This window comes from Passer montanus, unplaced genomic scaffold, assembly GCF_014805655.1.
Source record: "Passer montanus isolate IOZ18808 unplaced genomic scaffold, ASM1480565v1 scaffold10, whole genome shotgun sequence".
NCBI classification, from domain to species: domain Eukaryota; kingdom Metazoa; phylum Chordata; class Aves; order Passeriformes; family Passeridae; genus Passer; species Passer montanus.
The window spans coordinates 22,431,035-22,503,123 of NW_024356505.1; positions in this window are offsets into that span (position 1 = coordinate 22,431,035).

The following is a 72,089-nucleotide window of genomic DNA, read 5'->3' on the forward strand; positions in this document are numbered from 1 at the left end:
TTTTTTGTTTTGTTTTTGTTTTTGTGTGTGTGTGTGGTTAGTGGGATTTATTTTTCCTTTCTCTTTTGCTGTTTTGTTTTGGGTTTTTTTTTGTTTTTGTTTTGTTTTTTGGGTTTTTTTTGGGTGGGAGTTGGTTTTGTCTTTGTTTTTTCCTTTTAAGTGTCACTAAATTTTTATCTTTTGACCAATACACAGGACCACGATGAATTATTTCTGCTGAAAGGGAAGCTGCTGATCTGAATCAGGTAATTCTCTGCTACAATCTGTTCCTGTTTAAAAGACTGCACATGGATTTCTGAAAGCAATGGAAGCTGTTCACTCTTGCACAAGTTCTATTTTGTGTGTTCTGCTCTACCCCTTGCTGGGTTGCAGTTTTCAGGGAGCTAAGCATTTTCCAGACTGCTGTAGCGGGGGTGTTCCATCCTGTGATGCTGTACTGATTGCCCTGTTCCCATATTCCCTGTATGGCTGCATGCATCCTTGCCTTGTCAGGGGCAGCCTCATGACCATTCTTTCACTCGCAATTGCTTTTTTTTTTCTGCCAAGAACAGCAGCACAGACTATAACCAGGAAACCTCTTCATCCCAGTGCTGGTAGATACTTTCAAGTGAGGGTAGTTGATATCAAATCAAAGGACTGTTGGATCACTTCACACTGAGAGAAGGAAGAGCTCAGGAACTGGTATGTTGTCATCTTTCACATGGGCAGAACCAAATTCCAAAACATAAAATATAATTTCAGCTTATTTCAGTTGGCGTGGCTTAGACTTGGATGGAATTTGCTGATTTGAGACTTCCCACTGCCTTCACTTATTGCTGTATCAAGGAATGTGTGGGGATTGTATACAAGCACCTGTTATGCTGAAGAAAACCTGTGCTCATTCAAGATCAATGACTCACTTGCTGATAGCCATTAAACCCTTTCAGAAAAATTCTTCCAGCTCAATTTTGTACATGAAATTCTAAATTGTAGACAGCAGATACAATCCATCTGTACAACCAAAGTGTTATAATAATAGGAATATTGCTTATAAAAAAGCACCTGAAATTGGTATAAAAATCAGTCTACTGACAAGAAATCAATTTAAAAGGCTAGACAGTACTGATGGAATCAAGGAATATCCTTATAGTGTTTGGCTGCACCCTGTTTAAGATTACCTGTATCTCAGCTGAGTTGAATGTTACTTATTTCACTCAAAATGGTCCCTGTGAAAGCTTCTCTTGTGCTTCTTCCTTAGTTATATTGCTCTTTCTTGGACACAATTCTACTCCCTGGCATTTTTTAGATACCGTAGATGCTGGTTTAACACCAAAGGGAATTAAACCCTAAATAAGCCTCTCGCCTTCATCTGCCCCACTCCAGTGCAAAAGGGACAAAGGCATAGATAATGGATTGAGATAGAAATTTAGTGGAAGCAAACAGCAGTGGAATGAGAAATGCACAGTAACGACAATATTAATAACAGAAACATGCAAAAGCCAAGGTGTTTTACACACAAAAGGTGTTCACCCCTTGAATTAGTTCTGCATGACTGCCAGGGCAGGCAGTCATGATGGTGAATACCTTCTGTGGCTGGCTCTCCCTCTTGCTGAGCCCAAGACACAGAAAATAGTGACTGACAACCCCCCACAATCCAGACTGTCCACACTGTGCCACCTGCTCCTGGAGGGCTGGGCTCGGCTGTGGTTGGCACTATTTGGCTCGACTCAGCCCTGCCTCTTGGCTTGCCCTCAGCTCTGCTCCTCTTGGCTTGGCTTGGGCTTGGCTCCTTTCAACTTGGTTTGCTGCTTCAGAGCAGCATCTGCAACTCAGCTGTGCTCTCTCCCAAAGGACTTGAGAGGGCATAGGAATAGACAGGCAGTGATGGGAGAACAGAGTCCACAGGTTGCTCCCTGCAACTTCCCTGAGGAAGAAAGGGCAAAATGGCACCACTACCAGAGTGTATTATTGCTCCTGAAGCTATGCCCCCATGGCATAATGACAAGGAACAATGACATGGCCATGCCCAAACAGCTTTAGCCCTGCCACAGAGCCCTGCCCCCATGGGTGCCGTGTTGCCATTGCCCCAGGTTATGCCATGTTTGTTGCCATTGTCCCAAGGGATGCCATGTTTGTTGCCATTGTCCCAAGGGATGCCATGTTTGTTGCCATGGCCTTGGGGGCATGGGTCAGTGTGTGTGCTCTGCTGTGACAGTCTGCACTGCACATGCCCGAGTGTCCCAGCTGCCCTGTGCATCTCTACACCATGGGTGTGGGCAAAGCCAGAGTCCTCGGGTTTTTCCAAAAAGGTTTCTGTGTGGAAAAAGACATGTCCTGGGGCACACAAACTCAGGAGTCCTATACTCTATTGTGGTATTTTCCTCCTAATCCATGAGGTGTGAATTTTCTATTTGGAAGAATGCTATCTGGTATAAGAATTATGACTGTTCCTGGTTTTGAAATTATGTCCCATGAAGACTTCTTTGGGGATTGTCATCTCTGGTGGCCAACTCATTCCACAACAGAACCAAAAAACATGTGCTAATCAGAAAGATAAAAAGGACTCCTACAGGTATGATCTAAAGTTATTTTTAACAGGATTCTAAATTCAAGCAAGCTGTGCAATGCAATGTCTTTGAGCATTGAATAGATTCCTGTTACAGTGAAATGAATTTGAAGAGCTACACCCATATTATATGTATCTATTATGTAAAATTTGTCCATAATTTGGTACTAAAAACACCTTCCACAGCTAAGCAGTGTTGTCTCAGGAGGACAGTAAAAGGTGCATCCTTTTGATGAAGCAGTTTATTATCTGTTAGTGCCTGTCATCATACTATTCACAAATATAAAGTTACACAAATCTTAACTTACTTTTATAATAGTTTAGAGGTATTCAGTTCCAACCAGAGGCAAGAGAGACGCAAACATTTTGTGTGAGTGTGACATTAGGAGTCAGGTTTTTGGTGTATAAGCTTGCAGGTTTCCACAGGAGCTACGTGAATGCAACAGCAGGTTCTGATTCCCTAAACATTTTCTGAGACCCATGTCAGCTTATAAAATATAGGGTAAAGTTGAAAATAAAGTTTTAATTACCAGCTATCATTTTTGAGACGGTTGATGGCAATTCCTGACTTGTTAAAATGGGTCATCGTTTGTAAAACTGTAATTAAAATCATTCTGTGTCAGAAAGATTGGATGCGGACCTTTTTGCCCATTTCTCAATACAATCCACTGCTGTCTTCCCAGTCCATGCTGTTTCCTCTTTGCACACCCACACATGGTCATCACTGCTTTTTGTTATATTCTACACGACAGCTACATGCTCATGTCACCCCACCTCATTCCCAGCCTTTTCAGTAGAATAAGTCTGGATTGTTTTGTTTTGGTGGGTTTTTTTCCTCTCTCTCTTTTTTTTGGTGTGGGAGGGTGTTGTTGTTTTTGTTGTTGTTTCAAGGAATGGCAAGAGATAGGCAGGTATGTTACACCTTACACAGGCACAAGAGTGTGCTGACCAAATAATAAATAGGTTGCACGCTAAGCACAGGAAGCTACTGTGCCTCTGCTGTAGAATCAGAGGGCTTGGGAGTGGAGTCAGAGTGCATGCATTACACTAATCTCCAGACTGAAGTATCATGCTGAAGACTGGATTGTGATAGGTCACGCTGCTGCAGGCCCGCACAGTCCACGAGTGAATCCAGATGGCATTTATCTCAGCAGGAAAAAGGGTTTGGTTGGTTCACATAGTGACCCAACCAAACTATTTTTGAGCATCCTTAGGTGACTGATTAAAAATGTTCTGATGAACATTTTTGTGTCAGGAGACCGGCTACTGTGAGCAATGTCTCTTTTGGTCCATTGGTTTATAGCACCTTTTCAAACTCTAGTTGGACTGATGCACCACTTAGATGAGCTGGACTAGGAGATGAGCACAAGCACCTTCTAAAATTGCACTCTGGCTCATTTTGCATATTTCAGGTTCCTTGCTGGCCATTTCTGTGCCTTACCAAAAGGTCGTTCTTCAGAAGTTAATGCTACAGTATTTGTATTAATTATGAGTAGTCTCTAAGCTGGACACAACTAACCTGTCTTCCTTTCATTTTCTTAATATAAACTACCCTGTACATGAAAAATTACTTGGCCCTGATTATAAAACTGCATAAGGCCAATGCCCCATGAAATGAATAAAAGTGCTCTAGCCCCAATGGGTCTTTAATCAGTCTCATCTGGCAGATAGCCAAATAATGTAAAAATAAATATTTATTTTATTTATTTGCATAAATAAAAATGGCTTGGTGATTCCTTCTGATTTACTGTTCTGTAATAAATAAATATTAGTTTATTTTGAGGAAAATAGAAGGGAAGGAAGGGAGGAAGGATAATATAATCTGATTTTATTGCAAGAGAAAGAAAAGTGAGGAAAATGATTAAAAAAAATATGTGCTTGTAAAAAATAAGTTTCTCCCTATACAGATCCCATTGTTTGAACAACTACCATACATTTCAGAGAGTGAAGGTACTTTAATTAATTACAGAATACTTATACAGTGTTTTGCTGATCAATAATAAAGATTGTTAAAAAAAATTTACTAAGTTGTTATATTGCATCTTGACACTTGGGTGCTGTTTTAAAAAATCATCCTGTCACAGAAGGATGCTAATGACTTAACAACCTAAAGCTTGCCAGCTCCTGAAACCTTGATGTTTAATCTAGATAAATGTGCTTGTTTATAGAGCTGTGTAATCAATGTGTGTAGTAGAATTATGGTACTATGCAACCATTAGCTCTATTTACATAAATATTGTGTTTTATCAATGGACAAATGCATCACTTTGTGCTAGAATGTATCACAGAAAGAAATGTAGAATTTTAATGAGAAATTTTTGTGGCTGATTGGATATTTATAACATACAGTGTAATTTTTCGTAAACCTTCAGGAGTCATTACAGCAAATCGTTGATTTCATACCATTCAAAAATCACCTGGTTTGGGAAATTTGAACTTTCTCAGTTATTAGTAGTTTGCGTACTTTGAGGAAAACTGTTTCTGGCTGGATATTTCTCAAAACAATGGAACTTCTATATTTGTCATCTGCTAACATATTCAGTAAGCATATTTTTAGAAGAGCTGTTGATATGGCAGTTGGATGTATATGTTTCTATGAACTTGATCATAAGAATAGAAAATCATTATCAAGAGCTAAGGTGAAAGCTATGACAGGGGAGGGATTGTTACTTAAAGCATGAAATGTTAGTTGCCATTGAGATCTGCACCAGAGCTTTTTCAGTTTTTATTTAGAATATACAAAAATGGATCAATTGTGGCATAATAGACATATTTATACATTTGAAGATGTAGAAGACAATATTTTTATTTCTGAGACAATAGTCTGAGAAAAGAGAAAAAATAATGAGTTGATGAATTGCAGATAGTAAATTTATTAATAATGAACCTTAGTGAAGGAACGTACTTATGCATTAGAGCAAAGCTGTAAATAGAAAAACTTAAAATGAATAAAGTAGATCAGATTAAAAAAAAGTGAAAAATATTTTCCTTGCTGTTTTTTAAATTAAAAAGACTAACTTTTCATTTTGAAACAGTTTCAAATTGAAAATGCCTTTATCTTCTATGAATTTTTTTTCTATGAAATAAAGTAATGAACCTTAGTGAAGGAACATTCTTATGCATTAGAGCAAAGTTGTAAATAGAAAAACTTAAAATGGATAAAGTAGATAAGATTAAAAAAAAAGTGAAAAATGTTTTCCTTGCTGTTTTTTAAATTAAAAAGATTAACTTTTCATTTTGAAACAATTTCAAATTGAAAATGCCTTTATCTTCTATGAATTTTTTTTCTATTAAATAAAACAAGACTACAAAATATACATTCTTTGAGGATGATGCAAAATAGAAACTTTTTTATTCATAAAGGAGAAGAGATTGGGAGAATTGATAAGGCGCAGATAGGGCAAATTGATGACTCTCACAACTTTACTTACTTGATGTTCTATGTTACGTATGCAGCCTTAGTAACATATCCTGTTGTTGTGCTATATCTGTGGGAATTCTGCTGTGAATTTGAAAGGATTTATGATTTCACTCTCAATCTTTACCTCTTCGAGAAGGATTTCTGCACTTATTTAATGCAGAGAGAAAAACAGAGTCAGGAAGGCGGAGATATTAGAGACTTTTTGAGATGGGTGGATTAGGAGAAGACGGGTGGATTAGGAGGATGTTCTTCCAAAACCTTTAGACCTGGATATAAAACGTTTCCATTTCTCTTGTGTCCCTCCCGAGTACAGATCCACCTGAATTCATTCCTTAGTTTTTCACTGGAACTGAGAACATTCAGTAAATGCTGCAGTGAAAAGTGCCAGAATTACTCACAAAGCCTGTATTTCTTCTGATGCACTGAACAAAATATGCGTAAGAGGCCCACAAAGTGTTCCCTCATTTTGATTACTCCATGTACTCCAATATCAACCAGGTGTTGAAAAGTAGTAATGTCCAAAATGTCCAGTGGACTAGGCAAACTTTCCTAACAAATTCTTGAAATAAGACATTACTTGAATAGCACAAATTAAACTGTAGTCTTAAGAATGTCTTCAAATCTCTACTGAATGATGATTTATTATTTTGTTCTCAGAGAAATGCAAGTATTGAATGGGTCTGATAGAAACATTCAATGATGAAGCCAGAAAAACATCTGAGAACTTTTGTACCTGGTAGTTATTACAAATACTGTAAAAGTTAAGCTTTAAATGTTAAATGACTTTGTGCCATTTAGTTTATATTTCTCCATGGGAGCATATTTTCACACTTATTACTTGGTGCTATTTGTGCAAATGGGATACCTGGCCATCTGTGCAGATTTCACACAGAAATCCATGTACAAATAATTACCCAAAAATTCAAGAGTAGATCTGAAATCCTCTAAAAAAACCTTTGCATTTGGTATCAAATTTATGTAATGTCTTCATTTCTACAAGCCTTTTTTTTGCATATTTTTCCACTGTGAGTAGAATGCAGATTCAACACTGATGGTTTCTAAGTGTTTAAAGTATTTTAACATAAATTATTTGCAGTCAGAACCTTGAGCTTTGTTCTCAAGACCTTAAAATTGTCAGGAAAATCAGAACTTCTTGTCATTTGTTTTCACCCACATGCATTAGTAAAATTCTACTTCCAGACTGTAATTCTGATTCAAAGTCTTTTAATTGAAGATACAGGCAGTTTGTTCTGTAATTTTCATCACTTGCTATTTAGGAATTAAAAGACCTGACGACCCACTATAATGGTTGGACTATTCTTGACATTTTTAAAAATGACCTGTCTTGAAATGCGTTTTTATAATTTCAAGGGTGATGATAAGGGTGATAGGAAGGGAGTTAATAGTATGCCATACATATTATGCAGCTTTAAAGTGAACCATAGCATGACTTACTCCATGAAACCTAGCTCGGCTGAGACTTTTTTGTTCTTAAAGAAAAACTTGTCTCAAAAAAGCACATCTATCCAAAGCAAGCAAACAAAAAACCCAAACAAAACTTCCCCCAAAACTCCACCCCACCACCAAAAAAAAGCTCCATACCCACCCAACTCCCTTCCCCCTTTGCAAAAAAAAACCCCAACAAAAACCAAAACTAAAACCAAAACAATCCCCCCTTGCAAAAAAAAAAAAAACCAAACAACAAACCAAACCAAACCAAAACAAAAAAAACCCAAAACCAAAAAACCCCAAAAACAACCAAACAAAAAAATCCCACCAAAAACTCCACAAAAACAAACCTTGGGAAAATATCTATTTGTTCATATGGTCTACAGAGACTCAACCAGCTTCCTCTAGATATTGTTGAAGGCACTGTAGCCCATGGAGGATCAGCAATGGAGGTAAACTGCTGCAACCTGAGCACAGTCCCCAGCACCCCTTGTTGCTTTATTGAGGTGACTGAGTGTTACCTGCAACCATAACAAGTGGAAGGAAAGGAGTCACTTTGAGCCTGGGAAAGGAGGAGGGGTGTGTTTTCCTTAAGTGTTCTAATTTTTAAAAAATATTTCATATGTTTCCCCCCTATCTGATATCTGAATAAGTACTTCAACACTTACATAACTCAGCAGTAAAATAAGCTGAATTGCCAAGCTGAATGGGTTTTGCCCATGACAGTAACTAGGAAGTGATCCTTGTCTTTATTTCGTGCCCTGCGTGATCATGGCCACTTGTTTATGAATAATTAAGGAATCTCTCATACCTTCATGCCAATATCCCTGGGACAAGCTGAACTGTAGATCTTTCAATGGTCAAGCTTTTGCAAGACTGTTTGCTTACCTCATTACACTTGCTAACCCCATCTGAAAATTGGCCTAAAGCAAATCAGCCTGTCATTCTCCTGGTCCTCTCGTTCCCTGCATGTATTCTCTGCTTCTCAGAATGTCTAATTTAGTTTCTCTTGTAGTAGTGATCAATGGCTGTCAGCTGTTTTTCTTTTCTCTTGAAACTGTTCCTAAATTAGCCTGTCATGTCTTCCTTGAAGGGCACATGTAACAATTGTTCTTTTTTCTTCCACCATCAATGAGAAGTCACGACTGCTGCAAAAAACTCTCATCAGAGCTGACCCCAGCAAAACCATTCTGGTTAAGATTTCTCCTTGTCTTAGCATCTGTTTTAGATGTGAAAACCTGGCTCCTTCTTTTCAGGTAATCTCATTTATTTAAGATTGGTATAGTATTTACTGTCACATTTTGTATTCCTTTAACACATAAAGCAGAAGAAGAAGAAAAATACCATGTTCAGGTTTTTTTCTGCAAATAGTGGTATGTCAGTTATTACATTACGTGGCTTTATTTTCATGCCTGTCTGAGGCCCTACAGAATGTGTTGTATGATTTCCAGGGTCTCCTACTAGAGAATGTTCACTCTAATATTTTTTCAAAAGCCTGTCATTAAAAATCATTTGTTGCTAGCAAAGTCATGTCAAAACACAAGTGTAATCATTCTGAAGAAGGGCTAATTTCTCATTCTCTCATTCTCATGATCTCATTTTCTCAGTTCTTTAGCCTTTAAAATTGCAGATCTTAATTTCTAAAGTAAAACAGGGAGAAATTACTTAAGAAATTCCTAGTAACTTTATAAATAAGTAAAAAAAGAAAAGCCTGAATAAAACTGAATAAATCTCATGTATTCTTTAGTCATTCATCCCTTACATCTGCTGCTGTGATTGACACTTCAAGTATGTGAAAGGAATGAGAAGGAAACCAAATTATTTTCATTCCCTCACACGCTTTCAGGACAACCTTCATCCCAGCACAGGGTACACAGCAACAAACCAGTGTTCTGGTTAGATCTGGTTTAGGTGGCAAGCCAACTCTGAAGTAGAAACTTTGAACTAGAAACCTTATCTAGTTTACCTTTGGATGTCATGGGAGAACATTATCCTAAAAGTGTGAAATAAGATCTAATTGAAGTTATGCACATCTCTGTCCAGTAATGAAGGAAAACAAAAAGGGAGTGATGTCTGATTTTGTGCAATGCATAGGAATCAGGTATTATGCAATAATCATTCAATGACTATCAGTTTTCTTCACTGTAATGATGGATAATCTTTCTCTGCTTCCCTTTATATTGTTCACAGTGACACTGCAGCTCCAACTAATAAGGACTCATGCTGGGATGGGATGATCTAATTTGCTATTTTCATTGAATCAGATTTTAGAAATTGAACAAAATTATTTCTCATCTCTTCAGCCACAATCTTTTCTCACTCCTTTTCCTCTTTCTTTTTTTAATTTTTTTTTTTGAAAATAGGTAGCATCACACCAAATAGAACATGGTTTTGAAAAGATTATTCAAGAGGAACTGAAATTGCTCTATCTTGCCATTTCCATTCAATTTCAAACTTTGGGTTAAAAAGTCTTTGTAGTACCAGATAGAATTATGTCTAAAGATGCCTCCTCTCCTAAGGAACATCCAATTACTGAACAACACATGCTATTCCCAACTGATCTCGCAATTTTCATGAAAAGCTCTTATGTTCTGTCCATCTATTATCACTCAATACTGAATTAATAAAGTTTGAAACTTTTAAGGAAGTATATTTTGAATATTTTCCTCAAATGACAGATCCATATATCTTAGGTAGTCTGGACTTTCATTATGCATCCTTGAAGGAGAATCTGTAACTTTTAAAGTTTCTTCTCTGTGTCTTATCTTTCACTGTAGATTAAATGTCTAAGACATTTAATTATTTTAAATATGGTGAGAAAAAATAACAGAGACAGATCTTGTGAATTTCACATATATTGCCTGTATTTTCCATTGTCCAATGTCCAGGACTTTCACTGTGAATGGAGATGTCATTTTACATACAAACATATACTAAAATGACTGTATTTTTTTTTACCAGAGGAGTTACCTTTAAGACCTTAGAGTGCTTCTAAATCTTGATAATGATGACCTGAAAGACATTATTAGTACATCCCAGATCATGAATTTTACAATGCTACCAATCAAGTAGCTGCTTTGCTGTGTAGTTTCAGGATTTGGGAAAGAAGGAAGGAACTGAATGATATGGCTAAAGACAGATAATTAAAAGACTAAAACATGTTTAAAAAAACCCAAACAATTGAAAACAATGAGGTTGAAGGAAGTTTTAATTTTTTTAAAATTTTCTTTAAATAATATAAGAGGTAACAGTCATCTGGTCCAGGAAAAAAAAAATTAGTTTGCAGTGTTATTTTAAGGCTATGATGAATGTAAATCTTCTGGGAATCAACTTTACTGGATCTGCTGATTCCTACATCTAGCTTATCTTGTGATTGACAGTCATATTGTTGGAAAGATTTCGTGACTTGTGTGATTCATAGTTGTCAGGAGGAAATAAAATTTTGCATTTTTGAGTCACATAACAAAGAAAAAAAAGTTTTGTCTTGTTGTCATAAATTTCAGTCAGCAAAACTGTTTATTTCCCATTTAAAAAGACAGAAACAAACTAGTAAAATTTGAAAGTGCAGTCTAAACAACACCCAAGCAAAGCTCTCAATTTCCTAGATGGCCTTTCCTGTAAGATTTATAATTCATAGCAAACTAGAGTGAGAATTAGAGGAATGAGCAAGTAAGAAAAACCTTAAACTGCTAAGCAGCAAAATTGTGTGGGTAACAGAGGCCACTGTTTGCCCTTAATAGGATATAGCCAGACTCCACAGTGACTGAAAACTGATACCAGCCTGGCTATAATGTCCAGTCTCAGCTATGCTTGTACTCTTATGGCCAAGGAAAAGTAAGGGCAAATCTGTCTGGACAGGGATGCCTTTGGATGTGTGTTTGATGCAGAGCCCATCAGAGAGTGCCTAGTGACTCTTCAATTAAAAGTCTTCTTAGACCTTGCTCTTCTCTTTTTCACCTCTATCAGCTCCATGGGTAGATGACTGTCAGCACATTTTTCATGTTTAATGATCATTAAAGGTAAAAAAAGACTGGAGGACAGTGGTTTGGGAGGAAAAAACCCCCAAGTCCATGAAGTTTGACATACTTTTTATATTACTTGATTAATTTTGTGCCAATGTGAAGGAGATTTTTATGAAAATTAGCAAGATGTTTTCAATATTGTTGAGCTTATTTTCTGTTGCTGGATAATTTGGAATGCCTGTTTTGAATTTCATGCAAAAGTCACAGAACTACACATTATTCAGGCATCTAGATTAAATAGGGCTTGACTACATTAATCTGTTCTGGATAAATTTTGAATGGTGTGATTCAGAAAATCAATTAAAAAAAAGATTTATCCCGTTTAGGTAATACATCTTGATGACTGTGAGCCCGCAGTAGTCAAGGAAGTTGAAGGAATCTGCTCTGTAAAACAGGTACATATGGGTGGTTAAATGGGCAGTTGCTCTTCTGCATTAGTGGAGTGTCATAGGATTTAAATCCCTTGCTTTGACTTGAAAATAAGAGTAGATATTGGCAAACATTTTTGGATTACACCTGAGACATTAATTTCAGACATTAGTTATAATCCTTATGTCCCTGTGTTGCAGTTTTAAGCAGTATCTTATATATAAGCACAGTAAATAGTTAATCCCCCCTTGTATTTATGAACTCATAAATGTAATGAAAAACTCTGTCTCTGGTGCCCGTTTGCCACCGTCTCTGCATGCTTGTTGATCTCAGTGCAAAATGAGCACCACATGGATGCAAAGCAGGATAGACCTTTGCACCAAGGTGATGAAAACAAAGACATATCTGAACTTAATGGTCCTTAACTTTAATCTTCTTTTTTCAAGGTGTGGATTTGGTATGTTATTTTTGAGAGGGATAGTAGAGGATGTAATTAGAGTCAGAGTTTAACATTTTCTCTGTGGTACTTTATTCACTTCCAGAGTCACTGACTAGTTTCCTCCTTTCAGCTGGGAACAGCCAACTTGTATTTCAAATAAATATTTCATCTTTTTTACTCCAGTCTATTCTGTCTGGATAATCTAACATCCTTTATTTATAGGTATAGTGAGCAGTAAATAAAGACAACATACTGTGATTTTGTACTATAAACAAGAAACAAAAAATGAAGGAGAAAACCACAGGGTGGATAGGTCCATGATTTTTTTAAAACTTATTTTAGATTTCATTTGTAAGGCAAAAAATATCCAGACAAAACCAAATTTTATGGGAGCAGCGTGTTCACAGATAGCAGAATTTATGCAATGAAAGTTCAGAAATGTATAATAAATAGTTTCTTCTGAGTTTTCAGCCCGTTCCCTTCCCATGGAAGAGACCTGGATACTTCTTATTTATAGACTTTAAAGAAGAATATAAATCTCTGAAAAAATGGAATTGTGAAAGAAGGGGGTGGAAAACCAGTCCCAAAAATGTATTCATGAAGACAAAAAAAGTTAAAAATGAGTTTGTAATTTACTGCAGCTCAGAGGCAGCAATAACTAATACACTGGAAATTTACCCATTTTATGCATCTATTTTGCCTGCTTTACTGCTCTGCTGTTCATAAAAAGAGCATTTATTTCAGCAACTGTCATGTCACTTGGCATTTATGTGATCTCTGAGCTATGTGTGAAAATGCACTTTTTTCCAGTTTCAATTTTTATTGAAAAAGTTATTTATTTTACAAATTGGTATCAAGGTGATTTGTTCTCTTGTCTAACTAGTTTTACTGTTCTATTTTTATTATGTTCATTCTTATCACTTGGGAATCAGAACCATAAATCATTTGGTTTTGTTTTTCATGTCCTGGGTCCTGCTATTGGAATTGCATTCTGCCCTCTGCATGTTGCTGTCTTAATTCCTCCCCCACTTTTCTCACTGCAAACCAGGAGATTAGAAGCTATATTTATAATTATTATACATTTTCTTACTCCTGTGCTGCTCTTATGAGGTGCTTTGGATTGTCCACTGTGTTTTGCTCTTGGCTGTGTCTTTTGACAATTCACTCTGATGTTTCTCTTTGCCGTTGTTATGACCCCTCTCTCCTGGGTGCTGCAGAGCTCCACTCCAGTGCTGGAGCTGCTCTGTGGCTGCTGCTGCTCACATCTGCCTTGGGAACCTCACCTGTCCTGTACAACTTACAGCATCAAGTGTGCAATGAGAGGTGTCAGATGCATAAATGAACTAGACAGGGGAAATGCAAGGTAATCACCTTCCTGATGGAGCGCTGCCTGAGCTGAGGTTCCTGATGGCTGTGCTGGCTGTTGCAGAGATGTGCTTGGGGCCCTATCAGTCCTTTGAAATGCAAGATTCAGAGGTTCCTCAGTAACCATCTATAGGGAGTCAAGATCATTACATAATCTCCTAAGGGGCTCACTAGAGTTTCAGGGAGATGTTTAATTCCTAGTTCTACCTCCAAAGATGACAGCTGAAAGGGAACTAGAAGATTAATTAACTACACCAAACATTTAGAATTTAAAAGGAAAATCAGTTTAAAAGCAGATGAAGAGATAGTTTGAACATGCTCAGTTGCGGTTCTCTTGTAACAAACCTGGCTTTCTACCAAAAAGCTGCCCCTGTATTTACTCAAGTATTACATGAACCTGCAGTTCAACTCATTTCTCTGCTCTTTTGTTATTGCTGTCAGCTTAAGTGGCCATGCTTCTTTAGAAAGACTGGCATAAAATGGAGGCTGTTTATTTCTAATCGCAAGCTTTACATGTGACAAGGCCATATTACTTCTTGGTCTAAAACTGATCACAGAATAAGTGTCTGCTCAATGGCTATTGATGGGGAAATCTCATCTGTTGCCTTGGCACTTTCAGTATATTTAGAAGCTGAGAACCCAGATGTGAGTTTGCATTGTGCTTGTTTATGACTAACACGATCTGCAGGGCCACTCAGTCCTGTAAAATATTCAAGGCTTTTCCCTTGCTTGAGATAATTTAGCTGCAGCGTCTTTTCTGGGCTCCACATTTTGTCCTGACACAGTGTAGAATTTATAGGGAAGAGGTAAAGGTGGAATGAAACCTAATTTTGAGGAAATGAGTCAGAATTTCTATCTTCTGAGCATCAGTTGTGAGACAAAGAGGGCAGGCTGCCTCGCTCAGGAGAGCCCACCTGTGCACCAGGTATTTTTACAACTGCATTTCTATTCCCATGGAAAAGCCTTTTGTATTCTTGTACTGTGTCAGATGTCTGGAAGCCAAACAGCAACTGCATTACTTCTGTGCTATAAGGACAAGCTGGTTGCTGGCCCATAAAATAATAATGGGAGAGCTATAAAATGCTCTGAGAGATCTGTTCATCTGAAATCTGCTCATTTCATGAAAGCTGTGCTTCTATTTACATGCAGCAAACCCTCTGATCCTGAAGGAGATCCCAAGCATAGGTATGATCCATAGATAATCAATCACATTTGCTTTACAGGGGGTGTCATTTTTGCTGCATCTGCTCTCAGACATAACACTGCAAACAGTGCTGCCAATTATTAGTTCTCCCTTGCCTCAAAATTCCGAGGAAAAAGCCAGAGTGCTGCTGACAGAAACATAAAAGCACAGACTCTGCTAGCTAGCTCTGAACATTGCTTTATTAACCCTGGTGTTCTGCATCCAGCAGTAGCTAATGCGTCATGCTTCAGAGGAAAGGCAAACCCCACAATTTGTGCAAAGCCATAAAATAGAAGTATTCCTTGCCAAGCCTGCAGCCATCAGCTTATTCCCTGAAGCATAAGATTTGATTATGTGTTTGTTTCTTGGGGAGAAGAGCTGTGAGTATTTAAGCTTTTCAGGCTGGAGATCATGCATTAGATTAACCTGGAGGACTCTGAGGCCCATGTAGAACAGATTGTGGAATTCCCTTGGCAGAAATGAGCAAAGCAGCCATTACTAACATGCTGTCATACTGTTAACTGGAGCCGAATGACAAATCCATAGGAAATTTTGCTTCTATTTCTGCTCTTCAGCTATCAGTGAGAAGCTTGTGATTTCTTTTGGGTATAAGTACCAACCTTATTTCCCACATAGTTTCTAAGTTTATGTTGTGTTTGCAAACATTATAATCTTATATGAGTAGTAGCTGGGACTGAAGAGCTGGATCATATCTCTTGTTTGCATCTCTAACTGTGGACTGCCTACAAGGCCTGGAAAGCAACAGTTTTGGCTCTGTTCACTCTTTTCTACCTATCTCCAAATCTTTCTTTTTTCCATTCTAGGTAGAACACATTACCTTAATTTTGATTGGGCTTTATTATTATTATTATTTTTAATTGCTTTTTTTTTTCTGTTTGTTTGTTCTGGAACTATTTAATATTTGCCAAGGAAACCAATGCAGACAGTACTTATGGCTCCAGTCACACATAGTTCAGGGCTAGCCTGAGTTTTATGAGGAAGATTCATCTAGAAAAGGCAGATAGAAAAAAAATAGAAACAAGGTTTTGATTTGAGCTATTGTCCTGTGGCTTGTGAGCAACCTCAAAAAGGGGAAAGAATCTGCAAGGAGATTTGAGATTGCACCAAAGATGAATTCAGATACTGCCAGCTCAGGAGCAGGAAAAACACAGAAGCATTTAAAAATGCTTCCTCCACTACCCTTCCCTCATGGCCTGCACTACTAATAGGCAAATATATGGGCCATGTTCTTCAGTCATCCTGCAGTATCCAACTGGATTTATGGAATATCTGTAACCAGTTACACTTATATTCAACCAAGACTCACAACGTGTTACTCTGTTGCCTATGAAACCCCTGGCAGCACAGCAGACAGCAAAAAGTGGCATTAACCTGATTAACTAATGCAAAGCTTTGCTATACGCAAAAGCTTCTTTCCTACCTGCTCCAGTTTTGGACAGAAAATACCTTTTTATCTTCATATAGTTCTTTGCCTTGTGAAAGGCTGGAGGTTGTGCAGTATTTTTTTCAAAAGTGGTAAAGTTGTTTTAGCTTTGAGTGGGAGATAAAGTGTCAGTTCCTGACACCTCCCAGCCCAAGATTTCATAACAGCTCTTATACTGCTCCCCCTGTTTTGGCAATAGCAGCTTTATGATTGAAGACTAAACAACTGGCAGCACCAGTGGATACTTGCATGTGAGCTAAGTCTCAGCTCTGCCAATAAAGAGCAGCTGTGTTGTCTTGTGGGTGTAGTTTAGGCTTCATTTTGTCCTACATCAATTATAATAAGACTATGAGTAGCATCCATTCTTCAGCTTGGAAGCAGATCCAGCACTGTCCCCAAGCCAGCTGGACCCTGTGGTTTTCTCCTAGCTGCACAGGATGGGTTGCTGGCTGCATGGGACTGAGGAGTTGGGGTAGGATTGAGGAACACTGAGTTCTAGAGGGTGCTCTCAGGGATCTCCTCATAGCAATGGCAGGTGGATCTGGCTTGTTGCCTGAGATTGATGATCCTTCACCCGCCATCTCAAATTTCTCTGATGGTTACTGGATTGTTGGTGGAGTCTGTCACAACCACCTGACCCACTCTGCACTCTGCTCATCTCACTCAGGTACGCTGCTCTGATCAGAAAACTATATCCGTAGGATGTCCATTATGGATTACTCATCTAGTCTGGACCTGTAATAGCCCTGAACAACTTAGAAAGAAACCAATTTTTCAGTCTCACTTGCAAAATGTAATCAATATTTCTGATTTCAAGGGTATTGCACACTGAGAGAAAATAGTAAGTGAAAAGTATTATTTCCAAGTTATAAATCATGATATTTCCTATCTTCCATTTACTCCAGTTTTTTGGCATCACATGACTGGCTTGTTCATCAATCAGTTTATATTCTTGCAAACAATAAAAGACCTTATAAATGTATTGATTTGGATCAGAGATCACACAAAAAAAATTAGCTAATAAAAAAACCTATTCCATAAAAAGTAATTTTTTGCTCTTTGGAGCACAAAATTTACTATCAAAAGTATTCATGAGAAGTCAAATTGTGGCAAAAAAAGCCAAATTGTTTACAGGTGATTCCTGCTATGCAGAAGCATACCATTTTCCATTTCATAAGAGCACCAGAACTCTGTGTTCTGGTGCTAAGTATGAACTTAAGTTATAAAATGCAAAATAGTTCCTTCGTGTCTATTTTCAGCCATATGAATTTAGTTGCTTGGTTTTAGATATCTTACTCTCCAAATTTATGGTTTTTTAGGAATAAAGATTAAGACTGATTTATGTAGAATTATTTTGATGTTAAAATAAAGCATGATTCAGACCAAAAAACAGCCTGCCATTGCACTGCAGCACTAGCTGCTCAAACACCTTGGGAGATAGAATGAAAAGGGCTGAGTAACCTTACTAACAGGTGATGCTGTCCTTGCTACTCTTCTGAAGTTATTAAAAATTGCTTCATTTCCAAGATTTTAGTGGGGGTTTAGCAATAATATGACCAGCACTGTCACAAAAGATTTTCAGTCCACCAATGCAATTGAATTCAATTTCTGGATGTGGAAGATTTTCATTCCCTTGGACCCAGGATGGGAGTCAGGTGGTGTTCTCGTCCTGGCTGACATTTTCCCGCACTGTTCTGCAATAAGATTGCTTACCATCTTGCAATATAAAATTGAGAAAACTGGTTAATATTTCCCAGTGCCGCTGAATCTCCTAAACTTTATTTAATGTTATAAGAAAAACAGAGTATCAGATGACAAATGCCATCTTCTAGGTCACTGTTTTGGTCTCCTCCTCTCTCCTGCCAGTCAGCAGAATGCACCTTAGACACTCAACTGGGGCTGCATTTTCAAGGTGTCTTTAAAATTTTTTTTTTGTTTTACTTGGAGGTGTTAAGCCTTAATTCCTCTTCTGGTTGTTCACTGATGGAGCTGTTCTCTCTTTACTCACACTGTGATATGTCCCAAATTCAAGTCAGAAATGTGGCAGAAGTGACATGGATGGAATTTTTTCAAGCACTATTCTTGGAATTCAGATGTTCTTCACATAACATTGTTTGGTAGTGAATTGCCTAAAATTATTGCATTGTTTCAGTCTGAAATGAAAAATTATCAGCGATGGCATTGCCATAACTTCCTCTTTCCATGTTTTATGTGTTATAAAGCATTTAAGATTAAATGCATATTGAATATATAAAACATTAAATATAGGAGAATATAATTTTAACAGGTTTACTTTATTGCCAGTAAACAATTTCTGATGTGTAATGCAAACTTATTTTAATGATATTTTTGTCTCATGGGATATCATGCAACTATAGACTAACAGAGAGCCTTGTAGTCAGTGTACCTATTAACCACTTAGTAATGCAACACACTGGGGTGTTTCATAAATGAAATTCTTTATTGATCAAAATAATATTTGGGGTAAAGGGTCTCTGCTCGCAGGAAGCCAGCTGGATTTGTGTGAATTTGGAATGATCTGATGGAGAAAAAAACTCATCTGTTCTGAGTGCATCTACACTGGCAGTCTAAGGTATAGTATGGGTGGTTTTTTTCAGTGTGAATCATTCTACATTTTGCCCTTGGTGTACTACAGATCACAATTTTGTGCTCCCCTAGTATGCAGAAACTGGATTCTTCCTCTGACCTGGACTAAGGAACAGAAAATTTCTGGCATGAAAATTTTCAGACAAAAAGATTACTTTTCTATTTAGTTTTAGCCATGTCACTTCTCAAATCCAGTTCATAGTGTCAGTATATTTAAAAGGGAGATACTGATGGCAGGAACATTTAAATTCAGTATTACTACCAAAAAACTTAATCTTGGAAAACTGTAGCCTCTCAAGTAGTCATTCACCTTTCCTCAGTTTTTTGTGTTGTCCATCATAACAGCTAAATATTAAATGTGGAATACATTTCTTACTGTCAAAGCCGATTTCTCTCTCCAAGGACACATCTCCTCTTTGTGCATTACTGTACTTTAGCACATAAACACGATTCATCAAAATCAAAATCTTGTAAGCATTTTCAAAAGCTACACTATTAGTGTAGGGGTATCTCTGACCTACGTAGCTGGTCACTAGCTGGGATCTTGCCAGCTTGTTGTCCTTGAGAAGGTGGTAACACAAGCTGGGTGTTTTCCTTGGTGCTGATGACTTTACAGTGCACAAAGGGCAAGCCTAGTTGCTCCTAATAGTACCCAAAGGTGCCAAAGACTCCACAGATCTCAGATTACCTGCAAATGAGAGCCAACCAAGGTTGCAGGCAGCCTTTGAAGCCTTCCCATGCAGTAACCCACTAGGGTCTGGGCAAGAAGAGGGTCTGCCCAGACATGCAAACAGCAGAGAGCTGCTCTCACCCCAAGGCTTGAAAAATAGCCTCACCTGGTCCCTGTGTGTCTCTAGCAAAAAATCCCTCTACAGAAAAGGACCGGTGACTAAAATTACATTAGAGAAATATTAGATATTTAATTTCTTGGTTTCAGATGAGCAAAAGGTAAGATTAATTGGTATAATTATTGAGTTTGGATTAATGTGCCTGAAGAGAAAATTAATTATCACAGGATTTGGAGCACTTCATAAAAGGCAAATAAAGTTTGGGGCTTTTTCCTAACAATACATTTTTTGAAATAAGTATTATACTCACAGGAGAACTTTACTTCTCCATTTATTACTTGTCGACACTGATATCTATGAACCAGATACTTATTTATCTTGAGAAACATGTTACAGGTTCAAATTTGGAAATTGAATCCTTTGGGGACATGTATGGCATATTCACTTCCTACTCCTATAAAGAATTGCACTGCATATTTATGGCTAAGCATATGCTCAAGCATTTTCCTGAATGGGCATAGAACCACAGAACCACACTTACAAAATTTGCTGATTTAGAGTTCATGTGCAAAATAAATTGTGTCATGTTAATGCAATATTATAATCATGATACCTTATAAATTTATCTTGATTTATTACAGTGAAAAAGATTCTGGGCAGAGCTAACAAGAACAACCACATTACAATCGATTCCAAGGAAATATGTAAAAAGCAATCTTGATCGTCCTCTGTGCCAGTGTTAAATATTACATTTTAAATAGCATCAAACAGTCAGCATTACACACTGTGGATTTAGTGATCAGAGCACATAGTTCATGTTGACCACCAATTCTCCTTTCAAAAACCTGACTTTTTTGTTTTGAGGTAATCCTGACCTTTCCTTGTTCTGTTCATAAAGTCCCTGTACCATTCAACAATGTTGACTCATTAATTCCTTCTAGCTCTGCCACCATCTATTCTATTTTCCTCTCTGAATTTCTAGTCAAGAAACAGAATTGATTATCTCCTTCGTACCAAATGAATAAAAGGTAGATTTAATTCAGACTTAGGAACATTTTACACTTTACAGTTTTTCAGAATGTCTGGAGAAAATCTAGGACAATGTCTAAGCCAGACTGTGTTTTTCCTGGTAGGAATAAATTACATAAACATTTTCCTTAATGCATATTGATGTATTAAATATTTTGTAAAATAAATCACCTGCAGAAATGAGGGGATGGGTAATATTAATACCTAGATGAGTCATATACAAGAAATAGAACAGAATTTTGCCCAAGTAAATATTGCCACTACTTTCTCTTACAGTAATAAGTAGTTAAGCCTATTAGGCCAACCTCCAAAACCCTTTCCACAAATGCAGTGTTGACAGTTCTTGTGACTCATGCTATTTATTATTCTTTCTAGGCAGCTTCATGGTCTCTCTACCTCATGTATACAGAGTCTGATTCTGGCCTGAAAGCCAGAAGCAAGGGGAAAAGGCATAGGCAGTCAGAGGAGTATCTGGGAATCAACCCTAGAAAGACAAAGTAAGAACCAATTGTCAAGTACGGCCATCTTACATTTAAGGTTTTTTTCCATGTTTTATAGTGAGGTGCAGTAGAACAGCTGAAAGGTGAAATAAAGCCATATGTGAGTTACAGAACACCAGTGTGTATGACTTGGTCTGAAGCAGGCATGGTGAGATTTGTTAGATGCAACTATGCTTAGGATGGCCAGTTTTGCATGCTTGTCTTGATTCTTGTGAGTTAGCATTTTACCTTCTTTCACCAGAATCTAGTCAGTTTAGAAATTGAGAACTTTCTTTCAATCAACAGTTCATTTAACATTCTAATAAATGAAATAAATGACAAAAGAATTGAAATTTCTATTGAAATCATAGCACAAAATTTCAGATCAGCTTTAAATCCTAGGCTTGATACATTATAATTCCTTATTATATCTGACTGGTTGCTTTAAACCTTTTGATCAAGTGATGAAATAAATATTATTGATGTCAAAGGAACATTACACCTTAGAGAAGACAAATCTGAGTAACATCATAACTACAGATTCTTTACCAACTGAACTGCCAGGACTGAATTCTCAGACATAAGGAGAATGAATGTGGTATTAGCTGACAGTTTTAGACGGAATAACCCAATCATAATAGAGGCACTACTTTTATTACATTAAAGGAAATCTGTGTGCTTGAAGAGCAGAAACCCAACTAATAGTAGGAAGTTTCATTTATATTATGCACAGGCAGTACACTCATCACAATGCAATGTGAACAGAGAACAATTTTAGGCACCATAAATTATTTCAAAAAGCTACAACAGAAAAGCTACTTACCTTTAAGTAAGGCAAGATTGTTTAAGATAAAGTCCTGAACAAGATAGAGCAAAATTCAAGGCATAATTACAAGAAAAGTTTCTTAAACATTAGTATAAAAATACACTAAAATTCAGCGTTATTAGATGAGAAAAAAAAAGTATATAGTTTGATTAAAAGGGCCTGAATAAGAGTATGGAAAGCATAAAATTCTTCTAGGTGGCATGGAGATTTCAGATATCACAGTGGAAGTGTTGAGTAAATACGTATTACTTATCAAAAGAAAGGATTCTGAAAGAACCATATAAAATCAAAATGATAAATAAAATTCTAACATCATTAACCTCAGAGTCTGTTAGAATTAAAAGTCATGATTCAGAAATGAATGGAAGACTTATTCAAATGAGAAAATTTGAAAGGAGCACAAGTACTCTCTAGTTGAACATAAGGCCATAATAAGGAGGACAAAAATTGTTTTGATGTAGAACTTGCTTAAAATATTAACAAATACTGAAAGTTCCTAGAAACAACAAATGCAGGAAATTTTCCAGTTTTTGCACAGTCCTGTTTTATGAGGTAGATTTATGTTCACAAGGACTTTATGGGAAACAGAACATAAATTTTATGCTAAGCTTCCTGTGATGCAGGACTTAAGCAAGAGGATTGTTTGACACTAGCTTGACTATAAAATGATAACAATTGCAAAATAGCAGATAGCTAATTGCAGAATAAAATATTGTAAAATACAATTGAAACATAACATGCATTTGAATAATTAATGGCAATGAACATTGAATTGCATCATTTAATCTTCCTACCATAGCACTTGGGGTTTTCATTTCTTGCATGAAAAGGTGGTTTTGCAAACTCTGAAATACCTCAGACTCAAGCAAGGGCTAGAGAGAAGCTGTTGCTTACCAAGGGGGAGCAAGGACAGATCTTTGTGAGATGAATTGCCTGGATCTTTGAATCTGGATTTTACAAACGTGTTTCCCTGCTGTTCTGTCACCTTGGCCACAGGTTTCTTTTTAATAATTAACTTATGTGTCTCATACTTCATGTGTGTGCTTTTAGGCATCCTGTTTTAAGTATTATATTAATCTAGTGGTTTGGAGTTATGGATTTTATGAGGTAGTGACAGTCTAAGCTCATATTTGATAAATAAATTCTTTGTATAGTTCTCAGGTTTCATCTAAGAATGACCTAATGGAGGAAATACAGCAAAGCAAGTATGCAGCAGATGCTGTACATAGGGTCTTACCTAGGAGGACAAACTGCCTTTTCTACCCAGAGATGTGTCTGTTGACATTCCTCCTGAACCTGACAAACACCCTCTCTGTAACTCCAAGTCTCTTAAATCAGATTGACACCTTCAGAAAAGTGTTGTAAGCAGTGGACACATTTGATGAGCCAGACCATTGTTCCCCTTTTGTTTAATGCTGTGAACACAGGAGTGTCCTTCTGCTTTTAAACATAGCTTATTTCTCTCTAAATATGTTGACTTCATCTTTCCAGTTAAAGTACCCAGTCTATGATGATGTATTTAAGATTTTCTAGAACTAAATACAGCTTTTAAAGGTTTTCCTTTTAAAGGTTTTTCCTTTTATGAAGAAAAGTCACAGTCAAAATGGACTTTTGTGTTTAACAAATGTTGCTGAATGGCAAGACATGGCCCAAAGGGAGTATAAGCAAAAAGATTCAAAAAAGGAGCAGCAATCTGTCTGCTTCCTGAAAAAAAAATTAATTACAAATACAATATTCCTGCAAGATGGGAAACTTTAAAGCCTGCAATTGTAACTTGCTCATTTAAGTGAGCTCACACATTTATGAAATGCATGAATTCATCTATTTTGCAGAAAAAAACTTTTCATAGTGTTGACATGGATGGAACTTAGATGAACACAAAAAAAGGAAATTTTTGAGACCTGTCTATAGGCTTCAAGTGGACACTTCAGCTACATTTTCTGGGATGCAAATATATATCTCAGAACAACTGAGGGTAAAGTGTGACACATTTGCTCTACATGTTTAATCCTGATAAAAGGAGCCTGTGACAGATGGCTGCATCTAGAAAGTGATTCACAACTGCCTGTCCCTCAGTATGATGCTTACAAAGGTCTTCAGTCCCCCTGCCAGCTTTCACAAAATGTGCAAAGTTCAGGACATTTGCAGTCTCCACCTTATTTTAATTTTGAAATTGTTGGAAGTTTCAGAACATATGAGGAGAACTTGGAAAAGATTATGACGTTGTGTCTTGCCTTATGGAGATCCTGATTTCCAAGCTAAATTTCAGTGTTGTATTTCTGAACATTTCCTAAATTTTTTGGCAGTAATAGTTGACACAGAAGTGTGCAGTACCTAAACTAACTGATTATCTTGTCAATTAAATTAAGGCACTATGTATTTAAAAGAAAGCTGCATCTGAGGCTGCCTTCAGACTTCAGTTTAGAAACAGAAGTGTGGACAGGAAGTTTTTAAATAAATGAAATAACAAGCTGTGAAATAACAAGCTGTGAGAGTTGGACATCAAAACATATAACACCAGGTTTCCTAGGCCAAGGTGTTAGAATGAGTATTTGCATATTAAATTCTCAATTTTCAGCTCTACTGTAGTGTACTTTTCAACAGCAGTCAGTACTTGAGCAATAGCTATGTTATGTAGAATTAGCAGAAAAAGGAGTAATTTAAAATGTAATGATAAACTCCCATTTTTATATAAAATATTGGCAATCAAAAAAAAAGGAGTTTCAGAATGTATGAGGAGCTCTTGGAAACGATTATGATGTTGTGTCTTGCCTTATGGAGATCCTGATTTCCAAGTCCAGGCTTTCAGGCAGAGCTGTTTTTACAGCTTCACTCTCCAATGAGTACATTAGTGAAAGAATTCATACAAGAGGGTAAGGAGAGTTTGATTTGAGATGTAAAGAGGGTTCAGTGTAGAATGAAAAATGCAGATACTTTGATAAAACTAAGACCACTATCTAAACATGACTCCCTAAGTATGTGTAAGTGACTTCAGGTTTCTAGGAAGAAATTTAATCTTTTATTAGATCAATACATACAACCAACAAAATTCAAGCTATTTGGGGCAGACTTTTCTAGGTCTGAAATATATGCAGCAGCCTTCATAACTGAGTACCTGCTGGGAATGTTTACATCTCGTTATATTGACACTACCTAATTTTAATCAAGGAGAATTTTGCTGCCTTACTGAAAAAGGGAAGAAGGAACTGTTTGGTTTTCCTTACTTTGTAAGATATTCCAAATTTTTTTTTAATTTACTGGAGCAGAAGACAACAGTTCTGTCTGCTGCAAAGCTTCTAATTTTTCCAATTGTATTTATTAGTCTAACAAACTCTACAAAACCTGGTCCAGTGTAGGATTACAATACAACCAAAACAAGACCACAATGTAACAGTCTGTTACACCCCTTGAAATTAATGTTAATGGTACTCAGCACTTGCTCACTGCTTGTCTCTGAAATAATTCAATTAGATAATGTTTAGAGTAATAGTTGATGAGGTATTTGAACTTAAGATGAAAAGATTGTAGGTTTACATAAAAACTGAAATTAAAAAGCCACTGTGGCTTTGCAAAGGAACAGTTGAAATAATACACTGTGGGTATGCTCCGGTTATTCAAACCACAGCATTTGAGCATGATTAAGCCACCTGTGGTGGCCATGGCACTAGTTTTAGGATCCTGTTTCAAGGATACAATAGACTGCAGAAAAATAGTGAGGATACAGACCTATAGTTAATATTAATTATGATGCACTCTTCAGTTCAGGCAGAAGAAACAAACTCCTTACTAAGTCCTGGCTGGCAGCAATCACAGTTCCTGCCCCCTCAGACTATATCTTTATATTCCTTCTGGGTGATCTGAACCTGTGTCTTGTATGCTTGCTTTTAATATTTCACTTTAGTCAGAAGCTCCTTGTTCATCCACTCAGGCCTCCTGACTTCACTGCTTGATTTCCTGCTCATCGGGACAGAGAGTTCCTGAGCCATGAAGAGGCATCTTTGAAAATCAACCAGCTGTACTGAACGACTCATCTTTTTGTGGCTATATGTTCACGAGGAAGATTCATGAAATCTGTTTTCCTGAAGTACAGAGTGATTATGCTTTTTTGCTTTTGTTCTCTTCTTTGAAGATCCTGAACTCCATAATTTCATGGCTACTGCAGTTAAGGCCACCCCTAGCCTCCACATCTCTAACTAGTTATTCCTTATTTGTGAGGTTTGGCAGAGCATCTCCACGACCAGCTTCTTAATCACCTATGTCAGGAAGTTCCCATCAACACTATCCAGAGACCTCCTGGTCTGCCTGTGTCCTGCTGTGCTGATCTTTCATCTGACAAAGGAGTGGTTAAAGCTACCACAAGAATCAGGGCCTGAGAGCAAAAGACTTCCTCCAGCTGTCTGAAAAAGTCCTTACCTGCTTGTTCCTGACTGGAAGGTCTGTGACAGGTGCTGCAGTAATGGCACTGCTCATCTGGCTCATCACCAGTCCCAAGGCAGAATGCCCTGTGTCCTCTCTGCTCTGTCACACAAAGTGCACCTTGCTCTGTTCACCATACTGTCCTGTCCTTGCTAAAGGAGCTGTATCCACTCATGCCAGCACTCTGGTCATGTGAGTTAACTCACATCTCTGTGATCCCAGCGAGATCACTGTCCTGTAACTCCATGCTGAAATCCTGTTATTTGTTGTACATGCATCCTTTGGTGGCAAAAGCCACAAGTTCCTAGCCTTCACCATCAGAGAATTCTCAATTTTTCAACATGATATGCACAGGCTTTGCCTGCCCCTCTTTTAGTACAATGTGGGGCTTGAGCTGGTGAACCTGCAGGGCATCAAAGAAGAACGGACCTTCTTACTGGCATCTCGGATGCTGCATAACCTGCTGAGCTCTTGCAGCTCCTTTGTGCAGCTCCTACACAGACCCTTGCCTGGCACAGTCCTCCTGCAGGCAAGGAGCCCATTTCCCCAGCCCCAGTCCTGGTGGAAGGCTACAGACAGGAATGTGCAGAAGAAGAGTGCAAAACTGTGCTCCAGCCCTCTGCAGCTTGAAAGGAGCAAAGCCTGTATCCCAAGAGCAAGCAGACTGTCTGCATTAAGCTGGAAGGGATAAAAAGAAAATTGCTGCCACTCATGAAAGGATTGTGATTTGATCCTAATCACAAGGAGTTTTGATTTTTAATTTTACTTCTTATATGTGATGGAAAATCAGCAACTAACTAAAAAAAATAAAGCAGACTCAGAGTAAAACCCAGGGCTCAGTCTGACCCTTGGAAGGGAGTCAAGTTTAAAACAGACCTAATGTACCATATGTACTGATTTCTTCTCTCTCTGAGAATTTAAAGGACTGTTGTTGAAACCATACAAACTGGAAATTCCAAGTATATTTTATGACCCAGAACTAAATACTACCAAAGACAAACAATTTAGTCCAGCCTAGTGAACTGACCCACCTACACTCTGACAGAGTTTACGGGAAAGCCAGTAAGAGTGACTTTGAATCTGTTTAGAGTGCTGCCTTAGTACCTAGCGTAGGATGCAATCTATTTCAGCTGCAGAAGGAAAAATATTTCGAAGAGCAGGGAAAATAGATGCTAGTCTAGTGACTTTTTCCATAATAAAATTAAACAACAACAACAACAACAAAATCCTCCAGGGACAGCTGGTAATTAGAAAGTCTCCAAAACTGGTTCATTAAGCCATTTGCTGTCCAAGTACAAATTCTGAACAGAGAAAAAGAAATTACAGTCTATGTTTTAAATGTTATTACATGTTTTAACTGTCATTATGACCAGCTGAAGAAGATAATGGTCTTAGAATTAGTGCCTGCATCTCTGTGGGAAAAGCAGGCTGAGACAGGGCTCATTATGCTGTAAGTGGAATGGCCATTCATTAGCTATCGATTGCAATTCCAGCTATCTGAAAACTGCTGTGCTGTCAGATGCAGCATGGATTTCTTACACTCCTAACAGCTCTTGACAGTTACTGGATATGGAATTCCCACCACAAAGGCCATGTGGGATGTGGGGGACGGTTGCACGATGAGAGATATATGCACTTCTCAGGGAGTGAAGGCCACAGCTCTATGGCTTTTTCTGAAGTACTTGGCCAGGCAGTAATAGATCTATCCTTAATGAGCTCACGATAGGCACACACAAATATATGTGTGTGTATACACATAAATATAAAATGTGTAGTTATAGACATAATTGTAATAATGTGTGTGAATGTGGACACATATAAGTAAATCAATATGTTAACATTTGTGCACATGTGCACATGTATCCTTGCTTATCTATGTTGGCATTTTGCGTTCCAAATTGATGTTGGGAATTTTTTTTCCTAATTTAATTCAGAAAGAGATTTAACAAAATGGCTCTTCTGTTGCCTCACAGTGCTGACAAAGCTCCCTCTTATGAATGTTTTTTCCAGCGTCATAATTAAAATATTGCAATCCTGAAGAACATGCTCAGAAAGTGCTTGGCAAATCATCTGGCTTCCTCTGAAGCATTCAGCATTCTAGAGTAAGTGGACAGAAAATTTGAATCTTAAGCAGTGATGCTGATTTATAAGGAAATGTTAAAAGGAAGAAATTTAAATTCTGTCAGTAGAAGTCAGGGGTGTGAATAAAAAGAAAGGACATATCTAGAGTGAAAAGTCCTGGTTGCCAGCTCAAGTCGGTTGTAAGCACAGAAGTACAGAGCAGCCACAGCTGTTTCAGAGGGGTCTGTACATGCCATGTTGGCTTCCTGTGGTAGGGCCTTTATAAAAATCTGCACATTTGTTTAGCTTGAAAGGCTGCATAAACTCTGCTGAGTGGTGGATTCAGCTGTGGGTTTGGATGGGCTGGTGAGAGCTGCAGTGTTCTGAACCATCCCAACCTACCATTTTCCACAAAATGTAGAGTTTTCATCTTCAGTGTCTGTTCCAGTGAGGTGCAAAATCATACTTTCCTTTAATTTGAAGATAATGTAAGTTTACTAGATAATATAATGAGTGGAAAGTGGCAGCCTTCTTGTGGATAATAAGCATTCCTAGGAATGGTTAATACTGTCATGTTTAAGGATGCTGAGACGCAGATGAAGAAAGTTTCAGCCTTTGCTTGACCTGCTGTAGGTGAGCATGAGGCTTCTGTGTCCTAAATGAGCGTTCTTGCTTCTAGATAATCATCTGTTCTGGGAGGAGAAAATCTGTTCCACAATTTGCCCAGGGAAAAACACAAAAAAGACTTAAGGAAAAAAAGAAGATCTGTAAAAGGTGCCCATTAAGTGATATCAATGTGTTTTTCAACCATCCAGTGTCCTGAGGAGCTTTTCTGAATAGTTCCTGCCTCCTGAGGAAGCAGGACATGATGATGACCTCAATCCTACCAGGAAATTTATGTCTGAATCACATGACCTAGCCAAAAATTCAAAACTTTAAGCCTTTCACAAGCCATTTGCATAGGCTGTGGTGAAAATTGCTATATGTGTGTGAAATAAGACCTAAGCAACTTTTCAATGCTCAATAGTGCATATCAGAAACCAAAGCAAAATGAGAGAAAAAAAGAGCTCTCAGTGATGTGTCAGTGTAGAGACTGATTGGTCACACACTTTCCACCAAAATTCTTTCTGCTTGGAAATGGTGGAAGAGGAAACAAAGGCCAATCCCAATAAACCAATGTTTGCTATTTAATTTGAAAATAATTTGATTTTGAAATGAAGTTTTAGAGCTTCATGGGAACATTTGCTGATTGCCACATATCCACTCACACTTTTTTGAACTGACACTTGTAGATACCACAGACAACACAGAATAACACAGCTCTCAATTCAGGCCCTGTATAAATCCCGTGAGTGTGGGATTTGTCCATTTTGTTTATCACCAGGTCAGATTAAGTGGTGCTAGAAGGCTAAAAGCATGCAATGGAGGCTGTATCACAAGGGTACAAAGCCTTGAAACCATGGGATTTGAGCAGTTTCTTCACAACTTGTACTGCTGGTTACGAACAATTTTGAAAAGACATCTGTCTGCACTGGGAGAAAAATCTCTTCTTGACTCTAAATGTGAATGATTAGTTAACTTACCTTGATTTAAAGTGATTTCTATTAATTTACGTCTGTTATTAATTTTTTCAATTGCTAACTATAGGGGATGAAGATTTCCTAGGCAAGCAAAGAGTCAAGTAGACATCACACAGATTGGTGTTAGTAAATAACAGTTATGTTCAACATTATCTGCTTTTGTAGTCTAAACAAGAATTCATATTTTGAGAGTTGCAAATAAATGTCTATGGTGAATTAAATTTTCTCTGGGTAGTTCTCAATCAATTTGGAAAAAGAGAGGCAGAATTGTCACTATTCTGATCAAGACCCATTAGCTCTCAAAGAGGTTTTTTCTGCTTTTCTATTTATTAATCTTTACTTTCATGACAACAAGAGAGATGGCTGTTTGATGTTGCCCCCACTTTCATTCTCCACTCCTCAGAGTCCCAAGTGTTATCTGTTTCATTTGAGTGCTCCAAGGCTGCATCTGTTTTTCAGGTGAATATCTGTAAGTCTTATGTTCTCTTCTGCCCCTTTTGGGCACTGGAAACAGACCATTCTCTTGGCATAGTTTTAAAGGGATACAGTTTTATGTAGTTAGGAAAACAAATACAAAATACTGTGTGACCAGGAGACTGGCTATTGTATTTTTACTGGTATCAACCATCAGTGAACTGCTGCTGAAATTTGGTCATGGTTACTCATGAGAAGCACAGCTGCTCATCAGGGAGCTGAGCAAGCAGGCATGGATGAGCAGTGACAAAGGGAATATGGTGAATGTGCACGAAGTTTTTTAATATTGTATTCCCTGCAATTGCCCACTCTCTCCCTCCACCCAAGGTAGTGCTACTCCTGCAGACTTAGCAAGAAAAAAATGTCTCTCTCCTTGAAGCTTCTGCAGTCCAGTCAATTGTCCTTTGTAGCCCTTTTAGTTCATCACTTCCCATTACCCCAGTAATGGTAGTATAAGTGAACTTGGACTTTGGCAGAGGAGAGGTAGGAGTCTAAGGATGGGAGGATCTCAAAGTATATCAGCCTCTTTGCAAAAGGATGCCTACAACCCTCCACTGTAGGTTTCCTTGAGGTCTTTTTTTTAATATAAATTTACATAGGCTTTTCCTAGTCTCATTTGCATTGTGTTACCAGCATGTCAAGAGCAGTAATATGTGTTTGTTATTAAAATCACCTAATTCATACCAGAACCATTATTACTTGGGGTAAGTAGTGATTTATGTACCAGTAACAAAAAAAATGTTTTTGCATATTGCATGCTGCTCAGAAAATATGCCTCATTCTCCCTAGAATTCATTCAAAATCTTCTGGTACCTAGAAAGACATAATATTTCTTTAATTTTCTTTCCTTTTCTTTTTTCCTTCAGAATTTCAGTTTTGTGTGTGTTATAATGCCACAAGGTTTAACAGAATCTCTTCAACGGTGTCTCCTATTAGAGACTGTTCAGTATAAAAATATCTGCCTCATTTAGAATGGATGGCAGAGACAAAGATGAAGTCTATATCCAATCAATCAAAAAATTAATATTCGGTACACAGTGTTTTTGACTTGCCAACCTGATGCTAGCATAACTATTTATTAATCTGCCATCACTCTCTTATCATTTTTTACCTATTTTCCCTTTCATGTGCTTTGCAACAAAACATACTTACATAATCTTCTCCTTCCCTCCTCCCCTAAAGATACAAAAATTATGTATTTTTGCAAAGTTTAAGGATATTAAATGGCCAATGCCAGAAATTGTCTGAGGATCTCTGCCTCTGCATTGAAACCTACGAAGAGCTCTGCAGACAGGAAATTTCTCAGGTTTCAAGCTCTTTAGTTGTTCCCAAGGAAGTGGTTCTAGAGGTTCTAGTGGTTCTAGCAAAGTAAATTGTCTTCAGGCATATTGCCATTGAGGAATGAAAAAAAGAAAATGGGCTCAGCTGCAGATCTTTGGTTGCAAATCTTCAATGCAAGAAGGGAAAAATATTCTCAGAGAGAGCTGTTCCTTCCAAAACAAGCCAAAGCTGGGATTTTTCCTGAGAACAGGCTGATTTCTGGGAGAAAAAAATCCCACTTCAGTGAGTAAAATTTGTATCAAAGGGCTTGTTTGGTTAACATGCAGGATTTAGCCATGGGATAACAAATGTGTTGTATCATGAGAACCTGGAAATTTTTTCCACATGATTTTGTGTCTTGCAGAAATATTTCATTAACAGTAGAAAGGGCATAGGTTATTGCTCTCAATTAAATGTTTGGTTTATGCTGGCATTAGAATAATTTAGGAATAGGTGCAAAACATCCATAGACTCTTGCCTAAATATGTGCATTTCTGTGGTCCTTCTCTGCATGAAACTATTGATAAACAGAATCAAACCCTGGGGATGGCTGTCTGTTACATTAAAGCTGAATGAGTAATTTATAAGGCCTTGACTTTGGTTTTACAAAATCCATGTTAGGATTAATTGGTTTAATTACTAAACCAACAGACTGGTAACTCCTCTGACGACCATAAAGGTAGTTTTCTAGTCCTACAGCTGATCACTTCACAACTGATCCATTAAGACAAGTGAAGAACAAATCCTTTTCAAATTCCAGAAGTGAACCTTTCTAAGACTAACTTCCTTATGCCACTGATTTCCTACATCTGTCTATTAATTATTAACTGCCCTTGCTGCTGATGATGATGAATAAAATGGAATTTTCAAGGCTTACCTAGGGAATGGAGACCATAAGTTCTTTTCTCCCCTTGGCTAATAAATCTATAGATGCTGACTTTAATAAAAAGATAAGTAAATAAATAAATATGTAAATAAATAAATAAATAAATAGTAGTAGCAGCAGCAGGATTCTAGGTAGTTCTGCACAAGTAATCTGACCTGGCATTTTGTAGCTCATGTAGTCTCTTTTAGCTCGATGAGCTTTTCTGGAAAATTGAAGTACTGTAGGTGGGATCTGATCCAATAGCCACTGAGGGCAAATTAGAGCTTTCCTTTTACTTCACCTACATTTTTACTGAGATCACATCAAGACATCAAGAGATGTAAATGGGAGTGCAAGAGTTCATGTCAGCCTGACTTTATGAAGTACATGACAGCCTAGAGAGATGAGACTGTCTCCAAAAGAACATGACTTTAAAAAAATCTATTACAGCTAATATCAGAGAGGGGAACACCTTTGAGTAAGATCACATAGAGGAGGAATCAGTATGTCCTCTGTGGATGCGCACTGTGAGTCAACAAAAGAAGCAGAAGAGAGGCTGGTCTGAGTTAGCAAATTTAACTTTAATTTCTCCTGTCTAGAAAGGAAGATCTTTACAATTCTCAAGATCCAGACCCATAAATCAGTGCATTGTGAGGGTTGATTTCTTCTTAATGACTAAATAAGGGAGTATTACTATGCTAGTGTACTAGTATGTCAGCATCCATGGTTAGTTTCACCCATGCTGTATACTAGTCCATTAAAGTAAGGATAAGGTGCAAATGGAAGTCCTTGTTCTCTGTTTAAAATGTGTAATTCAGCAAAGTGGGAGACAGCTGATCTGGCTGCTGTGTATTGACAAATAATTGTTCCCACGAGACAAATGAACTGAGCATGCAGTACTTCTCATAATTAAACAGCCCATGTCTGGCATGATGGACAGCTGGAAATGATGGTTTGTTTTCTATATCTTGGGTACACAGTTCTGTGTACTGCTATTACTTGCTGTTTTACAGAGAGGATTGCTGAGGATTCTCTTTTGTCTCTTGCAACTCACCAACCCAGTCCTTTATGTACGTCTCTGACTGTGTATAAGTCCTTCAAATGAATCTGAAAAAATGCAGGATCTGTAATCTGGTTCAAAAAGATTTTAAATCACCTTTGACGTCTCTGACATCTTTAACTGCCAAAAGATGCAGACACTTTAACCATTGCACCAAAGACCAAGTGACAATAATAGTCTTTGATGACTGGGTGCTGGTGACCCCGTCCTGCCGGTTATTGATGAATTATGTGCTCTTCTAAATACTCTAAATTTCCATGGAAATTAAAGAGAAGCAAGGGGATTAAAGCCTATGCAATTTATATTTCCTTATATTCATTAAGGGAAAAGCATTATTTTAAAATAAACTTAAACCACTTGTTAATTGTAAGAAGTTTTTAGCTTTATGTATTACAGACATCAATAGTACATCCTCATGCAAATCCTGAATGTAAACCACGTAATAATATTGTATATCTTCTTTAAATACTCTCGAAAGAAAAATTTGTCTGTTAAAATTGCAGCTGTTTTTCAAGAAAGGTGCTACTCTGAGGTACCTAATGAAGTGTTTTTACCTGACTAAAGAAAATCTTTCTCTGTCCACATGATATCATTCAAACCCTACTTTAAATGATCCTGGTTGTCCTGTTATTTTAAGCTGTGTTCCAGCAGAGCACTTAATGAGAAGTAAAAAAACAGTTGTGAAATTAAAAAAATTGAAAACCCTACCTTATCACTGTAAACACATTGGAGGGAGGTATGAACCTTGACTGGCATCCTCAAATGCCTGGCACATTACTGCAGTTTGCATATTCAGTGCAGTAAGCTTCACAGAACTGAAGAACTGCCCAAGTTGGAGGGGACCTCAAAAGATCATCTGGTCCAGTCTTTCTTGGGAAAGGGAGACTACATGAGGTTTTCTGGTATCCTGTGTAACTGCATCTTGAAAACCCATAGGAGTGGGAACTCTACCCCACCCCTGGGGACGTTGCACCAGGGATTAAATGTTCTCATGGCAAAAAATATTCATACATTGAAATGAAACCTCTTCTGCCACAACTTGTACTTACTCCTTGTCTTCTCCATGTGGCTCCTCATAAAGCATCTGTCTTCTCTGGAGCTGTCACCTAGACGACAGAAAACTGATCAGTTTTCACTAGAAAACTGATCAAGTCCTCCCCAAACTTCACTTCCTCAGGGAGAAAAGACTGAATGCCTTCAGTGTTTCCTCAGATTCCCCATTCCTTTGATCTCCCATCCCTTGGATCACCTTTGGGACCTTCATTTGGATCTTCTCTAGCCAGTCTGCACCTTTCTTGAATTCTGGAGACCAGAAGTGGACACAGTACTCCAGGCACACCTAACAAACATTGAGTTGAGTAGAGGTTTCACATTTCTACCCTTGCTGGTAGCCCTCTGCAGGTGCAGCCCAGGAGCCAGTTTGCCTTTGTGGCTGCAATGATGCACTACTTGCTCACAATCACCTTGTTGTCCACCAGCGCCCACAGGTCTCTTTCAGCAAGGCTGAACCACACAGATGCTAACCTGTACTGAGGTCTTTGGTTATTTTGTCCCAAGTTCAGGATGTAGCATTTGGGTTTTTTAAAACTTCGTGCTGTTCTTGCCAGCCCACTCTTCTACCTGCCCAGGCAGTTTTATTCAGCAATAAACTCCTTTCTCACCAGGCTGCAGGTGAGTTGCTCTTATAAAAGCATTCACATATTTTGTGAGAGCAGAAAAATGCACCCTATTATCTACTGCATGAATCCTTCCATTTGTCTTTGCAATGCACTCAGAGCTCCAGGGCATGGTTTTGATAAATAATTTAGGGCTAATCCTGGAAATGCTTTGTGTATGGAGCTGCCATTGAAATTGATGGGTGTTCTGAGCATGGAGAACTTGCCCTAGTGGGCCCTTAATCTTGCAGTAAACCAGAGAGGCATTTGTTTTGCAGCTGAGTGTTTGGTGGAATAATGAGAGCATGTGTATTGAGATTTTATTTTTCATCATTCTTTGCAATGAGGTAGGACACTGTAATGTTTATATTCATCATCTGTGCAATATAAGGAAACAGTAGTGGATTTCTGAAGATATTATTTTCTTTAGTTTATAAACAAGTCACTGTTGACTATCAATGGTTATCAATTTTTCATCAATCACAACATGAAAGACACACCTCAGCAGTCATTAAAAAGTTTATAATCATCATTATATTACCCTATTTCTAAGAGTCTGCTTACATGAATATAAGTAATCAGAGTAACTCTTATTTTCTCTTTCAGTAAAAATGCCACAGATAAAACTGCAAGCAATCCAAGGCTAGCTCATAAGTAGAAATGACTAAGGTAACTAATAAAAACCAACCATGAAGAATATCATAATAACATATAAGATAAAGTTTATTGAGAAACAATGGTGTTCTGAAAATTCTGTATGAAAAACCTTCTTTGCATTGCCAATGTCTCGATAATTTCTTTGAAATTTCTAGCTATTTTATCATCATTATTATAAGATTTTTTTAAAAAACAAAATGGTAATTCAGCTTAAAGGTCAGGAACCATAAATAGCTAAAGCTTTCCTTTAGATGCATTGTCTGCATATAAAATAAAGTTTTTAGTTCTCTTTGGAATGAAAGTTTGAGTTAATATCTCATTTTTTAATGCTGTTATTTACAAAGCAAAAGGTTCTATGTGTCTCAGTGGGCTAAAGTAGATTATTAAAAAGCCAGATATATCCTATCCTAAATTGAAGTGCTGATTTACTTGCTATTTTTTAAAATATGCTGTGGAGAGTTCTCCATATTTTATTTTTCTCATCAGAGAAAACCTTCACTGATAATGTGGGCCTATTTCCAGTGCTGAGGACCCATGGATCCATGCCAAGCCCAGCCTTCCCCCCAGCAGACCTGCACTCCTGTGTTGCATGAGGCAGATCTGTGTCCATGGGGTCTCCAAAATGAATTGGTATCTTCTTCCAAGCAGCATGAAATGATGGTCCAGAGGCTGAAATTCAGCTTTTTTTTTTGTTTGTTTGAGACCCCCATTGGGGCCCACTTAGAACATCCTTATTGCCTTCTCTGGGTCTGCCTGACATGAACCAGAGACCTGATCCCAGGGATGTGCCCCAGCCTCCCGCCCCACACCTGGACAGTGCAGCAGCAAAGTCACCCCAGATGCTCTCTTTACTAAGGGAAAACATGATATAGGTACCTGAGCACTTGAACTGTGTAGTGTAAGCTCTCTGGTCAATATACTTTTAAAACTCATTTTACCTGTTTTATCTTCCTTTCCCCTTCTTTTCCCAGTGAGTGGTGGAAAAACTCGGTAGGGTATGAAATACTGTAGAATTCAATACTATGATTTATGCATGGATTTGTATAGGCATTTCCTCTTAAAATCACTGAAACATTAAAAGGTTTCTGGTTAGTAAATATTGACAAAATTGTATTTCTAATATGTGGATACAATTTTGGTTGTACAAATTAAATAAAATACCCAGTGTGAATAAAATTTTTCTTCATAGGACACAGTATTTGAAGTTAACTATGTTTGCTAAAAATTTTTGTTAGCTTTTATTTAAACTTTCAATGTTTGCATGATTTTCATAGGTTTATTATTTTCTCACACCCTTTTGTTCTCAAATTGCAAGCTTTGCCCAGTTGTGTTTTGCTTGGCCTTATTTTTAACACATCCCTCATCCTGGATCACAAATACTCAGGCTAAAATCCTTGAGGCAGTGTGGGAGAGGAGAGAAAGCTGGCTGGAACAATGGAACCCCATAGTCTTCTGAGTACCAGCATTTCCAAACCTTTTCATCATATTTTCAATGGAAAGCATCAAATTTTCAACGGAAAGCATCACATACTTTTGTTGTATAAAAAGCCCAAACCCACAGGAATAAGAAACAAAGATGAATTAAGACCAGTTGCCTTGTCGTAAGAACATACTGGCATATCCATGTTTCATGGTACTGGCTCTATAACTGCATTCTGCGTTGGACCAACCTACCCAGCTATCCTAATTTTACATCTGGCAGATCTGGCCAATGAGACTCTTTGGAGGTGAGACTCTTCAGAGATAGAACAAAAATTCAATCTCTATGCCCAGTGGTACTGAGGCTGTCCTGCACCAGTTGTGCACAGGAGTGTGCTTCATCCCAGATGTGTAAAGGGCATGGCAAGTAATTTACTGTACCTGTCACTTTAAACTATAATTAGTTGAAACAAGCCATAAACAGAAACCAGCCTTTTCATTTAGAAGGAAATGTCTAATATTTGTCTTGTTTTGATAAGCTGGGGGAAAAAATAAAACCACAAACATTTTAGAATTTGATTAAAAAATTTTAAAAAGCAATGGTACATTGTGCTTACAATGTTGCCTTTAAAATTCTGCATTTTAAGATCCCAGGACATAAATTTTATGTTTGGCTGAAGGTTATCAGCCTTGTTCATCCAGCTAAACATCACAATTGAACACCACCATGCCTGAATTTGACCTCCTGGCATTTGAAGCTGGGTATCTGGATGTTTTTCCTTTCTCTAAAGTAATAGAGGTGAACAATAATGTGAATACTAGCCCGTGTCATGCTCTTGGATCAAAAGGGAAAACAATATTGCATCATGAGACATAGCACTCAAGCAGAAAGATAGGCTTGCATTATCAGCTCTGTAACCTCCACAAAGGAGTATGGCATTTAATTCTGAAATGATTCATACCTATTGTACCCAACCTTAATAGGACCAAGTGTTTTTATCAGCCCTTAAGAAAGATGCTGAAATACTGGAGAACACTCAGTAAACAGTGAAGTAAAGAAAGAATTCAGGAGCAGGGAAGCCAGCCTTGTGATGGCTTGTGTTACAGAGTCCAGCCTAACCAGTTTGACAAAAAGGTACTGGAAGCTGGCTGCAGGGGACTGTGCTTACATATAGTTGCTGCACATGGAAAAGAAATTTGATGTGAAAAAGAGACTTTTCAGCTGTCTGCAGGAGGATATGACTGATTTTAGTAGCTGAAGATTTAAATTTCAGTAATCAAATTTTGAAATATATGTTATTATATCATACTATTAAAAATTAACGCCTTTTAAAAACTTTGGTTTTTTCCCACTGCTTTCTAATGAATATACTCTAATCCAGATTATAAAAAAAAATTCTACAGCCTGTACACACAGAAAGTGATGCTCTCCTTTGGTCTTGCCTGGGTCCACAAGTATAGCTGGTAACACTACTCTGGTTTATTGAAATCCATCAGCTTGTAGTTTGTTTCAGAAATATGAACAATGGATTTTATATAGCTAAATTCCATTTCTTGATTGATAGAGATTAACTGGATTAAGATCGCAAAACAGGAAGATGTCAATTTGCTTGACCTTGTCTTCTAAAGATGCCTTAATCTGTGGGTTTCTATGCTGAGATTTATTTCCAGCAGGCCAATTCATCATCCATTTTGTTTTAATAATCTTTTAAAAAGGGAGTGCAATAGAGCTACTTAATAGCAAAGAGTGAAATTAATAAAGCTTTTTTGCATCTGGTCTGTGAGATATAATTAAACTATATAAAGAAAATAAAATAAATTGAATAAAATATGCTACCTAAACTGCGGGAAAGCAATAAATATCAGCTAAAAACTACAGAAATCGTATCATACTTGCATTTATTGCCTTCACTTATAAAGTATATCTAGAATTTTATAAATTGGGGTTTTTTTCCAGAACATAATTTATTAGCTGTCCTCACTGTTTATTTCTGTCTGAAATGTGAATATATTGCATTAGAAATGGTATTACTAGCAAAAGAAAGAAATTTGAAAAAGCTTAAAGGATATTATTAATGATATGCTGGCTCATGACCATATTTTTTTACTATTATTCTCTTTGAAGTGAAATTTTTTGTAAGTAACATTAGTTACCTTCCAGGGGGGCTGAGTGGAAGGTGGAAGAAACTCTTCCATTAAAAAATATGTTGTGTTTTAAGGCTTTTCTGAAATCTGAAACTACTCAATAACTTTACGTGTCAATTGAAATCTATCAATGAAGAAATTTCCTAAAACAGCTTTTCTTTGCTAGCTAAAAGGGTAAGGCATGGACACCCTGTTTGGGATCTGGATTTAGTGGCTGTATTGGTTTTTCATGGCCTGGTTTATGGTAGTGGGCGGCCACAGAGGTGGCTTCCATGGGAAGCTGGCAGAATCTTTCACCATGTCTGGCAGAGCCAGTCCCTGGTGCCTCCAGAGATGGATGTGCTGCTGGGCAAGGCCAGGCCGATTAGAAATGGTGGAAACACCTCTGTGGTAGCAGATTAACGAAGGACAATAAACAAGAAGTGGTTGCACAGCTGTAACTACGGCCAGAGAAGAGCACAGTGAGAAGGTGAGAGGGGCAGCCCTGCAGACACCACGGGCAGCACAGGAGGGGCAGGAGGTGCTCCAGGCCTGGGGCCGAGATTCCCCTCAGGCCGTGGAGCAGCTGTGGCCCTGCAGCCCATGGAGGCCATGGGGATGCAGGGATCCACCACAGCCCGTGCAGGAGCCCCAGGCCGGAGCACGTGGATGCCTGGGAGGAGGTATGATCCTGTGGGAGACCCGTGGAGAGGGGCCCTGCTCCCAGGCTGGAGCTGCCTGTCCTTGAAACCTTATGTCTCTAAGTTGAGCCTGTTTTGCCTTGATGGTATTTGATGAGTGACCTCTCCTGGTTCTTATCTCAGCTCATGAACCCTTGGTTAAATTTTCTCCAGTTGCAGAGGGGAGTGAGTGAGCAGCTTTGGTGAGTGCCTGGTATCTGAACAGTGTCAACCCATGAAAACAGACTGAGCTCATGTCATAAAACCATTGTCTTGCCTTCTGGTTTTAATAATCGTCTATTCTCTTTTCTTCTGTTAAGGTCTTTGGGGACCATGGAGTACCAATTCATAGGACCAAGCTCAGGAAATTAATTAGAGGACAGGAAAGTCCAAGCCATTATTTATAGTTTGCTTTACCTTATTCCTCTGCTTTATTGATAAGCAGCTTTATCCAAGCTTCAGATTAAAACCAGAATCCGTAGACATAAATAAATGTTATTTTATATATATATATATCAAATAACATGTTATGGTTTGGCTGGTTGCCTGATTCTTAGCATGCTTTAGCAGTGATGCAACTGCAATTGCTCCTACACGGGCCCTCTGGCCCTGCTTCCCTGCCTTTGAGGGAGGAGCAGCAGTACACTCGTTCAGCTCCTGCTAGTCCTTGCTCTTTTTGGTGAGACCTGCTTATGAATCTCTGCCAGTAATGTCTCATCACTAAACAGCTATTTGGGCTGTGGTTGTGCTTCTTTGAAGACTAGTGTCAGTCCGTTTCAAACATTCTGCCTCTAGGGCAAGCTACCAACAAACCTTAAGAACCTGCTGGTCATTTAGGAGCTACAGCCAACCTCAGAAATGCTCATGTCCCACAGCTCAGGTTTTATTCTCTATACTAGAACTTGGGCTGCAGCTCCCTCCATCTGTTTGTGTCTCCTGTGTCACAGGTCGGCCTCCACCAAAACACTGTAGTGCAGTTTGACCTGCATTTTAACATCCGCTTCCAAAAGACAAATGCCAAGTCCTTCCTGTACTGTCCAAGCGCTCTCTGCACCTTCCAATCCCAAACTTTGCTGAGCCTCTCATTCTTTAGGTTCTTCTGAGGCGATGGCAGAGACTTCCTTTCTGCTTATATCAATACAATGTGTCTTCTAGAATAATTTCTGTCTCCCTTACTGTCCTCCTCATAGCAGTCTGGTTCTCAGCTGATGCTGCCCTTCTCACACTCCCACACAAGATTTTGTGGGAGGGGCTATAGGAGGGGCTATAGGTGCCAATTACAGAGCAAGGACAGCACACACATTCAACACATTGAATAATCCAAACCAACTAAAACACTCAGATGAAACTGTTTAGTGCTCCTGAAACAGGCCATTTGTCTCTTTGCTTTGTGCTGGTTTTCAGCTTATAAATGTGTGCCAGGTCAGCTCAAGCTGTTGTGCTGCAGGAGCACTGGATTTATCCCAGTCACTGACCAGCAGTATTATGTGCATCTTTTGCTGGTGTGCTGCTGCCCAGCAGGAGAGTCAGACTGGTTCTTCTAGAAAATGTGAAGTAAAACAGACACCAGCTGGCGCAGAGGGAGGAGGGAAAACCTATGGAATGCCATATTAGCCCGTGTGATGACAGTAGGAAAGAAAGGAATTTAAGTGAAATGCTGGAATGACAATGGGGAAGGTTGGGGGAAAGCAGGAGACTAGCAAGATTTGGGAAAAGGAGGAACGGGAAGAGTGTTTGGGGAAGACAGGAAGGCAAGAGAAATATATAGGATATATTAGAACTTATTGCATAATTGGAGAATAGAGAAATAGCAAAAATGACAAAATTACAGATTATAGGAAAACATTCAAATGTAGTAAAAAATAAAAGAATTGAGAAACAGGGAAAATTGCTAAGGGAGACTAGAATTACTCTATTCACTTTAGTCATTGATCAGTCTATTGTTTTTCCGTTACCCTGTTGATGTTGTAATTTCTTCTTAGACTTGATGTCTCTTACTTTTGTAACAATGGTTAGATTTAGAAAGTATTAGTTTGGCAAGAATTTAATAAGCTGTTAACTAACTGCATCAGACAAGATTGATGAAGACCAGTTTTCTCCAGAGCAATAGTTCTTTTGAAATCTAATGTTTCATGGAACTTTCTGTGATGGAAGCATGGGAATATCTCATCTTTCTCTTTTACAGTGTTAAAATATTTATATAAATTTGATTTGGCTTATTTCGTAAAGATAATATAGTCTTTTTAACATTTTAATATAAGAGTTTAAGCAAATTGAGACAGAATGCTGAAATCTGAGATACTTTGACAATACTGAAATGAAAGGTTTTATTAATTATTTGAATTCTTCTGAGATGTTTATTTTTCTTCAGTTTTTTTTACTGAAGTGAACAATATGAAATTTCAGAATTCTTTGTGGAAGGGAAGAACTGATTCCAAATCATGTGCAGAAATAAATTCTAATACTTTCTAGCTAGTTGATTAAAAAATTAATAACTCCATTTCTTAAACACTGAAGTAATAGATTACAAATTAGAAAGAGCTGGCTACAATCCTCTAGCTCAGTCCTTTGCATAATAGAATGTCACTTGAGCAATTCCTGTTTTAACAAAAGCCTAGTGCTTAGAATGTGATTTAATATAGCAAACCCTCTGTAAATCATGCCATATTGCCCCTTATAATTACTTTCAATGTTGCAAATTTAAGCCTCATTGCCAATGCAAATCTAGTTTCCTTTAGTCTCCAGCCACTGTGTTTTTTTCTGTTTTTTTTTTCCTGTTAGATTAAAAAAATAACATTGTTCTTTTTAGTTATGGACTGGGATTTTGTCATTATTTAACTTTCCCTGACACCATAAGTCAGCAGAGCACTTGGTATCTTGGTAGAAAATATATAGTTTGTAATAATCAATATTCTGATGTCTACACTTCTGAGGTGATGGTCAGCCTTTCTGACTAATTTTACACTTTGAACACTTACAGTTCAGGTTTGGCTGTTGCCTCCATATCAAGTTCAGGTATTGTCTAGATTCCTACCTTTTGTTAATGAATCCAATTCCTGACAGACATTTAGTTATTTTCAATTTTTCCTGCATGCTATGAAATTTCAGAATTCCTTGGGGAGTAAAAGACTTAATTTCAAGTAATCTGCAGAAATAATTTTCAATACCTGTTTAGCTAATAAATCTAAAAATTAATGAAATTAATGGTTTCTTGACCTCTGGAATACTAGATGATAAGTCTAGAAGACCTGGTTGCAATCCTCTGCTGAATCTTTTATATAGTGAAATATTTTCTTATATAGGAAAACTTAATTTTACTTATCAGGAAGAAAAAATCACAGAATCCCAAAATTGTTAGGGTTGTAAGGGCCTGTAGAGACCAGCCAGTTCAACTTCCCAGCCAAGACAGAGTCACCTGGAGCAGGTGACACAGGAATGTGTCCTGGTAGGTTTGAATGTCTCCAGAGGGACACTCCATGACCTCCCTGGGTAGTGGTCTGCCACCCCCAACGTAAGGAAGTTCCTCCTGAACTTGAGGTGCTTACTGTGTTTTGGTTTATGGCAACTGTATTTGCCATAAATTGTCTTGCTGCTGGGCACCACTGAAAAGGGACTGGCACCATCCTCTTGATGCCTTCCTCTGAGGTATTTATATGCATTGATGAGATTCCCTCTCAGTCTCTCTTCTCCAGACTAAACAGGCCTAGCTCCTCATAAGGAGTTTCTCCTCATAAGAGAGGTGCTCCAGACCTCTCATGATCTTTGTGGTCTTTGTTGGACCTTCTCCAATAGTTCCATGTCTTCATTTCGCTGCAGAGTCCAGAACTGGACAAAGCACTCCAGGTGTGGCCTCACCTCCCTCGACCTGCTGGCCACAGCTTTCCGATGCACCCCAGGATACCACTGGCCCTCCTGACCACAAGGCCAGCTCATGAGCTCATGATCAACTGGTCACCCTTCAATACTGTCAGTTCCTTCTCAGCAGAGCTGTTCACCAGCAGGTCAGCCTCCAACCTGTTGTGGTACCTGTGGTTATTTCTCCCCAGGCGCAGGACCCTGCACTTCCCAACTCTCCAGCCTATCAGACTACATGTCCTAGAGAAACTTTCAATGTCATTACTGTGCATTCTACTAGCCAAATTGTGTTCTCATTGAAACCTCTCAAAATGCACCAGCCTTTTTAACATGGAGCTTTTAAGCAAAGAGCCATAGATGACTAAAATTAGTTTTAGCAGAGCCAGTAGAGAACTCGAGAGACTTGTCTTTGATTTATTGAGTGGGTAATAGTTCTTTCTAATTCTACCCTGTAACATTCCCGACTTATGGTTTAAGTCTTTGTTATGAAAACAGCAATTTGAAGGATGATGCCAAAATGATCAAACTTATTTTTCAAAGCTCTCTTTCTCTCTCTTGCTGCCATCTAGTTTTTAGGTTCATAAGCTGCAGAAAAACTTTTGTTTCTTACATTAATATTTTAAAAAACGTTCTTTGTCCTCTACTGAAATAGTGAACCCTGTCTGCTTGAAATAAGACTTCATTTTAAAAAGGGCAGGGTCTGAGAAACTTTTTTTATTTTAATAGTTTAATTTCTGTATGAGATAGATGTGCTTGTTATATAAGTGTTTAAGGCTGATTTTGCATATTACAGTGCTATTTTTATTAATATGCAAATTATAATTTTATCTTCAATAAATCAGTTATCTATATTACTTAGGTAAACTCACCAATATTCAGTGTGTTGAATTTCAGTGGTATGACAGGCAGTTACAGTTCTGTTAGAACGTCACAAAAAGATCACAAAGAAAACAAGAAAGAAATGTGGAAATAGAGTTGAAAAAGGATAGCACAGTTTGCGTCAGGGTAAGAGAAAATTATTATAAAATGATAGCCAGCTCTTACTCAAATTCTCAGATGAGTTTTGAAGGCTTTTTTTGCTTACAGAGGCATCTGTCCAGGGGAATGCTGCATATCACCTGCCAGCAACACAACAGGGTACTACAAGGAAAACCTGTGGGATTTGCATGTAGCAGCAGAAAGAGAGATGCTACAAATAAATTACTGATCCTCATCTGCCATGGTCCTGAGAAATTCTTGTCTGTTAATGTTCCCATGCTTGGGGTCCATCATCCTACCATCAGTTGCCCTGAAGACTACTGTCTGCTACTGTGTTCCCTCTGCACTCAAAAGGCAGTTGCAAAGACACCTGGGAAACTTAATTTTCACTCATTTTAGATAGTACTGGATGTGTCACAGTCCCTTTGCTATCAAGGGATTATACACTAAGAGCAGATGCTTGACACTTCTGACTTCAACTAACCTGCAGGGGTGGGATTGGCTCTGCTGCTGAGTGAGGGCTAGATCATTGTTGACAGTCTGTGACAATTATATCCATGCTTTCCTAATACCAGATGATACTTTAGCCATGACACATTAAGCAGTGCCAAAGAATGGCATACCTGTGCACAAAGATGTATGTAAAGTAACTCTATGATTTTTTTTTAATGTGGTCCTCAAAGTTTCTGGTTGTTGCACCAGAAAACATCAAACACACGCTGTCTCTTGTGTGAAATGCAAATGAAAAAGAAGGATAAATGGGTCTGATGCAAAATAACAAAGTGATGCTCATTAGGTAATTATGGTAAGTTTGTCTTTCTTATTGCCTAAGGAAAATTACTCAGCATGGATCAGATCCTCAGTTGACACGGTGCAGATTCACCAAAACAGAAAGTAGGCTGTATCTATAAATATTTTGCCAGTTCAGAGTAACTCTGAGATGAAAAATAATATAGCAGAGGCTATCCTTTACTAAGTTGTTCTTCTTACTCCACATACCACCCCTGGTGAACTCCAGGAATATTTAATTAACTTACCATATGTTGCCCTCCTCAACAGACATGTTTTAATAAGTTAACTCAGGACTGTTCATGAATAATTGAAGACTGGAAGGGGTAGAAGCAGAGAAAGTTATTTTTTGGTTGTTTTTTTTTTTTTCTTTTCTTCAAGCTGGTCCCCCAGCAGAGCCAATACTTAGTCTTTACTAGCAATGATTTTTGTTTCCTTTCTAGCTCTGTTCCTACCCCTTCCCTCAACAATCCTCTCAGTTTTAAAGTCTCTACCGAAAAAAGATTGAAGCAGGTTGCAAACAGCAGGTGGAGTGTATCATGCCTCTTTTAACAAACTCAAATGTGTATTGCAATCTAAACTTTGCTTTTTCTTTGGTCAACAGTAGAAGAGTTTAGGCCAAGGGCAAAAGGGCTTAGGAAGCCAGTTTATCCCACCCTCCCTTGAGTGTTTAGGACCAGTGTCATGAGCTAGGGTGAGTCTATGTCCAGTCATTAAAAGAGTCAAGGTGATCTACTTGGACTAGACAAGCTTTTTACTAAGCCATAATGTTAGCTTGACTCCATTAATAACAATGAAAAGGAAGTAAAGTAGAACAGAAAAGTTTTGTTTAATTAACAAAAAAATCTTGAAGCCTTGATCTTTTGTAATCCTGGCCCAGTATAGCTGCTGTATTGGCACATAGACTAGAACCTTAATCTTCATGTGGGTATGGATGAGGAGCTGACCTAAGCATGCAATTAAAACTGCCTGCTCTGGCCTATCACTGCAGAGCCATAAATGTTTTGACAGGCTGTGTTTTGGAAACAAAATTTCTTGGTCAGCTAACTGACTTTTCAGCTCAAGTTTCACTCGTTGAAGAGGCCAAGAGCAGAAAACTTCAATTTGTGACTCAAGAAATATTGTGTGGTGGTACATCAGGCTCCCCAGGGAAGTGGTCACAGCAGCAAGCCTGACAGAGTTCAAGAAACACTTGGACTATACTCTTGGACATGTGGTGTAACTCTTGGGGATCGTGCTGTCCATGGCTAGGAGTTGGACTTGATCATCCTTATGGGTGCTTTTCAACACAGATTATTCTGTGATTTTGTCATTTATAGACAGAAGTGCTGCTTGCTATTTCTTTGCCCTTTTTTTTTTTTTTTTTTTTGGTTAATCTGGAGGATGTGTAATTGGCAGATATTGCAGAAAATAACTCTCCTTTTCCAAGGTGAAGATAACTGCTGTGTCCAATGCCTGGTATTTCTTGCTGCAGTAAAGGTGAAAGATTTTTGATATAAAAATTTCCTTTTGGAGACTGGGGAAATATTTTACTGCTTTGAACCAAATGGAAAATGAAGATGCACCTCTAACTAGAAAAAGAATACAGTTCTTTTATCAATAAGGAATCAGATTTATTTTGGAAGGAATGGCAAATGAGATTTTTCTCTCAGTTCTTTGAGGTCTGAAATACTTTATTTTCATTTTTAAATGCTTCCCCATATTGCAGTGTCAGTGGGGAGTGTGATTTGTTCTTTCCCTTTTGCTGAGTTCACGTGATGCCACTCCTGTTACTAATGCCATAGTGCTGGCTCGACTCCATTAATGGCCATTGTGCATTAAACCATTTTGCCACCTGGCATCTTTTTGTCACCGCATCTATTGCTTGCAACAAAGCAGTCAGATAATTTTTCTCTGTGGCTGGCACAGCAGAAGATGTGGTAGGAGCTGGTCTGACAGAGCAATGATGGATGACCATAATCATCTCTGTCTGGATAGAAAGTGTATCACCTACCAATTTGTTCTGTTCCTGCCAGCTAGGAAAGCAAGCTAACAAAATACTGGATGGCTCCAGCGTGGCAACAAACTTCTGCACCAGCTACTAGAGTTGTTTGACACCTATTTGCCATGTGAATAAAGAAACCTAAGCTTCTTTATCCAGCTAAACTAACCATGCTCTCTGTTAATTCAGTAGAGTTGCTAAGCAGGCAGGAAACGTAAAGAAACAAAAGGAGTTAATTCTGCAGTACTGGATGTGTCTCACATCTCCCAGTCTCATGTCATGACTGAACCCACAGCTTTTAAACAGGAAGGACAATCTTTAAGCTCTTTTCTGTTCCTCAGGCTCATCTCATATTGTCAACACATATAGTTTCCTTTTAGACAAATGTTTATAAGATGACAAAATGCTTGAACCTGGAAGTAAGAATTTCTCTAAGTTGTCCCCCTAAAGTTGCCTGGGGTTGAGGGCACCAAGTTGATGAGGGAAGACAGGACAAACAACTTCAGTTGCTGTTTCCTCATTGCCTAAGGAGGCATTTAGGAAAATTACATGACTTCTGCTCAACCCAAAACATACTGTACTCACTGCAAGGCTCCTCAGAAGCCAGTGTGTCTACTCAGAAAAGACCAATACTGATAATTTCCTTCTCACAGAGAGAAGCTTGAGATATCTCTCTTTCCCAGTTATCAAAGACCAGCCTCACATTCAAGGGGCTGCAGGTTCACTGTCAATACTGCAAATTCTCATGATTTTATCAAGAGTTTTCTCCTATTCAGCTGTTCTAAAAGGTTCTGGAGCCAAGTAAAAACATGGCAGTCTTGGATTTAATTTTCAGCAGCACAGCACTTTTTTTTCCTTCTGACTGGGAAAAGAGCTTGAAATTGGACATTCAGTAGGACTGATGGAAAAATCCCCTATTAGCTGGTTTAGTTATTGGTGTTTTAAGAACATCTCATAATACTTTCCAAGCTGACTTGTAGCTTTGTCCAGTTCCTAGCTAAATTCTTCCTTTTGACAGTTCCATGTTCTTTTTGAAATATAAACATGAAAGCATTTCGTTTGGGATGGCTTTTAAAAGTCAAATCTTTACATAAGTACTGAAGAAAACTAAAGCATTAAAACAATTTTAGAGTTTTTATAAAAAATAACTTACAGTGACTGTTTCATCCAATTAAGATGTAGCTAGAGGTCCAGAAGTGTATTGTGATCATTATTGTGTTCAGTGACAATTCAGTTGCATAGGCCCTTGCATTTCTTTTTATATTTGGGATGACCTATTTAAAATTAAACTCTTCCATAGATGCTGCATAATATATTGCAAGTCCCCCATGCTATGACATTCTGGACAGCTCCCAACCACTGTGCAAGTTTTCCTGTCAAAGCAGCAAGGTTTTATGGTCTTTCCTAGTGCACGTTCTTGAAGCCACTGAATATATTCTCTGTGCAGGAAATCTGCTACAGAATAACCTATTTTCTCTGAAGCAGATGGGTATTTTCAAAATCTGTATTTGCTCATCCAACTGATCCATTTTAGTTTTACCCTTTTTTCAGAAATTTCTTCTGGTTGCTGTTTTGATTTGGGTTATTCAGGTTGGTAATTACCTGGGACTGTACTACAGTTTAGAGTTGATGGTTGTGTTTTTATTGTCAATTTTGTGAAGCTGGAAGAAGTTCTTAGAGGTATTTCCCACAATTCCTGTTGATTCTTTTTCAAGACCAGGAGTAACTATTTATTGTCCTGCTGGTTTTTATCTGGTGGAGGACAAATTATCTTAATGCACAATTTGTAACCAGGTGTGTCTGCCCAGCAGAAGATTCTTTCAGGACAGGGTGCAAGGCAGAAATAAATTGATTTTCATCCTTAATCTCTGTATCTCTGTGGCTGCTTGCCTGTTTTGTTTATTTGCGTGTTTTTTGCACAGTGTGTCTTTTGGCCATGATCTTAAGGCCCTCTTTTTTTAAAATTTTGTTGGAGAATGCTGTCTCACCTTTGGTTTTTGTTCCGGAGTCCTCTCTTGACTTTTTTCTTTCTCCCTAAAACCCATTTATTCAAGGACTATCATTATAAAATTGTTGTTGAATGCCCTCCTCTTTCAGATGGTGATCACATTGCTGTAGAAACTAAGCCAATGTAAAAATGGAGTTCAATTACCCTGAACATAGAAGTTTCCCTCTAAAACTTGATTATCCAAGGAATTCACAGGATGATAACCACCCTGAGCCCAAACTGCAGTGGAAATTAAACAAAACAAAAACAAAAACAAAACAAAAAAAACAAAACAAAACAAAAATCCCCACCAAACAAACCCCCCCCAAACAAACAAAACAAAACAAAAATCCCCACCAAACAAAAACCCCCCCAAACAAACAAACCAAAACAAACAACAACAACAACAACAAAAAACCACATCTTCAGCTTGCTCCTACATGGTTGTTAGCAAGTAGTGCTCAGAATTCTGAAACCTCTGCTCAGGCTACCAGCCATATCTGAGGATGTCTGGGGGAGCCCAGCTCACTGGGCTGTTTGGAGGGGCTGCCTTGTGGGCTGTGACTGGCTGAACTTTTTGGAAGGACTGCAGCAAGAAAGAGTACGCTAACTAGTCCTGAGTAACTTATAGGTTTTAAAATCAGACAATAAAATGGCTTGAGGCCTGCCCAAACCCATGTGGGAGTGTCTTTCTATCCCAATGGCATGCAGATTTTTTTTTTCTTTTGGAAATAGGCAGTGCAGTTCCCTACTATTTTCAAAACCAACATACCAACCAGCCTGAGGCAGCCTAGCATTGGGCACTCCAAATACTTCACACTTGATAACCACCCAGTCAGCTCACCACGTGGGAGGGAAGCTGGTGGCCTTCTCAGCTGAGGAGAGCTGCCTAATAAAATGTAAATGTCTGCCCTAAGTTATACAGGCTTCCTCTACAGTCACCACTGAGAAGAAGACACACCATTCCAGGTTAAGCCCCAGAGACAGATGAATGGCACTCAGATATGTACCTGTCTTTCACTGATAACTCTGTGGGGAGCAGAGATAACTAGACTGACTGCCCAGCTTAGACTAGGCAATTAGCTTCTAGCCAGCTATAATGCTGTGCAATTAATCCTGCATGATATTTAGAGTCTGTCAGTCTGTGGCTTTTCAGCACAGGAGACATGAGAAAGAGCACCAATATATTTAAAATGGAGCTTACTTTCCTTACATTTGTGTTCTGCTTACATTATGTAAAGGAAATTGTAAAAGAGTTGCTGTGTGTTTTTTTACTGTAAGAATAATTTTAATTCTGATCATAGTCAAGGAACAGAAAAGACTGCAATGAGTTCTTTTTGCTGATTACATGTTTTTCTCTTTACCAACTCACACCTCTAGTAAAGTCAAATCAGCTGCACACTGTGTCTTCTTGAAACTAGATATTCACTTTGATGTTAGAAAAATAACCAAGTAAATTAGACCTGAAGTGTTATTTGGGGACACCTTTCATGATATAATACTTATTCTTCCTTGTCTGCAGTAAGTAAAATAGTAATGAATTTGCTTGAAGTTGCTCTCCATGCAATTTGCAGCTGACACAAATATTACTTCCAGCATTTATAGGTTGTTACCAAAAAAATGTTAAAGAACAATAGTTTGCAGTATTTACCTCATAGTCAAGGCTGCTGTATATGTTATGCCACTGATTTTGTGTGCAACTCAACATGTCACATATGTGAGGAAACTGGAAAAAAAACCGTCTAATGTTACAAAAAAATACTTTCACAAAAGAATGGCTTTCACTCTTTGAAAAAAAATGCCCACACTGGACATTAGCTTGATGCTTTAGCTTCATCAGAAAGAACAATCATTGTTGTAGGCATTGGTGTATAGGGAAATAAGCCTGCCCTGAGCTCTGTGCTGCTGCGCAGAGGCAGCTTCAAGTTTGCCAGCCAAATTGTTCAACAAGTCTGTCAGTGAGTCAGATCCTGCTGCTAACGAGATATCTTTCAAAGCCCAGCATCTGAGTCCTTTACTGCAATCCAAGAAGATTGGGAATCATGTTTTAGTTTGACTGTAGCTTGCACAGAGCTGTCAGATTTAACCCTTGGCTTTGTCTCCTTTCAGTTAATTTGTTTCCTTTAAGTTGCTTATTTAATAGATCTGGGACACTTATTTGACCGTTTTGCTTTATCCTCAATATTGCCTTCTATTTTATTCTAAATGTTTTTGGTTGAAAGAGGCAGGTTCAGCTTTACAATGGGTTGGATGCAGAAGCTCCCTTTTCTACCATGTGTGTATATGTAGTAGAGCCACTGAGCAGAAACTCATGTTTTGCATCTGAAGGCTCAAGGCAAAATCATTATATATACTGGTTGTAGCTTTTCAGCTGAAAGGGAAAATAAATCCAACTCAGGCTATGTTAAAGGGATAGGAGTAGATTTGACTTTTCCAGTAGAATTCCAGTCAGAAATAGGATTGTATTCATTAAGATGAATCCTCTTAATTGAGGGGATTCACATAGTGAAAGATGTAAAGTTTATCTCCATATTCCAAGATTATTACTTCCTAGATGTCTTCCCAGAAATGAGCTCAGCTGGCTTCCCCAGGGATTGGGGGCTTTGCCACCCACTCCAGCTCTTGGTACCTTCACTGGTGACATCTCCCTTGAGCAACACTACAGCACAACCTGCAAGGACAGCACTACCACAACATGTTGTAGCCAGGGACAGATGCAATAAACCCTAAAAATTTGCAATGCTGTGCAGATTCTTTCATGCAAGTGGGGTTATAAAACAAAAAAAAAAAAGTTAAATGACAGTATTTGTGAGACCAAGGTATTATAAATTTGTGTTTGGAATCTTTTAAATGGTCTGAATTGTTAATAGAAATATAGAAAATTTGAAAAATGACTTTGTTAGAATTTCTTTTTACCCAGGAAATAATTCCAAACCCAGATTTAATCGTCCAGAGAAAAGTGATTTTTCTCTGAAATTTTGAGGTATTTTATACATTTTGCATACATGTATGTGTGTATGTATGTTTTTGCATTTCCTTGATAAGCTCTGTTGTGCTCTTCAATCATTCATAGGCACAGATTTATTAACTGGGCTAAGGGTGAATTAATCACCCAAAAATTGGCCTAGAACATAACATACTCTTCCTTAAAGGTCTGATTTCAGCCAAGTGACTTCAGGACCCCTGCATTTAGATAACCCTAGTGTCTGTCCATGTGTTCAGGTGATGTCACTGGAGCTCACCAAGGATTTTACTTTAGTAGGGACAGGTTCTTTTGACAATTATTCTTTGATAGAACAGGACAAATCTGGTAATATACTTTTTCCTCTCAGTTTTTAAAAATCCTATTCTAGGAGAATCTGTGGAGTTCCCAGAAGGCTGTCTATGTTCATGTATGACAAAAACCTGCCACTTTGTAAGTGTAAGAAGCATTTCATGACTGCTTTATATTATTTTCATATATGTCTCCATTTGTCCCTATTTTGCCTTTTATTTTCTTTATTTTTCATTTCCTTTATATGTGCAGATGAACAAAATATCAATACCTCTCTTCCCTGAGACCCTGAGGTCTCTTTCTGACAAGGACTTCTGCTTATTGCCTATTACACCTGCAGAACTATCTTCTTCATTTTGAGTAAGCACCTGGCTTATTCTTACCACCCTTTTTGAACTAAAGCTAATGAAATTTAGTAGAGCCTAGCTGTAGATCTGAATATCCAGTCTTCACACCTGTAGATGCTTCTTCTTCTCTTACATGCTCAGATAATTTTTTTTTTCTCAGACTGTGGAAAGTAAAGGACAGTAAGGAGTTGTGATATCCCAGGGCAGGGACAACTTCCTGCAGCAATCAAAATTGAAGGCCGTAGAGTTTAGATTAGAAGCCATTATGCAGGTGGGGAAATTTCTTTCTCTTAACAATGGGGATAAATTTATTTAAAATAAATTTCTGGTAGTGTTTAAGCACTGCTAATTTCTGGGCCCATTTCATTATGTTAGAGAAGAATCCATTTTGTTTTCTACTTACACATTTACAGATAATTACTATAGTAGTAAAACACCCATCCTGGCCTAACAGGTATATCTCTGATCCTTTCTGAATAGATAGAGCCCAGCTCTTAAAGACTGAATTGCTCAAGATATAGCAGTGGTTTGCAAGGCTTCTGCTATGTTTTACCATTGAAACTGTATCACCAAAAGGGTGAGAAATGTCTGAACAAATAGTAATTTCTTAAAATATTCCAACTCCTGACTCTCTTGATTAAGAGAAGGATTGCTCTTTGGCTTTTCACATTATTATGCTCTTGATGTGACTAGTAGTGGGTGGATGTTTCAAACAGCGCCTATTTGATATGAGAGTGTAGGTGATATACTATTTTCTCATTTCCAAATAATCTCCTCATTAGAGAAAGTGTGAGTGGTAAATGAGGAGTTTCTCCTCCAGGTGTCCACTGTGTATATACAGCATATTTCCCAGGCAATGCTCATTGGCATTTGTAAATGATCTGTTCTCCATCTGAGAGCTTTAAAGTACTGGATGCAGCTGCTCATGCTTTGCCCCATTTGTAAATAGTTTTAAATATGCATGATCATCTCTAGCACATTGCTTTACTTGCAGGATTGATGAGTTTTTTGACTTCTTTCTTATGAAATAATTCACTGTAGTGTCTCCTGCACCCTCTTTTTGAAATAAACAGAGAATCTGCACATTCTGAAATCCGGGATTTTAGAAAGAACTGTCAGAAAATCATGGAATGTCAGTAATGCTCATGTTTAGTCTGCTAATCACTTACCCCCCAGGAGTGCTTTTCCCTCCCCTCTTTATTCAATATGCCATATGTCAGCAATTAACAGTGAGTCAAATTGCAGCTCAACACAGTTTTGCTCATGCAGTTAGTGGAGTAGGCAAGAATCAAACTTAATCCAACAACTATTCATAAATGTAATGCAAAGGGCAAATGGAAATTGGCTGGAAAATTATGGATGGTGAAATGTCAATGTTATAAATTATTTTAGCTTCAGAGTTCTGAGAGGCAAGAAGGAGCTTAGTAAATAATAAAATTTTCTAAAATTCTTTGGCTTTTGACAAAAAAAAGTAGTGTTTTAGAATTAAATCCCACTGACTGTGATAGGGATCCCCATAGTGCTGATGGCATTGGTATGGATGACCAGGATGACGTGGTCCATTCAGACCTGCACAGTGCTGTGCTCAAGGCAGGGAGCACTGAGTGTGGTGTAGGGAAGAGAGGACTGGGTGGGGATAAATGGGTGATACTTTTTTGTTTCTCAGGTAAAGGTCAGGTGCAGATTGCTGTAGCCACATCAGAGCAGCTCAGACCCCATGAGAGCTCTGCTGGACTCCATCCAAGGAGCAGGTCCCACCTCACTCCAGTTCAGGATTTCATGGTGATTTCTCAGAGTTGTCTGCAGATTTTTCAAATGTGAGTATGTGTGCTTGTGTGCATTAAATAATTTCTCACTGGCTGTTCAAAAGCTAAGAGATGAAATGCCATAGTACATATAGTTCTGTAAGGATTGGAAAGGTAGTGATAACAATACTCATTAGTGATAGGTATAGAAGTTACTGGCAGAAGTTTAGTATTTTATAATTTCTAAGTTTAACGCAGATTTCAGAATTAAAATTTAAGGCATAACTAATATTCTCCCATTCCTGTTTCTCAAAACCTACGTTTTACATAATCAATATTGATTACCAAAAATTGTGAAAGCAAAATGTGATTCATCACCCTTACAGGCTACATTTTTTTTTCAGACTAAGATTTTCCACTATTGTTGAGATGTTGTATAATTTATATTTGTAAGAGAAAATCTGATAGGCCAAGAAATACTGTAAATTTATTTCAAATTTATCTATGCCTGGCCCATCTACAATCTTTTACAGGAGATTATATTTTAACCTCTCTGGTTGTTTTGCCTTCAGGAACCAGAACCTATATAATATTTTCCATTTTGAACTTATTTCCAGTTCATCAGCTTGATTTGTCAAATGGCAATCTAAGAACCATCATAAGGATAGCACAAAGTTCATCAAGTGTTATCTCAATTTTTTTTTTTCCATTTCGCTGTAAGCCACTATAATCTTAAGTGAGAGATTTCAAACATTTAATCCATTGTATTCTGAATTATATCTAACCTTGTATTTATATCTCCCAGATTTTCAGTAAGTGTATTTGCCATGTCTGACTACATTAGGAGAAAAAAAGGAAATGAGGAAACCAGATTAGGGGAAAATAGTATGTATCTGTGCATGCTTTAAGAAGCTCACAACTGATAATTTTTCAAGTGTGATGACTTGCAATATTCTGAATGCAGTGGCATTTGCAGGACTGTTCTCTGACAGAACTGGATCTCCCACAGAGGCATGCCACTCATGGATGAGATATGATTGCAGACAAGTCTCTGTGATTAATTTTGCTATTTTCTATATTAAGAAAGAACTTCTAGGAGGTTAGGGTCTGCATATCTTCATCTTCTGACAGGATTATTGTGTGACTTCAGATAAATTATTTCCAACCCTGTGTCTCAAAGTGCTGGTTCTCTGACTGTCCTCTAGCTGATCATTTTCATGGAGATTTTTTCAGTCATGGTGATGAGCAATTGCATGAATGAAGCTATAATGTAATTAATCCATCTTTTTTCAATATTATTGGAAACACCATGCTTGTATTATGTACAAGAATAAAGGGGAAACAAAGCTCAGCTGTTTTGTGGTAAAATTTGTTAAAAATAGTCAGAATTTATTATTTTCACCAGCAGATATTATGACCTACAATTTGACTGCAAGATGTTCTCTGCCTGGGTCCTGCCATGTTTTCATGGAAAGGAAAACATTCTGTCAGCACTGGATGGTTTGGAGAGACAGCTCACGTGAACACATGAGTTACGTCTGAAGCAAAGAAAGAGACCTATAATAGACACTTCTCCCCTGCTTTAACCCCACAGAGATGGGTAGGGAAGAGGCAAATCCTGAGAAAAACACACTGAGGAGAGGACGAGAGGAGCTTAAAATACAAAAGGACATATGCAGTTGGAGGACACTGTGACAGGATCAAATATTTTGGAGGTTATAATCTTTGTTACCCACCCACCTACCTATCTACAGAAAGAAAACACTAAACCATAAGCTTTTTTTAGCATAACATATAACATTTTTTCAACATAACTTTTTCCTAGCAAGAGTTACCAGATATTTTAAGGAAAGAAGAAAAAGATTTGTAGCAAATAATCTGGGTCAGAGATGGAATGTCCATTGCCAGAGCATCACATTAAGGGACAGAGAGGCGCAGACCAGTGCTATAACTGTTTAGAATTAATGGGAGTGAAAAAAGCAGAGGAAGGAAAAGTATTAGATATGATCACAGAAATCACAGAACTCAGTCTGCAACTTGGGAGGGGAAAAATAACTTGCAGGTAAATTTAGTAGAAGAGGAAATAACATGATTTGAGAACACAAAACATCCACAAATAGATGAATCAAGCAGAAGGTGGGAAGAAATTAACAATATGAGATGCACATTTAGATCAAAAAGGATGAACATCTAGGAAGAAGAATAATTTGCATTTTGTATTTCAGAAGGAGAATTAAACCAGATTGTGTGGACTTTATCCTTCCTTTTTTCTTGTCTTCTCTCCTCTCTACTACTGTTTCTCCTTAAATTTTTCCACATTCTTTTGAAATCCCATTTTCTGGACAACTTTATCTTGTGATTCAATGAAAATACAGTCCCTTCATCTGTCTTCAGCCAGACAGCTGAAAATCAGCTTTGAAGAAGAGGCCCGGGGGTGCTGTTGGACACCAAATTGAACATGAGCTAGGAATGTGCTTTTGCAGCAAAGAAAGCCAACAACCTCATGGACTGCATCAGGAAAAGCATCACTGGAAATAAAGGAAGGTGGTTGTTCCCATCTGTTCTGCACTAGAGAAAGACACCTGGAGGCCTAACTCCAGTTCTGAGCTCCTCACTATCAGGAAGACAGGGACACCCTGGAACAAGATCAGCAAAAGGGCACAAACATTTTCAAGGGACTGCAGCACCTGATGTGCAAAGCGTGGGTGAGACAGCAGGGAAGGCTCAGCAGGAAAGGGAACACCATCTGTGTAGATAGAGGAGAGTACAGAAGACAGAGAGATCCTCTTCTCAGTGGTGTCCAGTGACAGGACAAGAGGCAATGGTCACAAATGGAAACAAAGAAGAATGGTTAAAACATAAGACAAAACTTGTTTTGCTGAGGGTGATCAAGCACTTGCACATGTTGTCCAGAAAGGCAGTAGGGTCATCATCCTCAGAGATATTCAAAATCTGCATAAAGTACTGGGCAACTGGCTCTAGATGAACCTATTTGAGCAAAGAGTTATTTTAACTCTAAGATTCTGTGTTTTCTTTTATTTTAAGAGAATACATAAAACTTCCTTCCAATAATTTTTTTATTTTCTAGATAAGCATGTGTTTAAATTGCATTTCAGGATGCTGTATCATGTGTCTGGAGAATGGGTCCTTCTATTTTGCAAAAACAAATATCACTTTGAACTGCAGAGGCAGTATATGAACTATACCAGTGGGATGCTCTATTTTTTTTTTTGTCCATGTGAAGATTTTAAGGACTGGATTTCCTTCAAGTAAGGAGAGAAAAATCCATCAATGGAGAAGTTTAAAAATTTTCAGGAGGAATAAGCTTTTTAAAGTTCATTACAGGGGCAGCATCATTAGAAAGTAGAGGAAAGAAAACCCTTATATAGTTGGCATTAATGGCTGTCACTTTACTTAACATTTTGGTAAAGAAACTATGACCTTTGCACAAAAAAAAGTGAAACAATGTATATGGTTATTCTGTTCAATAGAAATATCTAGGAATGTGACCTTTTTCTGTGTGTTTTTTGGGTAATCTGTTTTAGGTTTTTTTTTGTTTGGTTTTGTTTGTTGTTTTTTTTGGTTGTTGTTGTTTTGTTTTGTTGTTGTTGTTGTTTTCTCATGGAGAGTTCAGAGATTTCTTTTGAACTAAAATCTGCTCTCTCAACCTCACTATTAAAAGGATCTATGATACCTAATATATGACTAGGGTGCTTCAAGTGAGTGTATGAAGAGGCTTAATAAAAAAGGTACTGTTTTATTGAGGAACTGTCTCTATTTTTCACATTTAAAGTTCTCCAGGTACCTGTGTATGCTCAGAACTAACTCAGTGTTGTCATGACTAGTGATTAATGTGTATCTTTGGAATGGGAAGATCAATAAAATGCACACTTTTAGAGCACATTATCAGATCAGAGCACTCCAATAATAATTAGGTGACCTTTACATGTTTTAAAAATGTATTTAGGCAATCAGCAGTTAAAGACCTGCTTGAGCTTGAGACAGCATTTAGAACACTGTTTTCAAAAGCTACTAATGACCTTAACTTCTATAAATTTGTTTTATGTATTTTGAATCATTTATGCTATGACTCTGAGAAATTCTGTGAAAAGTCAGTTGCAGTGTGCTTCCAATTTAAATAAATTCATATGAAAAATGTAGTTCTTATTTTAAATTTGCCACCTGATGATTTTGAAAGGGCTGATTTCCATTTCTTCCATATACTCTGAGGAACAATAAATTACCTTCTCCCTAGAATTCCTAATTCTATTAAGCTACATCATATCCTCTTCACTGACTTTTTAAAACCATAAAGTCCTTGTATTTACGCTTTCATATAATGTAGAATGTATTCCACAAATCTGATAGTCTTTGTTACCTTTCTCTGTCCTTTTTTAACTTCACTATTAAGTTTTTAGAAGAGGTTTGCCAAGAACTTCATGCAACATTTAAGATGTGGGCACACTACAGTAACACAATGATGCTTTCAGTTTCTATCTCTATGTAATTCTTTATCATTCCTACTCTTCTATTTACCAGTCCCTGAGCATGAAGCTAATGGGTGTAAATTTCAGAAAACAATAATTTTAAGATTTCTTTCCTGCTTAGTAATAGCTAATTTTGAAGACAACCTTGGGCAAACTGGGTTATTTTACACTGGAAAGACCAGTTACTAAATCTGCTGATAAACTCTTCATAGATTCTGTTTGATGATTAATTCATACAGCACAGGTTTCAGACTAGACCTGAGTTTTAAATTCTCTCAATTTAAACTTTTTTACTTCTATTGAAATAATCTATGAAAGGACCTTTCCAGTCTGTTCATGGAAATCCAGTTTCTTTAAACTTTATTGTATAATACAGAATGTAACACATGAACATTTCCTCTTTGCCAGAGGAAAGTCCAACTCAGATTCACTGTTCCTAAGAGGAAGTGCTCCTACTATACCCTCTTAAATTGGTCCTATTTTGCTACAGGATTTTGAATCCAAAGACAGTGCCATAGCAAGAGCCAAAATTACTGTGAATCATGATTTAGCACAGAGAGAAAAAAATAGCTTCTTATTACTGAAATACTTCCTGTCAGCACCAAGGTCAAAATATTATGAACCTTTTCTTGTAAAATATGTATTTGGCTTCTCTTTTGTTATGAGAATTTATGCTCCAGTCACACAGGAGGCTATACATACTAGAGACAGCTACGGTACATGATGACATTAATCCAGGTCTACTGTTTTACTCCCAGTGGTATGGGCAGTGGATTTTTGGCTGAGGTTCTAGACTGAGATGTAGTGAAGTGCTCTTTCTCTAGTTACAGTCACCCAGTAAGGAGTAACAAAAGGATTTTCCAATTACAGCATTTTGATATATTTCCATTTTAAGAATTAAGTTAGATGAATGCAGTAGCCAGTTAATTGAGTTACTCTAGTTTGTTATTGAGGTAATGAACTAAGTTTTACTTATAAGGTTTTTTTTTTCAACATAAGATTAAAAAATATATAATGTGTCTATTCTTTTGATGCATCACATGAAGGCATCCTGAGAGTAGGAGGAAACATTTCTCACTTTTCATCCTGTAATACCAAGTAGCTTGTCAAAAATATTTGTTAATAAAGATTGCTGAAAAGTTTTAATGTCACTATAGAAAAAAAAGCAATGAAATATTGGAATGCATATAAGCATTGAAGTACTGATCAGACCATCTAGGTTGGCATTCTGTCTCCAATAATAAGCAAATACTTCAGAGCAGATGAATGGATATTTTGGAACTGCAAAGAAAAGTTTTAGCTGAGTAGATTACTCCATAACTTTACACACTTTTTATTGGCTTTGTCTCAGAGTGGTATATTTATATAACCATCCATTTCTCTGGGGGTATTTTTTGGTCTTGCAACTGGATTTTCTTTCTACCTGCAGAAACTTTCCAGTCTTTGGAGAACATCATGGAGAACATCTTGGAGAACATCATGGCAAGACATCAAATATGTCTGCTGTTTGCTTAGGACAGTTGAGTTTTGTGGAAAGAAAGAAAAGCATTCTCACTTATAGCATTTCCAGTTCCATTGGGCCCATCCCTGTGAACTTCAGATTGTATGGAATATATTTTTTAAAAAATTCCAGAGAAAACTGGCTTTGAAATTAGGATTTTGGTACACATATACTATTTTCTTCAGGCAAGTCAATGATTCTGGATATTTTCAGTGCTCTTCAGTCTAGAAAATTAAGTGGTTTATTGTTTTGTCAGTTTCTATTATAATTCCTCAGGACCATTTTTTCACTGAATTAGGATAAATAGAAGTATTTTCCATTGAAATTTTGCCTGACATTTTTTGCTACTCTTAACTGTGTTGAAGAAATCTTTATATGAGAGATTTCTTGGAATTGTGTTATCACATTCCTCAAGTAATGGGTATCACCCAATTCAATTTAACTCTCTTTGGAGTCTGAAAAATCATCAACCTCATACTGGCTTCAAGTAATTTAAATTACAAAGACTTTCTCTGCTCTCTTCTGTAGAAAAATACTAAGAGGAATTTCTGGCAGATGCATGTGTTTCAGCTGATGACCATCCTAATGTACATCCTGCTTTGCCTAGTTTTATATGGGCATGTGGCTTGAAATGTCCACTGCAGAGAGAGAGAACCAGTCAAGAAAGAAATTTGTGCGACTCTACTTTGCAAATTGTTGACAGAATGGTTTGAAGGACAACCTCAGCTCTGGCTATGCAATCTCATCTGGTTTTCCAATGTACAGACAGAACACCTTAATAAAATGGTACTTCCAAAGGGTTTTCCAGGGTAGAAATCCAAAAGCTTTTCTTGTCCTGGCTAATTTAAAAACCAGTGTTTTCTGTCCTACTGCCTGCTAATGCAATTAAATAAGTACAACCTTTGTTATTTAGTTCAATTCCAAATTTCATCCTTCATATGAACTTCTATTACTTTTCAATAGATTTTATTTGACAGAGTCTAATGATGTTATGGGAAGAGAAAATAGTGAAAAGCATTTGCAATATATGCATGGTACAATACAGTTGAGCAGAGAAAGGAGCCTGGGCTCCTTGGAAAAATATACCCTTTTGTAAAGGAAACCGTGTTGGTAACACCTAGAGAGAGCTGTGGCAGGAAGAGTAACTTTTTGGAAATTGGTTTGTATCAGATTTTTAAAAGTCTGTAGGGCTTCTGGGCATGGTTCTATGAGTATTTTGGCAAATGAAGGACTCAGCAGGTGTAAATCAGCCTACAGCTCGCTCCAGCTGACAATGCAGTATAGCTACCCTAGCACTATACAGAGGAACCAATCTTCCTTCAAGTGATGGTTGTGTTTCCAGGCATAAAACCCTCACTCCAATAATCCAATACTCTGAAAGTATCATTCTTTGAGAGTAAGTCCTCAGATAACACACCCTCTCAGACAACAATATTAGTGGAAGAGGCAGAAGGAGGGCATTTTCACTTGAACAGATTTCCAGTTTATGGTGAAATCAAAGCAGCCCTGCTGGATGAAAGTCAGCTTTCTGTTGTATTTACTCTTATATTGCCCAAACATTTCTGCTGAATCATAGAGGCTTCTACTCATACCCCATGAGTCACTCATGCAGTAATTCAGAAAAAATGCCTTTTCACAAGAAAGGGAATGTTTGGAAATTCTATAATGTCATAAAGCAGAGACAGAATTTCCCCAGTGACTTCAAGAGCACACTTATTACTCTGTGTACAGTTAAATCATTATATTGTTGGTTTTTTTCTGAAGGCTGCTGACTATTTGATTTTTTTTACTCATTTATCATTCTACCACTTCCTTGGTGGAAAAAGTCTATCAATTCCTTCAAAAGCATTTAAATCCATGATTTTACAACATGCTCTGCTTTATAGGACCTCTCTTTTCGTACTACTTCCTAATAAAATGCTGCTAGAATCAGTCTGATGAAAAATTTCTGAGTAAAATTTTCCAATAATTAGTTTCTGGTTCATTAAATAGAAAAAAAGTACAAGTCTTTGTGAAATAGTAATATCAAATTCTAGCTTACACAACAAATTTAATCATCTCCAAATGTGTATTAGTAAAATTTTCCAATTAGTTTCTGGTTCATCAAATAGAAACAAAAGTACAAGTCTTTGTGAAATAGTAGTATCAAATTCTAGCTTACACAACAAATTTAATCATCTCCAAATGTGTATCTGTGAGGCCTAAGTGGATGGATTTAATCAGTTACTTTGGTTGTATTTTTATTAGATCTACCTAGCTTGCAAGCAATGCACTGACAAGTTTAGCAGTGTTTGGATGGAGGAAAGCTCAGCTGAGGGATCCACAAAGACTCTGTGTGTGGAACAGCTGGGAGAGAGAAATTTGTGAAGAGTTGTTGGGACACAACCTCCTCCCAATAAAAGCTCAGAACCTGCTCTGTCCTCTGTGCATATTGCTTCTTCCCTTATCTCTCCCATCATCCCTTAACCAAAGCTTAGGGATGTAACACTGAGGTGTGATAATGTCATAACCACATCTTGATGAGCATTCATCGATGAGCACTTGTGAAATTTGTTCTCCCCATCAAAAAATGCTTCCCATCAATCATGTGTACATGCCAAGTGTGACCCTCTGGCCCTTCAAGTGCCACACCAGTATGTTCTCCACATAATCATTTCAGAAGGCAGTCAGAGACTCTTGCAGTGGTTCCCATCAGTTCTTGTCCCCTCTAAATTTATTATGACTCCTCTCATATTGTTCGTGTGGTTCGGGTTCAATGTGGGTGATCTCTGAAAGAGAACTTTGGTAGAAAGCATTCCTGAGGCAGATGCAGCAAAACTTTGTACTGCTTTTATGAAACCGGTAGGAACATAAGGATTGGTGAAACTGAGAGCCCATCAGAAGTGGAGAATGAGACTTCACCTGACAGCTTCAGCAAGAGCTCCATAAATTCATCTCACATCTCCAACCTGGGCAAGGCTACTGGGAGCCCTACCTGGTGCCATTGCACAGCTCCTTTCAATCATGACTGGGAAAAGTGGAGAGACCCTGAAAACAGCAAATATTTTTCTCATCTTAAAAACAGGTCAAAAAAAAAATCCTGTGACCAATCCAAATTTGTCATCCTCCTTTTGATTCTTAGAAACATCATAGAATGTGTCTTCTTGGAGCACATTCCTGAGTGCACGAAAGCAGTTTCATTTGGGAACAATCATCACAGATGTGCCAAGTGTAGATTGTCTGAGCAGCCCTTCTATGACAAAGTGACTGGGTTCTGGATGAGCGAGAAACAGTGAACGTTGTTTAGAATGAGCTTAATGAGACACTTAAAAGACAATCTTCTCCAAAAGAGTCTCTCATGGTATATTTTTATTGAAACTACAGTGTTACAGTCTGAACTGATAGAAAACCAGCTTGGTAAAAACCTTCTGCTCAGCATCCTTTAGACCACATCTTAATTACTGAGGCCAGTATGGGGCCCTTCAATATCAGGCAGGCACAATATCAGGCAGGCACAAAGAAACCTGGGAGTTCAGCAAAGGGCACCCAAGATGGCTGGGTATTGGAATATTTGGCTTGTGAGGAGCAGCTGTGAGTTCAAGGTTTGCTGAGCCTGGGGAAAGGATGCATTATGAGAGACCAAGTAGCCGTTATCTAAAACTTCCAGAGAGGTTATTCTGGGGAATAACCATTCTGGAGATGAACAGATGTTCTTTACAGTGTTGCATGGTAAGAGAATGACAGACAGTGGAGTTAAAGTCATAATTTTATTCATATGAAAAAAGAAAGAACATCTTATACATATAAAACTAAGAACTTCTCATTTTAGTGGATTAGGTCCTGTGCTCTTCAAAGTCTTCATAAATGACTTGGATGCAGGACTGGAAGGGATACTAAGCAATTTTTGAAAAGACATAACTGTGGAGAGCTGTTGACTCCCTCAAAGGCAGGGAGCTCCTGCAGAGGAACTTTGATTTTGAGCAGGAGGTTGGATTAGAGGTTTCTTTCCAGCCCCTTCCAGCCTGAGCCATCCTGTGGTACTGCCTCACCCACAGCTGGGCAGCTTACAGGTTCCTTTAAGTACCAGCATGATACCCACAGGCACTGTGACTGTGTTGTGGAGCCCAGCTGCGTGGTTTGTAGCCGTGAGAAAGAGTCTGAGAGGATAACTCCATCACCAGGGCAGGAGGAAGCATGGCAGCTTTGCCCAATGCTTGGGAAGCAAAGCCTGTCAGGAGCACATATGGTCATGTGCCTTTGGTTTCTTCCTGTGTATTTGCTTTGCACAACATTTCTCTTATTTCTCTTTACTTATTTGACAACCTTTCACCTGCATTGTCTGCATTATTTGACAGACTATAATAAAGGGGATGTTTTATTGACCTTTAGAGAGCACTTGAGGCCCGAAATGGAGGGCAGAATGCTATTAAACTTAATTCATGTTTACTGTAACAACAACTGTTTCAGCTTTTTTTTTAACAATATTTCTCTGAGCCATCAGTGCCAGGGCACTCCTAAGAAAATGCCTTCAAAATACTTTTATTCTGAGTGGACATTGAAGGTTTTAGTACCATTGTCAGCTTTCTGTCAGTGGTCTGTAAAAGTAAAAAGCTTATCCTGGAAAACATGGGTGGCCTCTTTGAAGATCATACCTCACTACAGACTCTGCATATTTTGACGTCATCCCAGGAGGAAGACTGTTTCTATATTTCAGTTAGGTGTGCATAGAAAAGGCTATTCTATCACTTTGGTCAGATGGAAGAAAAAAAGAAAAAAAGCCCCAAATCCTAGAAGGTTTTGTTTTGCCTGAATAATTAATGTTTATGACAAAAGGTGACAATCTGGCATTTGGAGGTGGGTAAAAAGCTAAGCCAGCTATAAGGCTGGAGGAAAAAAATATAGGACATTGCTTGCAGTTGAAAAGAAATATGACTTTGTAAAGGGGGTAAAGATTGAAGTGTTTTAGAGGAGCCAAAACCGGACATTTAAATAACCAATGGGCCCCAGGCAGTCTTGGCGAGGTAGACACAGATGGCCTCATTGACAGCCTTCCTTCCCTGATATCTCCAGCCATGGGCCAAGCAGGGCACATGCCTGTGTCCAGCCTGCCTGGACCACTTGGACTGGCAGCATAACTTTCCTCTTTTTACTCATTGTTAAGTGCACAGCAACCCACGATGAGCCTGACATTTTCTATCTGGCATCAACCTTTTTTGAGGAGAAGCTAATGAAGCAAAGGTGTCTGATGGTAATAATGGACCCTAGTGAGGCCCTGTGGACAGGGGTCCTTGTGATTGCTGTGACTCACAGGGCCAACAGCTCCTTGTGCCATGGCAGCAACCATGACATCAAAGTGATTACGCAGCATAGAAGTGTCAGAGTATGAATGCTGATATCATGAGGCATATAAATAAGTGCCAGCAGTGTCAGGTTTTCCTGCATGGAGTGCACCTGCCAGGCCCCTCAGGTAGTAAAACTTTTGGTCAGAAACATGGAAGATGTGGAAGAACACACCCAGCTCAGAAAGGGGAAAACCAGATTAAATACATTATCCAGGAAACCTGATAAGCCAAAGGCAAAACTAGAAATGTTTTGAATATTTGACTTTGCAAGAGAAAACACCAATATTATTTAGAAAGAAAAGGGAAAGGTATTTCCCTTGAAAATAATTTTGTTGAAACACTTTTCAGTCAACCCATCATACCTGTGAGACCTCAATTTACTATTATGCTCTCTTTTTACAGAGAATGGTAGGAAACAAGTTTCCCTTCTGTTAGAATATTCAGGCATTTGAGATACTGTCTCATTTCAAACCAGAGTAATTGAGGTTTTTAAGAAAAGAGAATAACACAGTTCAGGAACATACAGCATCTCCTCTTTCTACCAGGTCTTCAGTCTATTTGGGTTGTCCTAGTCAGAGCCTGCCCCTAGGAGGCACAAGGAAATTCCCAGTAAAAGTCCAGACTGCAAGGCTGGCTGAATGAGATGTAGGAAATACTACCTTTTCCTTCTCTGGACGGGGAAAAACCTGTGTTTGGAAGTACCTGGAAGTCCTGATGCCAGGTGGGCTGCTCTGGTGCTTGAGACCGCTTGGCTCCAAGGTAACTGAAGAGAACCTGTCAGGCCTGAACTTCTCAGCTTGTTTCTGGGGTGGGCATGGTACCTGCCAGCCTCAGAGACCATCCAGCAAGCAGGAGAAGTGGTAGGAAGCCCATTAGCAAGGAGTCCTGATGCCAGGTGGGCTGCTCTGGCGCTTGAGACCACTTGGCTCCAAGGTAACTGAAGAGCACCTGCCAGGCCTGAACTTCTTAGCTTGTTTCTGGGGTGGGCATGGTACCATCCAGCAAGCAGGAGAAGTGGTAGGAAGCCCATTAGCAAGGCAAGGGATGATAACACACAATGCCAAGATGAGTACCTACATCTTCACATGCAGCTGACCAATGCACATGGGGTGATTGGTCAGGCTTGAAATGCCATTTCGGGACAGAGAAATATTGTCAGAATGAGTTTGGCTTGCTTTTACCACTGATATTGAGAGGGGAGAGATAGGGAGTTTTTGTGATAGAGCCTTATCAAATCATTATTGAATGATTTCATGTTTTCAAGGAAATCATTTCCACAAGGATGTTCTCCTTTTTATCACATTAATCATTCACCAGCACTGAGGGTATATCTATGTGACAAAATGCAGTACTGTGCAGAAGCTGTGATGGAAACCAGTGCAGCCCCATCCAGAGAGCAGGACCCCTGGCTAATTGTGGGAGCTTATATGTGTACACATGGGCAAGAGTGAATGCTTCATGCACGTGGTGCATTGAGAGCTCCTGACTCAGTCTGAGAACCGTTTCTAAGATTTAAGCAGAGGAAAGAGAGAGACTGAGGCTGAATAAACAATTTAATCACAGGGCACTACAGACTAGCTACAGACACACATTTTCGCAGTGAGGTGAAAGGAGTTTCAATGGCTCCCCAAGACAATAGTGGAAAACCATGCCTGTGGACCTTATAGCACATTTTCTCATGTTGAAAGGAGCAAGAACTGAGAGTTGCTGGTTGTATCTTCTTTGTGAACATGTTCGGCTTGGCATCCTGCAGCTGAGAAGATCTCCTTTCTCTGGCTTTTTTCCTAAGGAGTTTTAATCAGTGGACATAGATACTGTGGCTAAAGCAGGTGTGACTGTGCTTTTAATAATTCAAACTGTCATTGGGGAGAGAAGAGACCTGAAAACTGTGAAGGACTGCCTCATCTAAGAGGATTTTACAGACAATGAGGTTCAGCAAATTAGGCTAAATTGCCACTGTAAATTTTGCAACCAAGCTATGGAAAATTCTGACATTAGAGGATGGTTCCTAGAATGGAACTATACATACTACTAGTATGCATAACTGCAGACTGTACTGCAGAGTCATTCACAGGGATACCTGTGTCAGAAAATGCTGATAGAAAAATTGCCAGCACCTTTCAGAGAGACACTACTGTTAATAACAGGTGCTGTTGCTAGCAAATTTCATATCTTTATTCCCTATCAAACACAAACCAGAAAACATGTAAACTATAGCTAGACAGAAGCAGTGACTTCTATTAGCAGAACATTCATGCTGGCAAACTCCCACACCTGAAATTTTTCTGGAGGGTTTACATTTCTGACAATGTTTGTCACTGTTCATGTACTCATTATAAGGAATTTCAGTAAAGGTAAAGCAAGTTTGTGCATCTCTAGCAGTAGTTGATGAAAATAAAGGTCAGCAAAACATAAAGGCTGAAACTGCATATATTAAAATTGGCAAAACTCGACTCACTTCACCTAACTCACTTCTGGAGGCCCTCCCACAAACATTTGTCAGAGTATTACATCTGTCAGAGTATCACATTTCTTGTAGAAAATACATTTACAGAACAAGTAAGCAAAAATAAATCTGGACACATATAATTAAAGTTGTGATCTGCTCTTTACTCATGTAATTTTAATTTCTCATTCTTAATTATAAGGAGCAAGTTACCACTGTTTTAATCTCTTTAGCTTTGTTCTTTTACGCCAAAGTGGAAGTAGTTCTGTGGCTATATGCAGCTGGTATACATGTTCTCAGATGTGTGTTAACTTTCTTCAGGTAGATTTATATCAAAATACTGGAGAGCTCTATATATTTTCGCATAATGAAATTTATTGCAGGTAGGGAAAAAATGTTATAGAGAGAAGCCATGTTGGATTCCCAACAGGGTATTGTACTTTTCTTACAAGCATATATAATTTACTGGAAATTAGTATTTTTATATGCTGGAAAAGAGCCAGAACTAGTATACTTTGTTGAATAATGTGCTCTGGTTCTGTACTTACAACCTATGATGAACTGGTATCTGGTGAAAAAAAGGCTGTATAGCCACTGGTGTGCCAAAAATACAAACCCCATGTTTGCAGGTGGGGAAGAGAAGGGGAGAGGACTCAGAGAAGAAATCTGAGGGTATGGAGAATGGAAATGGAAGCTGAGAGGAAATTCTTGGCAGGAAGGACAGGCTGGATAGTGCTTGGTGGCATGAGGTAGGTGCAAAGGGAAACACTGGGGCAGAGCTGGCTCAGCAGGGCAGAGCTCAGAGTCAGAACCCAGAGAGGAAAGGGCAGTAGGGGCAAAACATGGTGGGGAGATGTGCCCCCTGCACAGGATGTGAATCTGCCATTACAGACCTTAGCATAAGACATTTTGTGTCCTGACACTTCTTTCCCTTTGAGGATTAGCCCGCCTAATTTTCACACGGATTCAGCTGGGCAGGAAGAGTTTTGGTTGTCTGTGACACTCTGGTATTACTTCACTGGTTATGACACAGTAAACCTTCTTAAGTAAAAGGTTGTAATAAGGGAAAGCCTTTATTCCAGCAGAACACTTTTTTAAAGAGATAAAAAGATGCTCTTCCTATGCAAGATATACATTTTTATGTATTTCTGTCTGCCTCACATTAGTGAACTTATATGACACAGTGAACAGTGAACTTATATGCAGACACAAATGTTCACGGCCATTCCTTCCTGTGGTTAATTAGGGACTGGAAATCTTTGGTCTGTGGGGAAACTAGCTAGTGGAAGAAGGGCTCTGGTAAGAAGGTGTTGACAGTAAACTGATACAAAGAAATTCTGCAATCTTTGCACAAGGTGAAAAGGAGTTTTTTCCCATCCAGAACACATACTGTTTAAGGAAAGTCCCTAATGGGAGGATGGGAAATAAGGAAGCTGGAAAGCAGACTTTGTACCTTTCTCTACATGTGGTTTCAGTCCTTCTCATGTTTTTGTAGTTATTGCATTTGACTTTGCTGTCCTGCAAAGAGAATTTGTACCTCCCCAGTGACAGCTAATGAAGATTCTCCATTTAGCTCAGTTGGAAAGATTTGGTGATTCTGGAGCCATGAATTGTAAATGATTACAGGTTTGCCCTACTCTGTGTAGCTTAGCACATTATTGTTTTTTTCTTTGTCTATGGAGAGCCTGAATCAGCCCAGAAGCACAATTTATTGTATACTGCTAGCTAATAATTGATTTTTTTTCTGTTCATTTGAGGGGAAAAAATAGACTTAGACTATTAAACTTCCTGTTTCTTTCTCTTTTGAAGCAAACACTCCCACAATTTAATCTGACATGAAATTTTAAACCAATTATGAAGAGAGAATTCATTTGAGGGGAAAATAGACTATTAAACTTCCTGGTTTTTTCTCTTTTGAAGCAAACACTCCCACAATTTAATCTGGCATGAAATTTTAAACCAATTATGAAGAGAGAAGGGAAAAAACATTCAAAAATAGCCAAAAGGAATAACAAAATTCAAAAAATAACAAAATTCAAAATAGCATGACTGGTGGTAAACAAAAAAAAAATTAAAGTGTCAATTAATGATGGTCAAGAAGGCTTGAGCTGCAAAAATGGTAGCAAAGGTAGAAGGGTGTGAATTTGTTCAGTGTCTTGGTGTTAAGGCCACAGTGCAGAGGCAGAAGATCATGAAACATTCAAAAATAGCCAAAAGGGATAACAAAATTCAAAATAGCATGGCTGGTGAAAAAGAAAAAAAATTAAAGTGTCAATTAATGATGGTGAAGAAGGCTTGAGCTGCAAAAATGGTAGCAAAGGTAGAAGGGTGTGAATTTGTTCAGTGTCTTGGTGTTAAGGCCACAGTGCAGAGGCAGAAGATCATGATTCACTGGCCTCTCAGGAAACCTGAATCCACATCAGCTGCCTGCAGTACCTTGGGGAAGAACCACTCAGAAAAATAAATGAGATACTGCATTGTGCTGGAAACTGGGTACCCAGCTTCATAGTTACTCTACCAGCCTCAAAGCCAGGACTTAAGCAAAGCATTCATTGTGTTTAATCCTTTTTAAAGGAACAGAATAAATGAAGGAAAAAGTGGAATGTCAGCATCTATCTTGGACAAGGATTTGGCAATCTGTTGAGACATCACTAAACCCAGAGTTCTGAGTGTTTTAGAGACTTCTGGTGGAGATTGGTTACTGGCTATCACTGAAAGATTGAACTGTTTAAATGTCATAGAAAGACATTCTATGAAATTTTAATTCAAGAATGGTATAAGATGTGAGTTACTGAAGTTTTCATTATGAGGAAACAAAATATCATGGGCAGTCCATTACTTTTTTATTAGAAAATATCAAGAAAAGTTAGAAAAAACTTTGAACAAACTGCAGGTCACATTATTTTGATTTAAACATTTTGTAACACTTGATGTTGTATGGTAAAAACAGGTGACCATTAAAAAAGGTGATCACCATTCCCTGTTTATCATATACAGCCAAGAAATAATGCTTATATTAGACTGTTGTAGGAATTATTAGTGTTTATAGTAATAATAATCACTGGCTAAATCAATTCAAAAGTTTTTTTAGTCTGTAAATA